This window comes from Lolium perenne, chromosome 4 (assembly GCF_019359855.2).
Source record: "Lolium perenne isolate Kyuss_39 chromosome 4, Kyuss_2.0, whole genome shotgun sequence".
Lineage (NCBI taxonomy): Eukaryota > Viridiplantae > Streptophyta > Magnoliopsida > Poales > Poaceae > Lolium > Lolium perenne.
The window spans coordinates 91088833-91160921 of NC_067247.2; the positions used below are offsets into that span (position 1 = coordinate 91088833).

General features: G+C 46.0%; 2 protein-coding genes across 3 annotated transcripts; one reads left to right on the top strand and one right to left on the bottom strand.

Annotated features, from left to right (window-relative positions):
• Positions 1-26172: 26172 nt before the first annotated feature.
• LOC127293284 (uncharacterized) lies at positions 26173-26856 on the bottom strand. The gene is made up of 2 exons (XM_051322862.2): positions 26716-26856; positions 26173-26623 (listed from the first exon to the last, which is right to left on the bottom strand). Exon 2 carries the CDS (start codon positions 26576-26578, stop codon positions 26408-26410), a length of 171 nt encoding a protein of 56 aa, XP_051178822.1. The 5' UTR covers positions 26579-26623; positions 26716-26856; the 3' UTR covers positions 26173-26407.
• A 9106-nt stretch (positions 26857-35962) lies between these two features.
• On the top strand, positions 35963-50867 carry LOC127293285 (nudix hydrolase 13, mitochondrial). 2 transcript variants are annotated; one of them, XM_051322867.2, is made up of 12 exons: positions 35963-36261; positions 36578-36698; positions 38983-39052; positions 39836-39917; positions 42162-42346; positions 42899-43597; positions 45381-47342; positions 47484-47589; positions 47971-48100; positions 48258-48341; positions 50059-50208; positions 50296-50867. In XM_051322867.2, exons 8-12 carry the CDS (start codon positions 47528-47530, stop codon positions 50482-50484), a joined length of 615 nt encoding a protein of 204 aa, XP_051178827.1. In that variant the 5' UTR covers positions 35963-36261; positions 36578-36698; positions 38983-39052; positions 39836-39917; positions 42162-42346; positions 42899-43597; positions 45381-47342; positions 47484-47527; the 3' UTR covers positions 50485-50867. The 2 variants fall into 2 exon arrangements, with proteins under 2 accessions (XP_051178827.1, XP_051178826.1); XM_051322866.2 differs by lacking the exons at positions 35963-36261; positions 36578-36698; positions 38983-39052; ... (1 more) ...; positions 42162-42346; positions 42899-43597 and having other exon boundaries at positions 46567-47342; positions 47484-47619.
• The last annotated feature ends 21222 nt before the right edge of the window (positions 50868-72089 follow it).

A 72089-nucleotide genomic window follows, 5' to 3' on the forward strand; every position in this document is an offset into this window, starting at 1 on the left:
CCTCCCCGAAGCAAAATAATCTACTTTTATGGAAGTTTATTTTGAGACCCGATAATTGCTCAAAAGCCACCAAGATTAGCTTTAAATTTCGAGCTTTATCAATGTGATGTTCCATAATTAAAATTGTATCGTCAACGTATTGTAGGACTGATAAACCCCCATCGACCAGATGTGGGATCACCCCTTCAATTTGTCCATCAGATTTAGCACGTTCGATCAAAATGGAAAGCATATCAACCACAATGTTGAATAAAAGTGGTGATAGAGGATCACCTTGGTGCAAACCTTTTCTTGTCTTGAAAAAATGTGTTGTGTCATCATTAACACGGATCGCAACGCTTCCTCCAGACACGAAATTATTGATCAAAGCTCGCCACTCTAGTGAAAAACCTTTTATCATGAGTGTCTGATGAAGGAAAGACCACTTTATTTTATCGTAAGCCTTCTCGCAATCAAGATTTAAAATAACTCCATTCATCATTTTGGTGTGCAGTTCATGTACTGCCTCATGTAGGACCACTATCCCATCTAGGATATTACGTCCTTGCACGAATGCGGCCTGCGATGGCCTCACCACATGGTCAACCACTGTATTCAGTCTAATGGTGGCCACTTTCGTAAATATCTTGAAACTTACGTTTAAGAGGAAGATAGGCCTATATTGCTGAATCATTTCTGCCTCTTAACCTAAGGTAACAAGATAACCTCACCAACTGTCATGTGTGTAAAACGCTGAACATGTGTGTAAAACGATGAACATTTGCAGAACATTTGTAGAAGTTTAGACGGAATAACTCCAACTTTCATGTGTGTAAAACGCTGAACATTTGCAGAAGGTCCGATTTAGTGGTGTCCCCAAAAATCTGATAAAAGTCAGCAGGGAAACCATCTGGACTCAGGGCTTTGTTATGTTCCATTTGGAAATTAGCTTTATTAACTTCCTCCTCTGAATAAGGAGCCGTTAAAATAGCATTCTCCTCCGGAGACACTAGGGGTATGTCGGCTATTTGAGATTCATCCAAGAGAAGGAACTCTCATCCGGTGGACCAAATAGACCCTTGTAGGATTTGAGTTGATCATGGCCTTAAAATAACCCCTGATCCTGTACTAGAGATTAAATACGCTTTTTTCCTGTAACAGTCATTGACAATCCCATGCAAATATCTAGTATTTGAATCTCCTTCTAGAATGAATTGGGCTTTTGAATGCTGGTACCATTTCAACTCTTCTTCCCGAAGAAGACCCGCTAATTGAGCATTAGATTGGTTTTTTAATTCCAATTCTAGGATCGTTAATTAGTGGTCTAACTTCAGTGAACGCCTCTAGCTCATCAATTATAGTTGGTAAGCGAAGCTTCTCTTTTTTAAGAATACCAGTTGTGTGGCTAGCCCATCAAGAAAGGTGTTTGCGTAGAGCACACATCTTTTTCTTCCAACTTACTATCGAGTTATTACCAGATACTTATCTTTTCCATACATTTTTAACCATCTCGTGAAAACCATCCAGCAGTAGTCATCCAAGTTCAAACTTGAACGGACGTTTAGACAACGGTCTTGGATTTCCAGTAGTTAAAAGTATGGGACATGGTCCGACAATTTTTCAATACGTTCTAGAGTGCGTACAGACACTACAGGGTATTTTTCCTCTCAAGTAGTGTCCATCAACACGCGATCTAGTTTCTCGTATGTTGGGTCAGGTAAACTGTCGGCCTTTCATCTCAACCTCTCTCAAGTTCAAGCTATCAATGGCATCATTAAACAAGAAAGGCCAGTTGCCACTAAATTGATCTTTACTTTTTTTATGACGGAATCTAAGCAAATTGAAATCCCCCTGATGAGAATGGGATAAGGATCATCCTTTGCAAGATTAACAAGCTCAGGTAAAAAGTCTGGATTAAACTTGTCCTGGGCAATGCCTAAACAGAGACCAGACTCCAAACAAAATTATTAGCTATATTCTGAATAGTGAGTTTGATATGATACTTGCCATCAAAATTAGCCAAAACTTCCATGTAATCTGTCCGGACAACAAGAGGGCCACCGGACCTACCATGAGGTGGGCGAGTAAACCACTCAAAGTATATTCTTCCAAATAACCGGTTTAAGTGACTTTGAGAGTAATCTCGCTTAGCTATCTCATAAATTGGTATAAAATCTAAATTTTAGTCCTTACAACAATCGGTAATATAAGAATGTTTAGCCAAGTCTTGAAGACCTATGCTATTCCTAAACATACTATTCATTTAGCAATTATCTTAGATTTTGTATTTATCCCTGATCTATGCTTTTTTCTTTTTTTCCAGCCGAAGACTTAGAAGTACGTCGAGAAGCTTTTAGATCATAAAATGATTCTAGCCCCGGTTGTTCTAACACTAGTAGGAAAAGCCTCATCAGTGGCTGATGTCTACGGGTGCTTCTATTCTTGTAGACAGTGTTGGGCCTCCAAGAGCAGAGGTTTGTAGAACAGCAGCAAGTTTCCCTTAAGTGGATCACCCAAGGTTTATCGATCTCAGGGAGGAAGAGGTCAAAGATATCCCTCTCATGCAACCCTGCAACCACAAAGCAAGAAGTCTCTTGTGTCCCCAACACACCTAATAGGTGCACTAGTTCGGCGAAGAGATAGTGAAATACAGGTAGTATGAAATAAATATGAGCAGTAGCAACGGCACCAGAAAAGTGCTTTGCTGTCCATGACTGGTGTGTGATGGATGGTGGTAATATTGCAGTAAGTAGAGATGCAGTAGAACAGTAAACAAGCAGCGATAGCAGTATTTAGAAACAAGGCCTAGGGATCATACTTTCACTAGTGGACACTCTCAACATTGATCACATAACAGAATAAATAGATAGATGCTAGACTCTACACCCTCTTGTTGGATGATGAACACCACTAACTGTGTAGGATTACACGAACCCTCAATGCCGGAGTTAACAAGCTCCACAATATTCGATGTTCATATTTAAATAACCTTAGAGTGCATGACAGATCAACATAACCAAACCAAGTACTAACATAGCATGCACACTGTCACCTTCACGCTACGAAAGGAGGCATAGATCACATCAATACTATCATAGCAATAGTTAACTTCATAATCTACAAGAGATCACAATCATAGCCTACGCCAAGTACTACACGATGCACACACTGTCACCATTACACCGTGCAGGAGGAATAAACTACTTTAATAACATCACTAGAGTAGCACACAGATAAATTGTGATACAAAACACATTGCAATCATAAAGGGATATAAATAAGTACTTCACTATGCCATTCATAACAGTGAATAAGTATTCTGTGAAATATAGACTAAGAGACCCACACGGTGCACACACTGTCACCTTTACACACGTGGGACAAGGAGTCTCCGGAGATCACATAAGTAAAATTCACTTGACTAGCATAATGACATCTAGATTACAAGCATCATCATATGAATCTCAATCATGTAAGGCAGCTCATGAGATTATTGTATTGAAGTACATAGGAAGAGAGGTTAACCACATAGCTACCGGTACAGCCCCGAGCCTCGATGGAGAACTACTCCCTCCTCATGGGAGACAGCAGCGTTGATGAAGATGGCGGTGGTGTCGATGGAGAAGCCTTCCGGGGGCACTTCCCCGTCCCGGCGGCGTGCCGGAACAGAGACTCCTGTCCCCCAGATCTTGGTTTCGCGATGGCGGCGGCTCTGGAAGGTTTCTCGTACCGTGGCTTTTCCGTATCGAGGTTTTAGGTCGAGGACCTTTATATAGGCGAAGAGGCGGTGTCAGAGGGTCGAAGAGGCGGTGACACCATAAGGCGGCGCGGCCAGGGCCTGGGCCGCACCGGCCTACCTCCTGGGGCCCATGTGGGTCCACTCTGGCGACTCTCGGGTGTTCTGGATGCTTCCGGGGATTCTAAGATGCTGGGCGTTGATTTCGTCCGATTCCGAGAATATTTCCTTACTAGGATTTCTGAAACCAAAAACAGCAGAAAATAGGAACTGGCCCTTCGGCATCTCGTCAATAGGTTAGTTCCGGAAAACGCATAAAAACATCATAAAGTATGTATAAAACATGTAGATATCATCAATAATGTGGCATGGAACATAAGAAATTATCGATACGTCGGAGACGTATCAGCATCCCCAAGCTTAGTTTCTGCTCGTCCCGAGCAGGTAAACGATAACAAAGATAATTTCTGGAGTGACATGCCATCATAACCTTGATCATACTATTGTAAGCATATGTAATGAATGCAGCGATCCAAACAATGGTAAATGACATGAGTAAACAAATGAATCATATAGCAAAGACTTTTCATGAATAGTACTTTCAAGACAAGCATCAATAAGTCTTGCATAAGAGTTAACTCATAAATCAATAATCCAAAGTAAAGGTATTGAAGCAACACAAGGGAAGATTAAGTTTCAGCGGTTGCTTTCAACTTGTAACATGTATATCTCATGGATAGCTGTCAACATAGAGTAATATAACAAGTGCAATATGCAAGTATGTAGGAATCAATGCACAGTTCACACAAGTGTTTGCTTCTTGAGGTGGAGAGAAATAGGTGAACTGACTCAACATAAAAGTAAAAGAATGGTCCTTCAAAGAGGAAAGCATCGATTGCTATATTTGTGCTAGAGCTTTGATTTTGAAAACAAGAAACAATTTTGTCAACGGTAGTAATAAAGCATATGTGTTATGTAGATTATATCTTACAAGTTGCAAGCCTCATGCATAGTATACTAATAGTGCCCGCACCTTGTCCTAATTAGCTTGGATTACTGGGATTATCGCAATGCACATGTTTTAACCAAGTGTCACAAAGGGGTACCTCTATGCCGCCTGTACAAAGGTCTAAGGAGAAAGCTCGCATTGGATTTCTCGCTATTGATTATTCTCAACTTAGACATCCATACCGGGACAACATAGACAACAGATAATGGACTCCTCTTTAATGAATAAGCATGTAGCAACAATTAATTTTCTCATATGAGATTGAGGATATATGTCCAAAACTGAAACTTCCACCATGGATCATGGCTTTAGTTAGCGGCCCAATGTTCTTCTCTAACAGTATGCATGCTCTAACCATAAAGGTGGTAAATCGCCCTTACTTCAGACAAGACGGACATGCATAGCAACTCACATGATATTCAACAAAGAGTAGTTGATGGCGTCCCCAGGAACATGGTTATCGCACAACAAGCAACTTAATAAGAGATAAAGTGCATAAGTACATATTCAATACCACAATAGTTTTTAAGCTATTTGTCCCATGAGCTATATATTGTAAAGGTAGAGGATAGAAATTTTAAAGGTAGCACTCAAGCAATTTACTTTGGAATGGCAGAGAAATACCATGTAGTAGGTAGGTATGGTGGACACAAATGGCATAGTGGTTGGCTCAAGTATTTTGGATGCATGAGAAGTATTCCCTCTCAATACAAGGTTTAGGCTAGCAAGGCTATTTGAAACAAACACAAGGATGAAGCGGTGCAGCAAAACTCACATAAAAGACATATTATAAACATTATAAGACTCTACACCGTCTTCCTTGTTGTTCAAACTCAATACTAGAAATTATCTAGACCTTAGAGAGACCAATTGTGCAAACCAAATTTTAGCATGCTCTATGTATTTCTTCATTAATAGGTGAAAAGTATATGATGCAAGAGCTTAAACATGAGCACAACAATTGCCAAGTATCACATTATCCAAGACATTTTACCAATTACTACATGTAGCATTTTCTGTTTCCAACCATAAGAACAATTAACGAAGCAATTTCAACCTTCGCCATGAAAATTAAGAGCTAAGAACACATGTGTTCATATGAACCAGCGGAGCGTGTCTCTCTCCCACACAATCATGCATTTATTCAGAGAATGAAAATAACAAAACAAAAACAAAAGCACACAGACGCTCCAAGTAAAGTACATAAGATGTGACCGAATAAAAATATAGTTTCAAGAGAAGGAACCTGATAATTTGTCGATGAGGAAGAGGATGCCTTGGGCATCCCCAAGCTTAGACGCTTGATTCTTCTTGAAATATGCAAGGATGAACCACCGGGGCATCCCCAAGCTTAGAGCTTTCACTCTTCTTGATCATAGTATATCATCCTCCTCTCTTGACCCTTGAAAACTTCATCCACACCAAACTCGAAACAAACTCATTAGAGGGTTAGTGCATAATTAAAATTCACATGTTCAGAGGTGACACAATAATTCTTAACACTTCTGTACATTGCCCAAAGCTACTGGAAGTTAATGGAACAAAGAAATCCATCCCACATAGCAAAGGAAGCAATGCGAAATAAAAGGCAGAATCTGTCAAAACAGAACAGTCCGTAAAGACGAATTTTATTGAGGCACCAGACTTGCTCAAATGAAAATGCTCAAATTGAATGAAAGTTGCGCACATATCTGAGTATCACTCACGTAAATTGGCATAATTTTCTGAGTTACCTACAGAGAATTTTGCCCAGATTTGTGACAGCAAAGAAATCTATTTCTGCGCAGTAATCCAAATCTAGTATGAACCTTACTATCAACGACTTTACTTGGCACAACAATGCACAAAACTAAGATAAGGAGAGGTTGCTACAGTAATAACAACTTGCAATACTCAAATATAAAACAAAAATACTGTAGCAAAATAAACACATGGGTTATCTCCCAAGAAGTGCTTTCTTTATAGCCATTAAGATGGGCTCAGCAAATTAAATGATGCACTCACAAGAAATAGTATTTGAAGCAAAAGAGAGCATCAAGAAGCAAATTCAAAACACATTTTAGTCTAACATGCTTCCTATGAAAAGGAATCTTGTAAATAAACAAGTTCATGAAGAGCAAAGTGACAAGCATAGGAAGATAAAACAAGTGTAGCTTCAAAAATTTCAGCACATAGAGAGGCATTTTAGTAACATGAAAATTTCTACAACCATATTTTCCTCTCTCATAATAACTTTCAGGAGCAACATGAGCAAACTCAACAATATAACTATCACATAAAGCATTCTTATCATGAGTCTCATGCATAAAATTATTACTACTCCCAACATAAGCATAATCAATTTTAGTTGTAGTGGGAGCAAATTCAACGAAGTAGCTATCATTATTATTCTCATCATCAAATATAGGAGGCATATTGTAACCATAATCAAATTTATCCTCCATAACAGGCGGTACCAAAAGACTACTATCATTATAATCATCATAAATAGGAGGTAAAGTATCATCAAAGAAAATTTTCTCCTCAATGCCCGGGGGACTAAAAAGATCATGCTCATCAAAACCAGCTTCCCCAAGCTTAGAATTTTCCATAGCATTAGCAACAATAGTGTTCAAAGCATTCATAATAATAACATTCCCATTAGCATGCATATAAAGTTCCATGGGTTTTTTAATTCTCTCTTCAAACACATCATGTCCTAATTCAAGATAAAGTTCATAAAGATCTCTCATATTTCTGTTGTTTTCCATTATGCCTAACTAGTGTAAACAAGAAACAAAAAGATGCAATTGCAGGATCTAAAGGAAATAGCTTCGAGCACAAACACAATGGCGCCAGAAAAGTACTGTTACCTGGAACCGGAGTATGAGTGCCTTTTACCTTTCCTCCCCGGCAACGACGCCAGAAAAGTACTTGGCGCGTATAGTTGACGAGGGAGGAAATGGTGTAGCTTTCCTTCGTTCCCCGGCAAAGGCGCCAGAAAAGTGCTTGATGTCTACGGGTGCTTCTATTCTTGTAGACAGTGTTGGGCCTCCAAGAGCAGAGGTTTGTAGAACAGCAGCAAGTTTCCCTTAAGTGGATCACCCAAGGTTTATCGATCTCAGGGAGGAAGAGGTCATAGATATCCCTCTCATGCAACCCTGCAACCACAAAGCAAGAAGTCTCTTGTGTCCCCAACACACCTAATAGGTGCACTAGTTCGGCGAAGAGATAGTGAAATACAGGTGGTATGAAATAAATATGAGCAGTAGCAACGGCACCAGAAAAGTGCTTTGCTGTCCAGGACTGGTGTGTGATGGATGGTGGTAATATTGCAGTAAGTAGAGATGCAGTAGAACAGTAAACAAGCAGCGATAGCAGTATTTAGAAACAAGGCCTAGGGATCATACTTTCACTAGTGGACACTCTCAACATTGATCACATAACAGAATAAATAGATAGATGCTAGACTCTACACCCTCTTGTTGGATGATGAACACCACTAACTGTGTAGGATTACACGAACCCTCAATGCTGGAGTTAACAAGCTCCACAATATTCGATGTTCATATTTAAATAACCTTAGAGTGCATGACAGATCAACATAACCAAACCAAGTACTAACATAGCATGCACACTGTCACCTTCACGCTACGAAAGGAGGCATAGATCACATCAATACTATCATAGCAATAGTTAACTTCATAATCTACAAGAGATCACAATCATAGCCTACGCCAAGTACTACACGATGCACACACTGTCACCATTACACCGTGCAGGAGGAATAAACTACTTTAATAACATCACTAGAGTAGCACACAGATAAATTGTGATACAAAACACATTGCAATCATAAAGGGATATAAATAAGCACTTCACTATGCCATTCATAACAGTGAATAAGTATTCTGTGAAATATAGCCTAAGAGACCCAAACGGTGCACACACTGTCACCTTTACACACGTGGGACAAGGAGTCTCCGGAGATCACATAAGTAAAATTCACTTGACTAGCATAATGACATCTAGATTACAAGCATCATCATATGAATCTCAATCATGTAAGGCAGCTCATGAGATTATTGTATTGAAGTACATAGGGAGAGAGATTAACCACATAGCTACCGGTACAGCCCCGAGCCTCGATGGAGAACTACTCCCTCCTCATGGGAGACAGCAGCGTTGATGAAGATGGCGGTGGTGTCGATGGAGAAGCCTTCCGGGGGCACTTCCCCGTCCCGGCGGCATGCCGGAACAGAGACTCCTGTCCCCCAGATCTTGGCTTCACGATGGCGGCGGCTCTTGAAGGTTTCTCGTACCGTGGCTTTTCCGTATCGAGGTTTTACGTCGAGGACCTTTATATAGGCGAAGAGGCGGCGTCAGAGGGTCGAAGAGGCGGTGAGACCATAAGGCGGCGCGGCCAGGGCCTGGGCCGCGCCGGCCTACCTCCTGGGGCCCATGTTGGTCCACTCTGGCGACTCTCGGGTGTTCTGGATGCTTCCGGGGATTCTAAGATGCTGGGCGTTGATTTCGTCCGATTCCGAGAATATTTCCTTACTAGGATTTCTGAAACCAAAAACAGCAGAAAACAGGAACTGGCCCTTCGGCATCTCGTCAATAGGTTAGTTCCGGAAAACGCATAAAAACATCATAAAGTATGTATAAAACATGTAGATATCATCAATAATGTGGCATGGAACATAAGAAATTATCGATACGTCGGAGACGTATCAGTGGTGCACCAAAAAATGATTCTGTGGCGCATGGGTGGTGCGCAACAGAATTCTCGCCACAAAAATAAGCTTTCTGTGGCACACCTGCCCATGCGCCACAGAAAGTCTTATTTCTGTGGCGCACCGGCGGTGGTGCGCCACAGAATTTTTTTTTAAATTAAAAAAATGGCGGACAGATCTAGATCTAGATCTGGGGCCGCCGAAATTTTTAATTTTTTTTGTAATTTCGCTGGAAGGTAGCCGGAGGTGGGGTTGGGTGGGTGGGTGGGTGAAGGAGGAGGACGGCCGGAGGAGGAGGTGGTGGTGGTGGTGCTGGTGGTGGTGATGGAGGAGGTGGTGGAGGAAGAGGAGGTGGTGGAGGAAGAGGAGGTGGTGGAGGAGGTGGTGGAGGAAGAGGAGGTGGTGGTGGAGGAGGAGGTGGTCGCCGGAGGAGGAGGAGAAGGTGGTCATCACCGGAGTAGGTCGCCAGAGTAGGAGGAGGAGGAGGCCGGCCGGAGGAGGAGGTCGCCGGAGTAGGAGGCCGGCCCCGGAGGTGGTGGTGGTGGTGGAGGAGGAGGAGGCCGGCCGGAGCAGGAGGAGGAGGAGGAGGTGGTGGTGGTGGTGGTGGTGGTGGTGGAGGAGAAGTGGAGGAGAAATTTGCACCCAAAGAGGAGAAGTGAGGAGAAGTGGAGGAGTAGTGAGGAGAAGTGGAGGAGGGCGGCAGAAAATTCAAATTTTGGACGTTAATTCTGTGGCGCATGGGCACTAGGTGGGCACTAGGTGCGCCACAGAATTTTTTTTCTTTTTTTTGTATTTTGCGGAAAAAAAACTTTAACTGGCCGTAACTTTTTACTCTTTTTGAATTTAGCGATTCTAAAAATTGTCCAGGCATGCCCGGGTGAATTCGGATGTAGAATTTTCGTGGGATCATTTTGATATGTTATGCGTCTTTTTTCGAGTTCGTATGCAACCAGAAATCCAGTTTGATGATTTTCCCACACAATTTTGCAAAAAAAGTCGAAATTTATGTTTGTTAATTTTCAGTGGTAAAAGATGACATAATACATGGGCATCTTGATGGAATTTATTTTTTGTAATTTCTATCTATTTCTTTCATTTTTTATAGAGGTAGTTTCTGTAGCGCATCATCCCACGTGCGCCACAGAAAGTCTTAATTCAGTGGCGCACCAGGACCAGTGCGCCACATAATGTCTTATTTCTGTGGCGCACGTGGTCCTGTGCGCCACAGAAGTAGTGAAACCAATGATTGGGGCTGGCCCCACCAAGTTTATGTGGCGCATGGATTGTTGGTGCGCCACAAAATTAAGCTATTTCTGTGGCGCACCGTGTCTGGTGCGCCACAAAACAAATTTCTGTGGTGCATTTTTGGGTGGTGCGCCACAGAAATAAGATCCACCTATAAGGCTTTTCCTACTAGTGTAAGTCCACCTCTGAAATATCACCTATTAGAATCGAAAGAAGACGACCATCTGAGATGACATCATCTTCCTCCTCCTCTAAAGCAGATGGTTCAACCCCCGCCAAAGCCTTTGGGATGACCGTGATGCGGTCATATTCCAAATGCCTCAAAACGTTGTCCGAAACCGATATCTCCTCCGAACTACGACCCAAAGAAACACCTACACTACTCAATATTGAAGAAAAAGTGGGGATAAGCGAAGATTAAACTCGCTCAATACTCTAGAACCAAATGATGTCTACACACGCTTCTTTTCCTATAGATAGTGTTGGGCCTCCAAGAGCAAAGGTTTGTAGAACAGCAGCAAGTTTTCCCTTAAGTGGATCACCCAAGGTTTATCGAACTCAGGGAGGAAGAGGTCAAAGATATCCCTCTCATGCAACCCTGCAACCACAAAGCAAGAAGTCTCTTGTGTCCCCAACACACCTAATACACTTGTCAGATATATAGGTGCACTAGTTCGGCGAAGAGATAGTGAAATACAGGTGGTATGAATATATATGAGCAGTAGTAACGGTACCAGAAAATAGCTTGATGCTACAACTGGCGTGTGGTTGATGGTGGTAATATTGCAGGCAGTACAGATGCAGTAAAACAGTAAACAAGCGATGATTGCAGTATTTAGGAACAAGGCCTAGGGATTATACTTTTACTAGTGGACACTCTCAACATTGATCACATAACAGAATAGATAAATGCTATACTCTACACTCTCTTGTTGGATGATGAACACCACTAATTGTGTAGGATTACACGAACCCTCAATACCGGAGTTAACAAGCTCCACAATATTCGATATTCATATTTAAATAACCTTAGAGTGCATGATAGATCATTGCAATTACAACAAGTACTAACATAGCATGCACACTGTCACCATCACACTATGAAGGAGGCATAGATCACATCAATACTATCATAGCAATAATTAACTTCATAATCTACAAGAGATCATAATCATAACCTACGCCAAGTACTACACGATGCACACACTGTCATCATTACACCGTGTAGGAGGAATAGAGTACTTTAATAACATCACTAGAGTAGCACATAGATGAATAGTGATACAAAACTCATATGAATCTCAATCATGTAAGGCAGCTCATGAGATCATTGTATTGAAGTACATAGGGAGAGAGATTAACCACATAGCTACCGGTACAGCCCCTTAGCCTCGATGGAGAACTACTCCCTCCTCATGGGAGACAGCAGCGTTGATGAAGATGGCGGTGGAGATGGCAGCGGTGTCGATGGAGAAGCCTTCCGGGGGCACTTCCCCGTCCCGGCGGCGTGTCGGAACGGAGACTCCTGTCCCCAAGATCTTGGCTTCGCGATGCCGGCGGCTCTGGAAGGTTTCTCGTACCGTGGCTTTTCCGTCTCGAAGATTTAGGTCAGGGACCTTTAAATAGGCGAAGAGGCGGAGTCGGAAGGCTGACGAGGCGGTGACACCATAGGGGGGCGCCCCCCCTCTGGCCGCGCCAGGGTGGCGTGTGGGGCCCCCAGGGCTCCCCTCTGGTGGCTCTCGGGTGTTCTGGAAGCTTCGTGGGATTTTAAGACTCTGGGCGTTGATTTCGTCCAATTCCGAGAATATTTCCTTACTAGGATTTCTGAAACCAAAAACAGCAGAAAACAGGAACTGGCACTTCGGCATCTCGTCAATAGGTTAGTTCCGGAAAACGCATAAAAACGATATAAAGTGTGAACAAAACATGTAGGTATTGTCATAAAACAAGCATGGAACATCAGAAATTATAGATACGTTGGAGACGTATCAGCATCCCCAAGCTTAGTTCCTACTCGTCCCGAGTAGGTAAACGATAACAAAGATAATTTCTGAAGTGACATGCTACCAACATGATCTCGATCATACTATTGTAAAGCATATGAGATGAATGAAGTGATTCAAAGCAATGGTAAAGACAATGATTAAACAACTGAATCATATAGCAAAGACTTTTCATGAATAGTACTTTCAAGACAAGCATCAATAAGTCTTGCATAAGAGTTAACTCGTAAAGCAATAAATTCAAAGTAAAGGCATTGAAGCAACACAAAGGAAGATATAAGTTTCAGCGGTTGCTTTCAACTTCAACATGCATATCTCATGGATATTGTCAACATAAAGTAATATAATAAGTGCAATATGCAAGTATGTAGGAATCAATGCACAGTTAACACAAGTGTTTGCTTCTAAGACAGAAGGAAATGGGTAAACTGACTCAACATAAAAGTAGAAGAATGGCCCTTCACAGAGGGAAGCATTGATTGCTATATTTGTGCTAGAGCTTTGATTTTGAAAACAAGAAACAATTTTGTCAATGGTAGTAATAAAGCATATGCATCATGTAAATTATATCCTACAAGTTGCAAGCCTCATGCATAGTATACTAATAGTGCCCGCACCTTGTCCTAATTAGCTCGGATTACCTGGATTATCACCGCAATACATATGTTTTAACCAAGTGTCACAAAGGGGTACCTCTATGCCGCATGTACAAAGGTCTAAGGAGAAAGCTCGCATTGGATTTCTCGCTTTTGATTATTCTCAACTTAGACATCCATACCGGGACAACATAGACAACAGATAATGGACTCCTCTTTAATGCTTAAGCATTCAACAACAAATAATTTTCTCATAAGAGATTGAGGTTTGTTGTCCAAAACTGAAACTTCCACCATGGATCATGGCTTTAGTTAGCGGCCCAATGTTCTTCTCTAACAATATGCATGCTCAAACCATTCAACTCATGGTAAATCGCCCTTACTTCAGACAAGACGAACATGCATAGCAACTCACATGATATTCAACAAAGAGTAGTTGATGGCGTCCCCAGGAACATGGTTATCGCTCAACAAGCAACTTAATAAGAGATAAGATGCATAAGTACATATTCAATACCACAATAGTTTTTAGGCTATTTGTCCCATGAGCTATATATTGCAAAGATGAAGAATAGAAATTTTAAAGGTAGCACTCAAGCAATTTACTTTGGAATGGTGGAGAAATACCATGTAGTAGGTAGGTATGGTGGACACAAATGGCATAGTGTTTGGCTCAAGGATTTGGATGCACGAGAAGTATTCCCTCTCAATATAAGGTTTAGGCTAGCAAGGCAATTTGAAACAAACACAAGTATGAACCGGTACAGCAAAACTCACATAAAAGACATATTGCAAGCATTATAAGACTCTACACCGTCTTCCTTGTTGTTCGACCCTTACTAGAAAATATCTAGACCTTAGAGAGACCAATCATGCAAACCAAATTTAAGCAAGCTCTATGTATTTCTTCACTAATAGGTGCAAAGTATATGATGCAAGAGCTTAATCATGAGCACAACAATTTGCCAAGTATCACATTGTTCAGGACATTATACCAATTACCACATGTAGCATTTTCTGTTTCCAACCATATAACAATTAACGAAGCAGTTTCAACCTTCGCCATGAAAATTAAAAGCTAAGAACACATGTGTTCATATGAACCAGCGGAGCGTGTCTCTCTCCCACACAAGCATTTATTCAAACAAAAACAAAAACAAAAACAAACAGACGCTCCAAGTAAAGTACATAAGATGTGGCCGAATAAAAATATAGTTTCAAGGGAGGAACCTGATAATTTGTCGATGAAGAAGGGGATGCCTTGGGCATCCCCAAGCTTAGATGCTTGAGTATTCTTGAAATATGCAGGGATGAACCACCGGGGCATCCCCAAGCTTAGAGCTTTCACTCTTCTTGATCATATTGTATCATCCTCCTCTCTTGACCCTTGAAAACTTCCTCCACACCAAACTCAAAACAAACTCATTAGAGGGTTAGTGCATAATCAAAAATTCACATGTTCAGAGGTGACACAATCATTCTTAACACTTCTGGACATTGCCCAAAGCTTCTGAAAGTTAATGGAACAAAGAAATCCATTCAACATAGCAAAAGAGGCAATGCGAAATAAAAGGCAGAATCTGTCAAAACAGAACAGTCCGTAAAGATGAATTTCTAAGAGGCACCATACTTGCTCAAATGAAAATGCTCAAATTGAATGAAAGTTGCGTACATATCTGAGGATCACTCACGTAAATTGGCAGATCTTTCTGAGTTACCTACAGAGAATTAGGCCCAGATTAGTGACAGCAAGAAATCTGTTTCTGCGCAGTAATCCAAATCTAGTATGAACCTTACTATCAAAGACTTTACTTGGCACAACAATGCAATAAAATAAGATAAGGAGAGGTTGCTACAGTAGTATCAACTTCCAAGACACAAATATAAAACAAAGTACTGTAGTAAAATAAACACATGGGTTATCTCCCAAGAAGTGCTTTCTTTATAGCCATTAAGATGGGCTCAGCAATTTTAATGATGCACTCGCAAGAAATAGTATTTGAAGCAAAAGAGAGCATCAAGAGGCAAATTTAAGCCTAACATGCTTCCTATGAAAATGAATCTTGTAAATAAACAAGTTCATGAAGAGCAAAGTAACAAGCATAGGAAGATAGAACAAGTGTAGCTTCAAAAATTTCAGCACATAGAGAGGCATTTTAGTAACATGAAAATTTCTACAACCATATTTTCCTCTCTCATAATAATGTTCAGTAGCATCATGAGCAAACTCAACAATATAACTATCAAATGAAACATTCTTATCATGAGTCTCATGCATAAAATTATTACTCTCCACATAAGCATAGTAAATTTTATTAGTTGTAGTGGGAGCAAATTCAACAAAGTAGCTATCATTATTCTTCTCATCATCAAATATAGGAGGCATATCGTAATCATAATCAAATTTATCCTCCATAACAGGCGGCAACAAAAGACCACTATTATTATAATCATCATAAATAGGGGGCAAAGTATCATCAAAGTAAATTTTCTCCTCAATGCTTGGGGGACTAAAAAGATCATGCTCATCAAAACCAGCTTCCCCAAGCTTAGAATTTTCCATATCATTAGCAACAGTGGTGTTCAAAGTATTCATACTAATATCATTACTAGCACGCAAATAAGGTTCCATAGGTTTTTCAATTTTTGCAACACACCATTTATGTCTTAACTCAGGAAATAGATTAAAAAGCTCCATGTTGCTTTCCATTATGCCAAACTAGTGTAAAACAAGAAACAAAAAGATGCAATTGCAGGATCTAAAGGAAATAGCTTCGAGTACTTACAATGGCGTCGGAAAATAGCTTAGTAGCCGAGATCCGGAGTGTGAGTACCTTTTACCTTTCCTTCCCGGCAACGGCGCCAGAAAATAGCTTGATGTCTATGCCCGCTTCTTTTCCTGTAGACAGTGTTGGGCCTCCAAGAGCAGAGGTTTGTAGAACAGCAGCAAGTTTTCCCTTAAGTGGATCACCCAAGGTTTATCGAACTCAGGGAGGAAGAGGTCAAAGATATCCCTCTCATGCAACCCTGCAACCACAAAGCAAGAAGTCTCTTGTGTCCCCAACACACCTAATACACTTGTCAGATGTATAGGTGCACTAGTTCGGCGAAGAGATAGTGAAATACAGGTGGTATGAATATATATGAGCAGTAGTAACGGTACCAGAAAATAGCTTGATGCTACAACTGACGTGTGGTTGATGGTGGTAATATATATGATGCAGTAAAACAGTAAACAAGCGATGATTGCAGTATTTAGGAACAAGGCCTAGGGATTATACTTTCACTAGTGGACACTCTCAACATTGATCACATAACAGAATAGATAAATGCTATACTCTACACTCTCTTGTTGGATGATGAACACCACTAATTGTGTAGGATTACAACAACCCTCAATGCCGGAGTTAACAAGCTCCACAATATTCGATATTCATATTTAAATAACCTTAGAGTGCATGATAGATCATTGCAATTACACCAAGTACTAACATAGCATGCACACTGTCACCATCACACTATGAAGGAGGCATAGATCACATCAATACTATCATAGCAATAATTAACTTCATAATCTACAAGAGATCATAATCATAACCTACGCCAAGTACTACACGATGCACACACTGTCACCATTACACCGTGCAGGAGGAATAGAGTACTTTAATAACATCACTAGAGTAGCACATAGATGAATAGTGATACAAAACTCATATGAATCTCAATCATGTAAGGCAGCTCATGAGATCATTGTATTGAAGTACATAGGGAGAGAGATTAACCACATAGCTACCGGTACAGCCCCTTAGCCTCGATGGAGAACTACTCCCTCCTCATGGGAGATAGCAGCGTTGATGAAGATGGCGGTGGAGATGGCAGCGGTGTCGATGGAGAAGCCTTCCGGGGGCACTTCCCCGTCCCGGCGGCGTGCCGGAACAGAGACTCCTGCCCCCAGATCTTGGCTTCGCGATGGCGGCGGCTCTGGAAGGTTTCTCGTACCGTGGCTTTTCCGTCTCGAAGATTTAGGTCAGGGACCTTTAAATAGGCGAAGAGGTGGAGTCGGAAGGCTGACGAGGCGGTGACACCATAGGGGGGCGCCCCCCCTCTGGCCGCGCCAGGGTGGCGTGTGGGGCCCCCAGGGCTCCCCTCTGGTGGCTCTCGGGTGTTCTGGAAGCTTCGTGGGATTTTAAGACTCTGGGCGTTGATTTCGTCCAATTCCGAGAATATTTCCTTACTAGGATTTCTGAAACCAAAAACAGCAGAAAACAGGAACTGGCACTTCGGCATCTCGTCAATAGGTTAGTTCCGGAAAACGCATAAAAACGATATAAAGTGTGAACAAAACATGTAGGTATTGTCATAAAACAAGCATGGAACATCAGAAATTATAGATACGTTGGAGACGTATCACCAAACATGCTTTTAGAAGTAAGTGGGGATTTACAATTTGGTGGGGAATATCCCCACTAATTCCCACAAAACTCTAGTGCCAAATTCAACGCGTCGCTGCTCGTTCTCTTCCAATATACTCGCCTGCGGATTCTCTAGAGAAAAATGACCCTCCACCTTGCGTCGACATTCTCCCCTGCCCGCACCGCATCGTCGCCTCCGGAAACCACCGTCAGCCTACAGCTGACACCCAGTAGCCTCTATCACCCTCCTGCCCCAATTTGACTCTCTCGCCGGTTGTCATCATGTCGATTCCGTCACCGAAAAACTCCTACTGCCGACCTCCTCTGAGCTTTTCCTTCTACTTTCGGACGTCTCACGACCCCCACGGACGATATCTGATTCGTAGCTGATGGCGCATGGCCTAGGGTTGCCACCACCCCGATCTCCGTTGTTTGATCAGCTGTCGCCAAGTCTAGCACGTCCATGGAGATGGGGGAGGCTGAGCCAGTTTTCGCACAATCTCTCGCCGTCGTAGGAGCGCCGGGACCGGCAGCGGTGTCCTCGGTCCCCTTGTCATCCCAAGGGTGCACCCTTGACGGTCGGCACAATGCCAACAAGGTATTTGTTTACACTTTTTCTTCTTGTGAATGAGGTAGGAGATATATGTGAGTGTGTTTACTTATGGTGTGTTTGGTAGACCGGCCAACCTCAGATATTCTCATCTCAACCTAGCCCAGCTAGCTATTTGTTGTTTGTTAGGTCAGCTCGGTCCATCTCAGCAGTGCCCACCTGATAGGAAAAATGCCTCTCAGCCGGGCTGAGTTGCGAAGCTCAAATCGAGCTTCACAACTCGCCCAGGCTCAACTCGCCCCGCAAAATACTGTACAGACCCGCGCGGACACCCCCAGACCCCCACCCCCACCTCCTTCTCTCCTCATTTTCCCCCATATCTTTCTCTCTATCAACCCTGCGGCAACCTGCCCGTCCCCGAGCTACGCCGCCGCCTCGTCCATGCTGGCCCGCGCCGCCCCCTTCTCGACGCGGAGCTGCGCCGCCGCCTTGAAGCCGGCCTGTGCCAGCGCCACGGATGAGCTCTGCCTCTCCCTCGTCGCATCTCCGCCTCTTCGCCTCTCCTTAATCGCGCCTCCGCCATGCCTCAGAAGAGCTCCGCCGCCGCCTTGTCGACGCTCGCCTGCGCCGCCGCCTTCCCGACGCCGAGTTGTGCCGCCGCCGCCTCGACGCCGGCTTGGGCCGCTGCCACAGACGAGCTCCGCCCCGTGTCTCCGCATCTCCCTTGTTGCCTCTCCCTCGACGCGCCCCTCTTCTAGCGGGAGCTCTCTTCTTCCTCCGGAGGGGCGACGCCGACCAGGCCAGGCAAGGCTGCGGCGTGCGGCCGTTGACGCTCCAGGACTTGGAGGCTCAACTGGCAAGTTCCATGGCGTGGAGCTCAGCCAGGACCCGATTGCTTTTTTTCTTTGTTTGCAAGGTTCTTTCTGTAAAAAGTTGGAGGTGGGCAGTGCCCTGGTGAGAAGTCGGTCCAAACACAATCTCTATTCAGCCCGTTCCAATGAATACGAGCTAACAAACATACACCCAAATCCCAGGCCAGCTAGTCTCAGGTGGGCAATGCTCAGATGGGAAAGTGATTCCCAGGAGACCCGGGCTACCAAACACACCCTTAATTTTATTTAAAATTTGTAGTTTCATGAAGAAGTACAAAATGAGAGAGCTGCTCAAATGGATAGAGGATGATGATAATGCATTTTCATTCGCATGGAAGATCATGTTCTTCTTGAGGAGGCATTGTACTCTAAAAGTGGAGTTAAGCAACCGTGCGAAATATTTTGGCAAAAGATTAATGAGCGCTTTAACAAGTTCAATACTCCCAATGCCGGTTCAGTTTTATCAAGTGGAGAAGATAGAGCACTATGATCTATGTTATCGATTTGTTTTAGTTATGATCTTTGCTATGGATTTGTGTGGATTACGAGACTATGCTATTGATTTGTGTGCCTATGCTATGCTTATGTATTTCGAATGTTGTGGATTTAAGTATAATTGCAATAAAATGGCATGATATTTTAGGGAGTTAAGTATAGGAGATCGGCTAAGAACCTCTTTCATTCGGCGGACCAAACTTCAGGACTTAAAGGATAAGGGAAAAAACCGTTTAAGGCGTTAATCTAGAGATGTCCTAAGGTAGAGAATAGGAGCCGTAATAATTTGAAGAAAGAAGAGCAACGAACTCGTGCACAAAGAGGGGAAGAAAATTGAGCTTATTTATTATGACTGATTTTTAGGCTTGTTTAACTTTTTGAATGCAATGGCCAACGATGTTTAACAAAAAATTCAATGGCCTTTAATCTTCACATTTCTGTTTAAGTGTTTATTATGTAACAAGATGTTCATGTTGTGTTCATAACGTGGGAACTGCATCATATTTATTTCTGGAGACTGATTCTCCAGTGTCGGCCGTGGAGGAGGAGGTGGACAATGACGACCTCGACTGCTGGAGCGACAACGAACCTGACCCGGAGGAGCAGTCGGCGGAGCAGAGGGCCATCCTCGCGTTCTAAGATTCGCTGAAGAAGACTAAGGACGACGCACATGCCTGCGTGGCACCGCGTCATTGACGTCTCCATCCAACAGGCGTCGATAGAGGAGGCGGGCCACCGCTTCTTCGCGCAGGAGCGGCAACGGCACCCCGAGGACGTGGGGGAACGCCTAGCTTTTTTCGTGGGGCTAAAAGCGACAACACCTTGCGGCGTCCCCAAAAGCGACAACACCTTGCGGCGTCCCCAAATGATCGATCCTACGCTTTTCTAGGATGGCGTTTGGGAGACACGAATGGAGATGCTATTAGTTCAGATCCAACAGTCTATTTGCTTGTAAAGCGATGATACAGATATGACCTCCAGGGGCACTTCAACCTTAGATCATCTTTCCCTAGGCATCCCAACCCTAGCTAGTAGTAAGCTCTTCATTCGTACCTATAGTACTATATAAGATGGTAGATCATGACTCTCAAACAAAGCCGAGAGATATGCTAAATAATTATAATTAATAGGAGAAAACGAATAACACATGGAAAAATATCAAAATCTATTGAAGGCTGAAGCACACAAAAACTAAGTAGTCACAAAGAAGCATATATAGGGCCTCTAGACATTAATGTTATTAATTTCTCATTTGTTGTCTGTATCTCAGTACTTCAATCATGTGCACCCGTCGTTTAATACGTACATGCTTGGTATGTGCTACTAAAAGTTAGTACATGAGGCGGGGTAAACATACTAGTCCCTGTTGTTCACAGAACAATACATCCACTGTTTTGAAATAGTTGAAGACCTAACATGTGCGCAGTTGAACTTTTCTAACTTTAGTGGCATGTAAAATATTATTGCAATTCGTGAAACCTAAATTATATCAATAAACGAGTAATCAAAGAAGTTTACAATGAAGTGATTTTTACTTAAATATGTATGTCAAAATAATGGTCCAATATTTGCTTAAGAGGCAGTGTACCCATGACAAAAACATCATGTCGCTCCTAGCTTTGCGCATCCACGGCCATGTTGTGGTTCCACTTTGCTGACTGTCTGTGCGAGGGAACGGCTAGGTGGGTGTTCAACGTTGTCTTCAACATGTCACTGCTCGCGCTATTCCTTGATTTCCACGGTGCCGCCTACGCGCTGCCGCCAAGGGCAAGAAGAAGATCAACAACAATTAATGGGAAAAGGCAGAGTTGCAAGGTGCGTGAGGACAGGGCAAACTTAAGCTTATTTCTTTATGACTGATATTGTGCTTGTTTAATTTGTGAAATGCAATAGCCATCCACTTTTTTTTTTGGTTGCATACCACGCTTATCACCTGGTCAATAGCCATCCACTTTGAATGATGGTTCAACTTTTCCCAAACATCAAGATGCTCATGTTGCAGTGTACATGAGAATTGCCACACCCGAATAGCAATAGCCTCTTGATTGATTCATTTGCTCTCTAACATAAATATTTTGTGAGTTCTGCGGCTTTCTTTGGTGCCAATGAGACGTAGTTTCGGCGACAACAGTCAATACTTTCCTGTCCAATTTATCTTCTTCTTTCTTGTTTAGAACAATATATTCACTTTATGTATCCATCAATAGATTAGCTAGAAGCCTCGCACGTTGAAGAAATCTTAGCGTATAAACCAAAATAGTAAATATTTTTGAGAACTCAATACCGAAGTGCTAGTCTTTTGGAGACTATTATTGAGTGCATTTTTTTCCTTGAATAATTGTCGTTTCTTCTCTTGGATTTTGTTTACATATTATCACATTCTCACTTCAAATCGAGCGAAATAGTGTTAGCTTAAGATCGGCACGTTCTCTGATGAAGGTATATAAGACACCCACAATCAGCTGGTTGGGGTATCTCAAGAACCGGTGCTCCTGGTTCGTCCCTGCCGGGGCGGGTGAGTCAAGGGCAAAACCCTAGCCCCCATTCAACCCCACCTCCCTCCCCCCCCCCCCCCTCCTTCGCCGTTGGCGGCAAGAGCCAACGGACAAAGCCAGCGTGGTGCCACCGGCGACGGGTGTCTGCACTACCAGCCAGTTCATTGGGAGACGCGAGAAAACCCAACAACGGCAGCAGGAGCTTCTCTGGTGTTCAACGACAGCGACAGTGCTGGCGATGGCGGCGACGGTGATGGCAGCGGTCGGTGCTGGATGGCCTAAGATGGCGCCATGGCGGCACAGATCGACCGACTGAGATATGGGCCCAATCTGGGTCAGGTGGACCCAGCCGTTCTGCCCCCTGCACCTAGGGGTGAGGTCAACCACCTCATTCTCGTCCGTGGTGGCTCGAGGCGTCCGCGCGGCGCTGGCGGCATGATGGGCGGTGCTGGGTAGCCGGCGGTGCTTCTCTGAGGTGGATGTGCGCAGACCTACCTGTGGCTCCTCCCATAGCGGCACAAATGCCGCTTGCGACTCTGTGGTTCCCCTCTCAGGCGGCTTGTCCCTTTTTGGGCATGGCTGCCTCCGATCTGGCGCGCTCTATGTGCTGCCATCGGGATGCCTTGGCAAGGCTAGTGCTTTGGGTGGAAAGGTCAACGCGGGAGCTATAGGGGAAGAACCAATATCACTTTCGGTAGTGAGGTACCATGTGTGACGGTGACGCCTAAGGGCGTCGTTTCCTCTGTGGTATCATCGAGGAGTTTTGGTACCTCCCTCACTGAGGATCTCAAGATGGTGTCTTTGACGTCGTACCCTCCATGGAGGCGTCATCTTGGGAACTTGAGTTTGAGCCGTAGTTCTTCCCCGTCGATCTCAGTGTTGGCCACATAGGAGGCGTCTTGCGATGCGGGTGGCGTGTCGGTCTCTCGAGTGTTATCGCGGTGGCTTGCACGACGAGAATCTTTATTGCGGGCTGCTGAAGACTACACACATGCATGTCTATTGAGGTTCTTGGGAGCTAGCCACTGCGCCGATGGCATACCCCAGATTTGGGCTGAGTTGGAGCAGCAATGCTCCCAGCTGAACCGTGGTGGGCTCGCATGATTCGGGTGGTACACGTCTTCGTTGCGGCTGGCAGCTTCTTAGTGATTTCAACGAACTGACAAGGACTATGACTTTCAAAGGTAAGGGTTTTGCTTAGCGGAGGAGCTCACTTTGTGGTCTCTTGGAGGAGCATCCCGGCAGATTTTGGCCATTTTGGCCATTTTGCCTTAGTCTTGTTTTGAGTGTTAGGTGTTTTGGTTTTTTCTTAGGCTTGTAATTTAAACTCTTTTTTCTATCAATGAATCAAAATACAATACTTTTGCGTTTTCTTGAAGAAAAAAAGTAATTTCCCACAGTCAGCTGGTTTTATTTTTTTAATCAATCTCGAGTTGAGCTAAAAAAAAAGTCAGTCATGAGCCACTGAGAGATTTTCTAGCAGCCATGCGTGAAACCTAACTCGATATATAAGGAGGCATTTTCCTCATTTTTCTATTGAAATCTTAAGCAACTCAGTGTCCATTCCGTAGACTATATATCGTTTCAGTCATTCCACGGGAACTTCTCCAATTATTTAAATCACATTGCGAGGTAATTTCGTTTTTACTAGAAACAGAGCGTGCTTCGCGGGAGGGCGCGCAGCTTCGTTTCGCGCGCTGACAAGTGGTGCGGACTGGTGCGTTTGAAGCCTCCCGCGGAGCATTCCCAGCTCAACACGTGGCGGGAGCGCAGTAGGTCGCTGGTTGACTTTTCTTCTTTTTTCGTAGATTCGAATATAAAAACAGAAATATCTTTGCAAACCGAGTATCCAAATAAAATTTCGTTTTCATGGTTGTGCTAGTCGCATCGAGATCTACAAAACTAGAACCCATCTTAATAGGTTTGGACGATTTTTTTTACTGCCTTTCATGCCTCGGTTGCACTGCGTTGAGTCACTTTTGCACCCGCACAGTATCGTAGAAGTGCACCATCGTGCACTGCTTTGTTGTACCAAGTTGCACTGCCTTGGATCCCTTTGCACCACACGGTGTACTGACAGTGCATCGCCCGTGCATTTGTCTTTCTGTACCACGTTGCACTACCTTGTGTCACTTTTGCACCCGCGCGGTGTCCTAGCAGTGCACCAACTGTGCACTGCCTTGTTGTACGACGTTGCACTGCTTTAGGTTGCTTTTGCACCGCACAGCGTCGTGAAAGTGCACGCCGTGCATTGCTTTGTTGTACCATATTGCACTGTCTTGGATTCCTTTGCACCGCGCGGTATCCTTGCAGTGCATCGCCCGTGCATTTTCCTTTTTGTACACGTTGCACTGTCTTGAGTCACTTTTTACACCGCGCGGTGTCCTGGCAGTGCACCAACCATACACTGCCTTGTTATACGTCGTTGCACTGCCTTGGGACGCTTTTTCACCGCACAGTGTCATGAAGTGCACCGCCGTGCACTGCTTTGTTGTACCATATTGCACTGCCTTGGATCATTTGCACAACGCGGTATCCTGGCAGTGCATCGCCTGTGCATCTTCCTTTTTGTACACGTTGCATTGCCTTGAGTCGCTTTTGCACCACGCGGTGTCCTGGCAATGCACCAACCGTGCACTGCCTTATTGTACGGCGTTGCACTGCCTTGGGTCGCTTTTGCACCGCACAGTGTTGTGAAGTGCACCACCGTGCACTGCTTTTTGTTGTACTATATTGCACTGCCTTGGACCCCTTTGCACCGCGCGGTGTCCTAGCAGTGTATCGTCCGTGAATTTGCTTTTTTGTACCACGTTGCACTGCCTTGAGTCGCTTTTGCACTGCGCGGTGTTCTGACACTGCATTGCTCGCGGTGCGCTGTTTTTTCTCTTCTTTTAATGACGCAAGTAGGTAGACGTGGAGACCGTTTAAATATGGGATAGTTGGACGCGGAGACAGACTGCTGCAGTGCAGTCGCTCTCAGGTAATTTGGACTTAATCCTGTAGAAATTAGAACTCTTGTAAAAAAGAAACGAAGGGTACTTGAACCTTTTCGGAAAAACTTGATCTCTTATCTCTATGTGCAAAGTTATAGACGTCTTGGTTTTGAATGTTGTGAAGTGTATATGTGGATTGCCTAGCTCTTTCCATCAGTTCGGACTTTTGGTTCAAGTGGCTAGTGCATGAAGCTTAACATGGTATCAGAGCCCCAGGTCTTGAGTTCAAATCCTGGCTTTCACATGGTTTTCGCAATTAAGTCTAAAAATTGTTGTTACCCCTCTCTTTAGCCACCGCTGTTTCGGTGTGCTCTTCTTCTTTCACGTGTGTTGTGAAGTGTATATGTGGATTGCCTAGCCCTTTCCATCAGTTCGGACTTTTGGTTCAAGTGGCTAGTGCATGAAGCTTAACATTGAAGATGTTTTGCTTCAATACTGTTAAATCCCCACTGTTTAATAAAATGACATTTCCAGAAGTTGGTGTTAAACAATAGGGGGTATGTGGTTAATATTCCAAAATATTTTAGAGCGGAGGCAAGAACAACTTTTTGCAGATTAATGACAAAACCTTAACTCGTACTACCTCGGTTCCGCTTTAATTGACGCAAGGGTAGTGCAAAAGAGTAACACTACACCTACGGACAGGTTTTACAGAAATTGCTTACGGACTCACAAAGCCACGGCTGGAAATAGCATTATGGTCCGGTTTTCAAGGAAAGGATCAGGATTCAGCCAACCAACTGAGCACACGTATATCCGTAAAGGTTTCCGTAAGTTCACAGTCCGTATGTCTAGGATTTTCGAGTGCAAAATCCTGAAGCCAGCAGCACAAAATCGCGTCAATTAAATAAGAACGGAGTAGCAACATTTTGTTGAAAACTACTAATAATTTTGTTCATAATCGCCGTCCCGCACGAATGTATTGGGAGTGCAGAGGCCGGGGACATAATTCCTCCTTTTCAGGAGAAAAAAGGGAATGTCCTGGAGAAAGAGCAACCCCGAATTTTCTACAAGGAACACACCCCTTCCGAAGGCTACATCACGAATGAACATGGAAATAGTACCCGAAAATGGAAGAAAATAAGCAAGCTGAAATAATCTGCATCTACACGGCATTGTTTTTCTTAATTGACCAAGTTTACAGGATCTGAACCAGCTTAATTTCCCCTGTTAAACCAAGATATACGATCTATTCCCCCCAAAGATGAAGCACTAAACAGCAGGTCCCACGATCGATCCGGCTCTCGATCAAGAACCGAACCAAAACAAAACAAAAAAGCTCGGCAGGCACCTAACCTTCCTAATCGCTAGAATCCGCTGGGCCCCCGGCCGGAGAAGGCCATGGCGAAGAGGACGACGACGAGGTAGAAGAGGATAACCACGAGCTTCATGTTGAACATGGCGAAGAAGAGCTTCACCATGAACACCAGCAGCAGCGCGTTGAAGATCACCGCTATGGCCGCCTCCAGGGGCTCCATCCAGTCGCCGCCGGCCGGCGAGACCAGGCCGGTCAAGGTCGGTGCCTGAAAGGTAGAAGATTTGGCGGTACGCGACGCGAGTGTCACTGAGTGGACAGGGGAAGGTGCAGGAAGGAGCTAGAGAAGATGCACCTGACCTGCGGCTGAGGGCGACGCGTTTCTTGGTCTGAGATCGCTCTCTCTGGTGGACGACGGTGATCGCGCGTGGGGAAAAGTGCTGAGTGTGAAACTGCTGAGGTGTCCCCGCCGAATCTTGTGCTGATGAGTTGGGGTCGGGCCGACACGAAGGGTTAAAGTAAGTCGCGCCTACGCGTACACGAGTCAGAAAGTTCGCGTGTCAGATGTCAAGTCGTCACCGGCCAATTCCTGCGGCTCAATCAGCTCGAATCGAAGGATCTGCAAGCTTTTGCTTGGGGATCCCACGCTGTGTATATGGTGGTGAACAGACATCCTATCAGTTAATGATGACACTTCTATGGAACCGACAAATTATGGAAATAATGACACTTCAACAAACAACAACCTTAAGAAGGGTGCAGCTTTTTGTAGCTCGTTTCTTTTGAGAAAAAAAAATGAAAACAGCATTTCAAAGTTTCAAGAAAATCTGAAAACAATTCTAGATATAGGCAACGATGTATTCTACCAACAAGCAAAATATCAACTTGAAATATTTTATATTTTAGGCTGTGCAAAAATGACAAAGGTCTGAATCTGAAATAGTGAAGAGTGCATAATCTGAAACCTCCAATATTTTTGAGATTTTGCCATCTTTGTGTAACCCAAACTAGAAGGTGTTTTGAGTTGAAATCTATTGGTAAAAATACATCAATATTAACATCTACGGATTTTTTTCAGATTTTTTTGAAACTTCATAAAATCGTTGTAAATTTTTCCAAAAAGGTTGCTACATATAGCCCAACCTACATTGGAATTTCTGAATCTTAGCATCAATAACAACAACTATAGGTTCTTTTCTCCAAAGAACATATGCTCCTTGGATGAATTGTAAAAGTGTGTACTTACAAATTTTAAAAATTAAGGCTCTATTTGGCATCAAATTTAAATTTTTTGTATTTGTTAGCAAAGCACCAGAACACTTTGGGTGTGTTTGATTTTTTTTCCTAAATTGCCCTACCAAAATTTTAGCTAACCTGGTTGACTTATTCCTTGCTCACAAGTTGGTCACCATTGGTTACAAAACTAAACTAGAGTTGGTAGTGGTATTGGCGAGCCAAAAAGTTGGCAACTATCCAGCACGAACCAATCATTTGGTCATGATAAAAAAATTGACAGGGTAAGCTTTGTATCAATCCGAACACACCCTTATTTTGAAATACTTCAGTTTACAAAATATCGATCTACCAAAAAGAGCCTAATTGTTTATGACTATGATCATGTTTTTGTCTCGTGTATGCCTGCAAAATTCTGGACAAATTTCCTCTTCTTCCCTAAGATATTATTTTGGGGTACAACTAGAAAAGGCCTGATCTTTGCGAAGGTCAGGGCGCCTAGCGAACATATTCTAGAACGAGCGCGTCAGGCGGGAGAAATAATGTTCCTCTCCTAAGCACAAAAATATAAGGGAAGTATACATAAAAACGGAATACAAGAATACTGAAAATGGCGTGCAAGTATGCAGAAAAATGGAGTACAAGTACACTATAAGCGAAGTATCTGTTACACCACACGAGTACGAATAGAGTGCTAGTACACAAAAAACCAAGTATAGGTACATAAAAATCAAATTACAAGTATAGAGAAAACAAAGTACAAGGATACAGAGAACGAATTACAAGTAAACATAAAAAGGTAGACATAAAACATAGTGCATGTAAAAGAAGGGGTACGATTACACAGACACTGAAATACAACTATAAAGAGAAATTGAATACTACAACATTAGAAACGGAGTACTATTACAATGAAAAACACGGTACAAAGTACAATAAAAAAGAATACAACCACACTAAATACTAGAGTACACTTACACTACAACACGAGTAAAACCGTATAGTTTTGGAAGAAAATAATTTCTTATGGGATCTAGCTTTAATTAAAAATCTCGTCGCGGGGAGCACAATAGTGAAAAACGTTCGTAGTTTAGATAAACGGTTGAAAATATATTTATTTTTGAAAATTTGCGACTCGAAAATAAATATACGTACAACTTGTGGCATTCCTTGTAGGAAAGAAAATCACACAAAAACTCTCTCATTGTGACACTTGTCGAATATTTAGACACTTCACGAGGTCCCGTGGAAGGAGAAGCTAACATTTAGCGAGACGACAATGCACGCGCGCGGGAAGAAGACATTTGACGAAACAGAAGCGCACGAGCAGGACCTTTGATAAGGTTGGACTTTCTTCTTAATATTAATTTTGTTTATTGTTTGTTTTTCTCTCTCCTGTCGCAACGACAACCGGTCATAAGCAAGGTGTGACATGCCAACCGATTTAAAACTGGTCCCATTGTGATCCATGTGGGTGTGTGATAGCATGTTTAGATAATCCTCATTGCTGGTTTAGAGGAGTTATGCGCATTCGATTGTTTTTTAAATAATACATTTTTCAGTAATTTAACAACTAATACGTTGTTTTAAAGTTTTACAAATCCGTGACTCGATCGGTTGAACAGCCGCGCGCACTGTCGGCCAACCAGACAGTTTTTCTCATGCACATGCATGTGCACATTACGTGCTAGTACATGCTTTTGTGGTCGGTTACCATTCAGCCGGTCGGCCAGCAGCCGGCCGACCGAATCCTAGATTTCGAATTTTTTGAAATCGCGTATTATTTATAAATTTGATCGAAAAAATGTATTATTTTAAAAAAAATCGCTTATGCTGCATATGTTGTGCTGACACTCCGCAAGCGTGTATATTGTTTGGGACATACACACTAGAGGTATGTGGAAAATGGTCAAATTTATGGTGTACGCGCTTCTTCATAGTTATTATGTTGTTTTTATATGTTTATTATTTTTATTTAAAACTATAGAAAGAGAGGCTACTACTACTCTATTAAATTAAACATAATATACACATATACAGCAAGCCTAGGTCATTTTGACCTCGAAGAAACGAAATAGTACTACAGGCACGTACTATAACTCAAGTTATCTAGGAAGGGCTGATGCTCCGAATGCACTCTAAATAATGTTGGTTTTCATATTGTATCTGAGACTACAAACTTTTCAATGGATTTTTGAATTTGGGGTTCACTGCATACACTTTTTTCATATGGATGGAAATGTTAGTCTTTTTAGACGTGGGTAAAAATTACAACTATGTTCCATACATATGAAAATTATGACGTAGCATACAATGCAGGTTTTTCTATGTTGAGTTGATTGTTGATAGGTGTCCGTCTCTCATAGTTAGGTAAAGTCTGATGATGTGAAGCGTTGATAGGTTGAATTTATCAGAGGCTAGCATGGGTCTTTGAATAAAAAATATCTTAATTATTTGGTTGAAATTTTATTTGAGAAAGTACTAAGATAAGATGAGTAGGGCCGGGTTGATTCGTTTGAGCATCATATGGATTGAGAGTGTGGAAATTTCAAGATTTATAAAAAAATATTGTGAATACGGGCTACACTATAACAAGAGATTTAAAATTCATCAAAAAAGTAAATTCCATAAATAATCATGCAAATGCACCAATAATAATGAACTCCTTGAATATATATCCATCGGCGCTACATAGTACATAACATAATATACTAAAATCATAATTTGTCGATGTTATATGTTCAGTTGGACACCGAAAGTTATCTGTTACAGATTACACACAATAATGATTTCATTGGACGAATGGACAATCATAATATACTTCACCTCAAGTACATGATAATAAAACTGATTAACAGTTTATGAGCTAACAATTTCAAAATTCTAAATTTAGCCATTAATGCAATAATATTAGTATGTTGTGGCAGAGCCTGCATGCATGCATATTAGTATGTTGTAGCACCATAAACTAAACCAGCATAGTGTGCTACTTAGGTTTTCACTTCACATTTTCCCTGGAAAGAACCTTAATTTTAGGTTATGTTCGTGTATGAATGGATGGTAGGTGAACTGAATACACATGCACTTTTCTCCATGTCGAGAAAACTGCTCTACTCTTGGATACCAGATTGTGGGCTATAAAAGAGCATGCACTTCGTCTACGTGTTTTCGTATTGACAAGCAAGTGAGCTGTGCCTAACTCCATATAGCTCACTGTAGAACTTCTCGCTAAGAACAAAAACAGTTCATCGATTGTATCTCAAGAAAGCTTTGGCATCTAAGATGGGGTAATGATAAATGGAACTTGTGTTCCTAGACTACTTGTTCGTTCGGGATGAGAGGTGCCAGGACTAGTGCTGAAACTTGGGTTGGGATTTCTTAGGCTAGCATAAAGCATGGCCTAAGCATGACGTGGACCGACAAGGAATTGAGCATTACGCCGACTTTCGAAGCTATTGCCTGTGAGGAAGGCCTTGCATTCGCTGCCGATCTTTAACGAGATGTGCATCGTCCTCTGGTTGCTCAAGGTGATAAATGAAATCAAGAATAGTAATTGTTTCCTTAAATATGCTACTGTTCTTTGAAAAATTAGTAGTAGAACAAAAACCTTCATGGATGTCATTTTTATTCATTAAGGTCGAGTACCGAATATTCATGCTCATGATATAGCTTGCAGCTCACTTGATTTATTGCACTGTCGCCGTTTGTGGTTTATACCATTCCTTATGCTTCAAAAAGGGTAGAGAGAAAAAAAAAGTCCCCCCCCCCCCCATAAAAAAAGGCACCACTAATCAAGCTGGAACATGGACAAGCACAACAAAACACCTGAGCAGTGTTTGTGAACAGCTTGTCTGCATTGCGAGAACGGCCTCACTAACAATTGTTCATTGTTTTCTATGTATATTTAACTATCTAGGATACACATATATCTCCTATATCTATACCTTGTACACCCCTCATAATGAGGAGGACCCAAATGCAATGTTCATTTTTTTTTTTTTTGAACTGTGGGGCAAAAGCTTTGCCCCAACCATTTATTAAGAAGGAAGTGCCCGGTTTATTAATGGAAGAAACCGGGCGAAAACCATACAACAAACACCAACAACATGAGGCAACACAACCACAAAGGGCAACACCTAAGACCAGCAACTCACGAAGCGACAACCCCACTCAAGCTAAGCAACCGCGGACTGACGACTACCCTAGGACCACGCAGCTGCCGTTAAGCAGTCGCAGGCGCCTTACCAGTGGCGCCACCCTTCTTGCCTATGCTCCTAAGAGCCTTTTTCACCTTTTTGATTTTGCCGGTAGAAGCCTCCTCAGCTATGAGGCAAGCAATCGCCTCGCTAGATCCAGGGCTAGCTGCCTCCAAGCAAGCAAGCAAGCCACCAAGCTTTTTCACGAAGACCGCCTGGTCAATACGTGCCAACATAGCTTCACGGTCGAAGAGGGGCAACCGGGTGGACGGACCTCCACTATCCACAGAGGAGGGCAACTCGCAGGACTCAGACGGAGATGGGGATGGCGCGATGTCCACCGCCAAAGGCTCCAAAAGGCCTAGCTCAACTGGAAGCACCACAGATGATTTCCCACAATGATCCTGCAACTCAGGCAAGTTCTCCACAACTGGAGCCACAACCTCGGTGGCGACAGCCGTCGTAAGGACAGACGACGACGCATGCAGAGCACGGGGAGAAAATTCTCCAAAGCAGCACTCGAACCCCTCATCAACAGAACCAGTCTGTATCTCAGGTGGTAGAGGCACAACCGACGCAACCTGAAGCTTGGCAAGAGCGTCTTGAACCTCAGAGCGAAGCAACTCAAACTTCTGAAGGACCTCCATGCGTAGCAGGGCAAACTGGGACTCCACAGAAGAGACTGAATCCTTGCAACACGGCTGCACCATAGGACGCAACGACGAGTGGCCCAAAACCCCAGCCCAACTCAGAGGCGACGAGGGGCGACGAGGCTGAGCGGACGGAGAGCGGCTCCGCTGGCAAGGAGCACGAGCGACCGGAGAACGAGCCCGAGCCTCCGGAGAGCGAGAACGAGCAGCAGGAGAGCGCGCACGGCAGAAACGCTCCCGATGACCAGGACAACGACATCGGATGCATCTGAATGACCCACGACATGAGCTGACCTGGTGTCCACGCTCAAGGCACCGAAAACACCTCCCTCGAGCCCAGCGCTTGAAGGCGAGGCTACGGTCGAGACCTTCACGAAGCGGAGACAATGGCGCCCGGCTGGGACGGCAGCCCCGACCCACCTGGGTCCATCCTTCCTCATCATCAAAAGCGGCGGCAGCAGCAGAGAGGCCACGGCATGGCTCCGCAATCACCTGCTCCGAGTCGGAAACAGTGCCTTTGGAAGAGGCCAACGGTGAAGCAAACTCCTCACCATCGTGGTCCTCGACAGAGCACACCCCCGCAGAGATCGGGCCTCCCGAGGCAGCAGGCGGTAGCGACAAGGACCCGAGGCCCTCTATCAACACGGCAGGGTCAGACGAAGCGTCGAAGGTCTTGGTGGCAGCCGGCGGCGTGCAGGGGGCCAACTGCTCTTCCTCAACATCGAACTCATCGTCATCAACAGCAGAGGACCACGAAACAGGGCGCGGCGCGGTGAGGTGTTGGGGGCGCTGCTCTTGTATGGAAGACACGGGGACGAGCTTGTCGACGTTCGAACGCGGAGGCAGCACATGAACTTCTGCCAGCAGGGTAGTTGCAGCCGGAGCAGGGGCGGCGGACGACGCTGGAGTGTCCACCCCCGCCGCCAACGCAGCCACGGGACGGGCCTTAGAACTCGAGGCAGCGTTGACGCTGAGCGTTGGGCCTAGAGCGGCTGTCGTCGCAGGCTTGGGGACGACCACTCCTCTGTTCTCCTTGCGAAACCTCCCAGCTGGAGGCAGCCGCGACGAGCGAGGGGGGGCCAAGGGCGAGCCCATCTCGTCTGAAGAGGCAGGGCGATGATGTGGCTCGAGGCGGAGCGCGGAGGAGCCGGAGTGCGCAGGGGAGCTTGCCGGGAGATGGCGCGCGGCAGCCCCGACACGCAGGCGAAGGTGCCGGACTGCCGGCCGGGGGAACACCGCTGGAGCTGGGCGTCAGCAGCGTTGTCGGGCTGACCACGCGAGGAATCCACGGACGGAGGAGGGAGGCGGCACGCGGCGGCCGGCGTGAGCACGGTGGAACCCGAGCCCGTCACATGTCGAGCTCCGCGACGACCCTGGCGACGGCGGCCCCGGACTCCGAGATGGGCGGAAAGAGGGGGCCGAGAGGACTCCGGATCTGGCCGGGGTGGACGCAGAGGAGGCCGGAGCTGGGAGATCAGCGAGGCGGAGCGTCGCCGTCCCTGGACGCGGCCATGGTCGCGCGAGGCTCAGGTGTATAATGCAATGTTCATGATATATATAAAGCACACCAGCGGCCCATGTTAGGGTTATGCTTCCCATAATACTTTGATTTGGTATCAAAGCCACTTTCTTTCGATCTCATCGAGAGCCGCCGCCGCCCGCATCTGGAGCCGCGATCATCGCACATTGAGCCATCGCCGCACATCGAGCCACCGCTTCATGTTGCATAGTCCTTTCACAAAAGCACCTTCATTTTTTATGTTGTTCTCAATGTATGAATGGATGGTAGGTGAACTGAATGAACATGTACTTTTTTCGCATGTCGAGCAAACTGCTCTACTCTAAAATACAAAATCATGGGCTATAAAAGAGCATCCACTACACCTATGTGTTTCGTGTTAACAAGCAAGTGATTTGTGCCTAACTCGATAGCTCACTGTTGATCTTCTGGCCAAGAATCAAAACGGTTGGTCAATTGTTGCTCTAGCGCGCTGTAAGTGATGATCTGGTCGATGTCTAATATGGGGTGATGAACTGATAATAACATTTGGCCGGACCCTGGGTACCATCTAGTCCAAACCGCATGATTGGGAAACCAAGAGGTCAAAGCCTCCTTAGAACGGTATGAACTCATTAATTCTGATACTATGCAATGGGATGAGATTTTACTGAATGATATCTTCCATCCTCTTGATGTTGCTAGGATTCTGCAGATACCCCTAAGTATGAATATGGATGAAGATTTTGTTGCATGGCACTTAAGTTAATCACATACCTTTTCTGTCAGATCAGCCTATTACAATGAATGGAATCATAGCAATGTGAGACGTTTAACTAGAGCAAATGACGATGGACCATCTTCGCAAAATCCAGTATGGGACGTTGAAAATTGATACTCCCGAGCAAGATAAAGATATTTGCATGAAAATATTTACCCGACACCCTCCCGGTACTACCTACCTTAGTTGACAAACACATTCCGGTTTCTTCTTCAATGCCCGATGTGCAAGATTTGTCCTTCATCACATGATATTTATGTGTCAAAGAGCAAAATTAGTTTGGAAATCGTTGGGGCTCTTCTCCATAATCAATTCAGTCGTTTTAGTTGATCCATCTGGTTTGGTGATCATTGAAGAAGTGCTCAGGAACCTAAAAGATCATAGTACTACGGATATACATGGCCTGAAGGAGTTGATTTTGATTGGAGCTTGGTATATCTGGTGGCAACGGAGGGAATTTGTGAAAGGAGAATCGGTGGCTCCTCCAAGGGAAACAACTTTCTCAAATCAAAATTTTGTAGCGCATAAAACAGAGCTGAACCAAAGGAGGTGTTCTGGGGTAAGCCAAAATCTAACACGTATAAGCTTAACATTGATGCTTGTTATTTTCCTAATGGCTCAGGTGCTGCGGGTGCAATCATCTGAAATGACAAAGGAGTGGACGTAGCAAGATCGGGTTGTATCCCTAATAATATTGCTGATGTTACATCGGCTGAAGCTCGAGCCCTACAAGATGGCCTACTTCTGATAGAAGCGATCAGTTGCTCCCATGTTATTGTTGAATCTGATTCTCTGGATCTTGTTCAAGCTTTTAATGGTGATATTGAAATCAGAAGTACATACACAGCTATCCTTGCAGAGTGCTTTCAGATTGCCAGCAGGATTGAAGTTTCTTCCATGCGACATTGCCTTCGTGATGCTAATAAGGTGGCTCATAAAATAGCTAGGTTTTGTTTTGATAGCATTCTTCTGTTTTTTGGCACTGCGATCCCCCTAATTTTATCTCTTTGGATGTAACGAACAATGTATCTCTTTTTAAGGTGAAATAAAATCCACAGCAGAGTCCTGCTGTTTCCTTGGAAAAAAATGGGAGTTGTATTCCTAGAGTACTTGCTCCCAGAGAACCAGTGTTGAGACTTGGGATGGGCTTTTGTAGGCTTGCTGCTTGCACGAGGCACGGACCAAGAACAACAAGTACATACAGACAGCTAATGTAGCGAGCGGCCCAAAGTCAAGTCAGTGATTGGCCACGAAAGAAAACCTGCACACGAGGTTGGGTCGGTCGGCCCGGCACCCATTGGCCGCCGCCGCCGCCTACCTCGCCCGTCGTCCCTCCCAAAGACCGGCGCGCCCCCCACGGTCCAGAGAGGTCGCCCTCTTCTCCCTCAGCCCCAGTCGGCAGCGTGGCCATGGAGGTCGCGGAACACGTCCCGTCCATGTTGAAGCTCCGGGCCGTCCTCGACCTCATCTCCTAGAAGACTGCCCCGAGCTGCTGCTGGTCGCCTCCCCGATCTCTTCTGTTCCGGCTCTTGGTTGCCCTGGCCGGAGGTATGGTCTCCTCTATCTTCTCTCCTTCCCAATCTTTGCTACTTTTTGTAATTACTATGGGCAAGCAGGAAAAAGGTGCCAATGTACATCTCAAGTATGATGATAGAAGCCAATGTTTTGGATAATTGTGGGTCTTCAGAAATGAACTTTCCCATATATTTATGAAATGACTAAGAAAGAAAATCATACTAGATTTCTATACACAAGCCTCCATCTCTATGAATCATGGATGCTAAATGTGATGCGTCATTTTTCTTACGCTCGTTTAGCTTGTAATTTTTCTTACGCTCGTTTAGTTTGTTATTTCTATACACAGGACAAAGATGGATCCAAACTCAGGAGACAGACGTCACACAAGTGATAGGATTAGCTCACGACAAACAGCGGGGAACCAAATAACAGAACTGCAACTCCATCATCCAGAAAGGAACTTTCAGGTAAATAATGGACATTACGTTGCAGTACCATTATAGAGATAAGTGTACATGGCATTTTAAACGATATATTTTGATGGACTTGTGTTTTACAATCTGGCTTTTCTGCCGCCTTCAGGAAGCACTTGATTATTGTTTAGCTATTTTCTCTATTTGGAATAACAGTAACCTCACATGTCAGTGCATTGTTTTTTTGGGCATACTATGGGCAGTTTTCATGGGGACAAATTCCAAATGTTCATGTACGGAGTGACTTTTTCCCTTTTTTGGAGGAGTTTTTATATTCACCTGTTTGAATTCAATGATAACTCCAAGGTGGAACTCTGTTCAACTAAGTACGGGAAAGTGGGAAAATTGCACAAACGACATGCAGTGTATGGAGTAACAAGATTAGGTAATTAGTAGAAAAACCAGTTGAGAGAGCAGAGACGATTAAGTATTGGATATGGGGTAACTGCTAACTAGAGTTGTACCAGTACTAGCGAAGTAGCAGTAGTAGCCTTAGCAAACTAGATTTGTAGAAGTATCTATTGTTGCGTGACATGTAGGTTGGCAGTAAGGTTATGTGTTCGGATGAAAAAAAAATAGTAACTTTATAATTTGCATTTGCCTCATTTTGATACACTTACTTGATAATGTAATACTCTTTGGTGTTTACTTGAAAATTAAGTTAGTTCGGTCACTCTGCACTGATACTTGGTTTTTGAAAACAAATCATTGTTTGCTATATCAGCTAGAAACAGCCCCTCCAGTTTGAACAAGGTTCCTTAGTTTGGACTAATGCAGCATGGTGATCTCCTGAAAAAAACCTTTTAGCTTGATCAGTTTTTATCATACAGAGTAATACTCGGTCGAACTGTTCTAATCTAAACATTAAGAGTTTAACCAGTTCATTAAATGCACTTATAACCTGGGAAATAGTGCAGTTATCCCATCAATCTCTGAGCAAGATTTATATCCCTCTGAGTCGAGCTTGAGGTCTTCAGATTTAGATTCCTTGATCTCCACTTTTATTTTTTATTGCCCTATTGTGCAAGACAAGGTCTAGCATAGTAGATTTTCATGTGTTCCTCGGTTTCCCCCTCACCATCAATGTCTTCGCCGGCGCGAGATAATCATCTAATGCTATATATGACATGTTACTTCAGTATTACTGCATTCATTTCAACTTTTCAAAAATATTTAAGAATATAAGCTAAAGTTCCTCGAAGATGTATCATGTCGTTTCCTCTTAAGTATCTGCACGAGTAGGAAATACTACTTGATGCTTTAGATAAAAAAATAATATTATACAACAAAAATAATATTATACAACAAAGTGGCAGAGCTAGATTGGAATATTTAGGACATCAATATACACTTATGGAGTTGTAAGGGGCCGCACATGTCGGAATGCGAAGAACGCTTGTGTCCGCCAGCTACCACCTATTGTGCTTCATTTTCCCCGCTCCCCCGATCTGCGGGCCACTTCCTTCCACACATACCGTTGTGACCTGCACATCGCCTTCAGGGAGGATTCACCCTCAAGCCTTTCCTACTCGCCCCACTCTACTCCCTTGGTCTTTCTGTTTGTCGTGCTCGGCCACATCTCTACTCTGCTCACTTATTGCCGGCTACTGTAAAAAAAACGCCAACACAAGAAATTAACATAGTTTAGAAATCTTATTTTTGAATATTAGCAAAAGTAGTATAATTAGAAATAATCTTTGTAAACCTCTTTAAGAAATAACAGTTATTATTTCTTTGCTGAATTTTGTTTGTATATGTTTTCGCATGTCCCAGACTCATTCTTAGTTCAACATAACAATTGGTTGTCAGCTCATTATAATATGCATAGATTGTGGCCGCACTGGATATTCAGCTTGTTTCATATCCTAATTTCTTCGATTCTGCATAGTATTCAATTTCCTCTAATCATCCACCAGTGTGGCCATCCTTGTTGGGATCCAGTCTTAAAAAAAAAAAAAAGTTATGCATGTTTTCTTCTTCCACGGATTATGTAGGTCTCCATCTCCATTGATTGATGTTCTGATTTTAAGATTAGTGCCCTTTTTTGCTTCATTACTGAGCCTCACGAGGTTCTCTAAATTTTGGTCATGCATATCCCAAGCCAGTTATATCGTAGTTCATTTTTTCTTAAGTTTTGTGATGTACATCTGCAACATTTTCTTAAGAAACTGGTATCTTTTTGTCCATAGTGAAGGCGCTCTTTTTGTGTATTAGATGATATTTGCTTGCTCTTTGGGTTGATTGCTTCATAGATCCGTGTTTAAATTCGAGTTTGCAGGTTGAGGCGGTTGTACTGGAGGGGGATAGTGTATCGTGGCAGCGGAGGTATCTGGAGCTGCGGAAGCGTTGTAAGTGAATATGCATTCAGTTTCTTCTGAAAAAGATCTTTTGCTGTTAACCATATTACGCCACGTGTTTGACGTTGAATCTCGATAGGCCTTTTGGTTAGTGCACAGCTTACAGAGCAGGAAGCTATAAGGTCTGCATTTATGATAAGATGGGGTTGTTTAATTATTTGAGTGGGTCCTGGACAAATAAAAGGTTCTGAAATAAAGTTATGAAATAGCTCTAAGTGCAGTTTTAGAACAATTAAAAGTCTTTAATCTTAATAACTATATATAGAACACATAATAGGTACACCAATGCACAGACTGTAGCGTTATTACTATATCATTAATTGATTATTGGAAGCTCAGTAGCAAAGGAAGTCGGTGCTCACATATCAGTTAGTGAAGATGTTTGGAAACTTCTGTAAGAAGTTATGTTGCATTCTTCCATGTGGATACCAGCGGGATTTTTAGGAAGGTTTGAACTAAGAAAGGGTTTATATGATACATCACTGCAGTCTCCAAGAGTTAAGACAGGTTAAAGATCTGGCTGCAGTGCAGAAAAAATAATTATAATTGGAACCACAGAATATTACAAGAAAGTAAGTAAGAACTGTAATGGTCTGGTCCAGATTTTGAATGTGTTGTGGTTCAATAAATTCTTATGTATTCCACGCAGTTTTATGGACTGCTATCATGTCATGCTAAGTTGCTAACTTGCTACCCACTAATCCTATTCCAGCCAATCTGAATAAATATCATGCCAATCTCTTTGCTAATATAGTCATTTATTCTTCCTTGCAGAACCCAAGGGTGCAAGGGGAGGCTTAGAACTTGAAAGATTCAAGCCTGTAACAAGTCGTTAATGGGCCTTTCGCCCTCCCTGGTATTTTTTCTTTCTCCTTGGAGCTTGCCATTGAATGGACTTTGCATTGAAGAAATATTGGGCAAAGCAAATGACTTGCTTGGAAAGTACCCCCTCCATCCCATGAAGATTGTCTGGGATTTGTGAAAAATTGAATGTATCTAGATGCTATTTAGTGTCTAGATACATCTAAAATTTGACAAATCTCAGACAATCTTCGTGGGATGGAGGGAGTATTACCATTCTACTGAAAATGTAAAGTTACCCTGCAAAAAGCGTAGATTTTCTTTTACATTTTGTAGGGATACAATAGTTGCTAGGATCTGGATATTCAGGCAGAAAATGGAATATCGGTATGCTAAGTAATGGCTGATGTATTGTTGTGAAGCATCTTGCGCGAGGTACAGTAGAATTCTACTTTTACATATCTACATATAAATAAATAAATAAATAAATAAATAAAGAGGATAAAAATAGCAGGAAATGGAGTTAGATGCCCGCAAGGCGCAGTTCACATCAGAAAACCACCAAACAACCTATGTGTTGCCTAATGGTACCAAGGAAACCAGTAATGAGCTGTATATTGTTCACATCAGCTGTATATTGTTTACGGAAGAGTAGTAATGAGTAGCAATGATTTCTGACCAAGTGGCATGCTGACCTTTCTGAGAACTGCACGTTAGCTGTGTTTTCTCCTGTGCTCTATGATGTTGGTTAAATCTTTTTACATTTTACATTTTCAGTGTCCAGTTTTAGATGAAGTGATTATTGAGTTCACATTGTTTCTCAAACATAGTTGAGGACATTGCATGTGCAATACACTTGCCATTATAGAAGCAATTATGTTGGTATATATGTGCAAAAGAATTGGTCTGAAAGCCGTAAAGAACATTGATCTGATTTTTTCTGCACCAGATCCTACAGAATTAAACTTTGGATTTCATTTCATATCTTATTTTTTAGGATGACTTCCTAAAAGATAGATAGCCAAATCGTTGGCTTTGTTTGACATCTACCTTTTTTTGCTCTTGAAAAGGTATATGTATCTACTTTCAGAGATGAGCTCTTCAGTTTGGCATGCACTAACATTTTTGTGATTGTAGAACAATTAGCTCTTCAATTTAGTATTCATTCTTCAGGCACATTCTGACTGTCAAAATATACTACCACTTTAAGATGGATCAGTTTATGTTGTTAGCCAGAATGTAATCTTGTCATGGTGTGACCTGCCCACATAGGTTGTGTGCAGGCTGTAGTGTGAAAAGCACACATAGGTTGTGTGCGTGCTGTGTGTGAATTAGTGCACATAGGTTGTGTAGGCACGTCTAGATGTATCCAAGGTATGTAGGAGTAGTATGAAAGAACTCTGGAATTAGGAATGTTCTAGAGTCAAGTATTTAGGAGTAGTATGAAAGATCTAGAGTTTGTAGAGTACTCTAGAAGTATGGTGTTGGGTTTGGATTGTGCCACATGGCAACAATCTAAAGGGTCATGTACAAGTATAAATAGGGGTACCACCCCTCCCATGTAAGAAGGAAACTGAGCATGGGTTGCTATCCTAGCATAGGTTGCTGGGCTAAGCATGGGGTCCTAGCATAGGCTGCTGGGGCAAGCATGGGGTCCTAGCATTGGTTGTTGGGGCAAGTATGGCGAACTAAGCATAGGTTGCCTGTAGGCATTTGTTGCCATGTAGTGTAGCATCCGTTGCTGCACAAGCTAATAGAAGAAGGCATCCGCTGCCTGAAACTATCGTTTGTTCTCCTTTGTAGTTCTAGTCCTTCATCTTGTGCTTTTACTCGAGAGAACAGAGAGAAGTGAGAGAGAGCAGAGAGGGAACACTAACATATGTTAATGCTTCTACTTTGTACTGTCAGCCTTGTTGATCTTTTAGGAAGTGGTGCTGAAAAATAAGACATGAGGTGAAATAGTCCACTGTATTTGAACTTTCGACCCACACTGGACATATCCTACTCAGTCAGTGATATTTTCAAAGTTGCAAAGTTTGTAGTGGCATGGTTCCACTCTTCCCTCTTTTTTTTTCTAAGAAAATGCAAATAACTTCCTTTTCTGTCACTAGCAAAAGATGTTTTACAAATTAGAAGCACTGGTTCAAGGTGAACACATGTCAATGCAATACTTTCTGAACCAGGACACTGTAGTTATCTTTTTTTATACTCTGCTACTATTGCTGTGCTGCTGGTATTTGACAGTAAAAGCCTACTGGGCTGTTGGTATTTAACTGTTTGTTTATATTTCTTTCAACAGCAGTTGTGTCACTTGTGTGTCTCCATTGAAACTGCTAAGTTCCACTGGCGCAGAGCAGAATTTTGAATACACCAGGGTTCTGCATACGCATCTGTTCTAATTGATCCAGTTGAAGAAAGGAGCACAAGGTTCTATCAGTCCACGTTGTATTATCCCTGGAGGGTTATTTTCTCCTTTACAACTTTGTAAGTAATCTGCCTTCTTGAGTTGTCATTCGTTTTGCTGGTTTTCTTCTATGTCTGTTGGTCTGATCTTAGTCAAGTAATCCTGGGTGGCATGCAACAAATACTCTCAGGGAAAAAGAGGAAAATACGCCATGTGATATATATAATGGATTGCACTGTTTGGTACAAATATTAGGAGGTGGCACCTTTTACTTTTCACTATAGGTAGTATTTTAGTAGCTTCAGAAACATTCCACTACAATGGCAAAATTTAGTATCTTTATAGTAGTTTTAGTATGAGTATGAAATAGAAGTAGTGCTTGATCAGGAAAGTTCATGATAAGGTACATAATGTTATAGTCCACTGGGTTGAGTGTTGCATCTGCTATACTTATTCTGTTTTGTACATGGAGCATTTGCTTGCATATATGGCATCTCATTTAGTAACCAGTGTGCCACATTTTTTGCATATTTCTGTTCTGTACATGGAGCATTTGCTTGCATATATGACTGCTTGTGATTCAGCTTCGAAATACTAGAAAGATAACTATTTGCATGCATACGACGTTTCAGTCCACATGGAGGCATACCTCCAAAACAACACACACTTCGAAACAAGTCGCGAACTGCGGATGCTGCACTGCAAAGTTTGAGCACGAGATCAACTGTTTATGGTGTTGAAACGGAAAGATTGAGCTGGCTGAACCAGATCAGAACCTACCCCTGGGCTGATATGCGAAGCGAACTGAGTGGGTCTTTGGTATTGCTAGATTTGAGAGAGAATATTAGCTGCGTATCTGTTTCTGCATAACTTATTTTAATCACTGATGCATCTACTGTTATGGCTGCATGTATGTGGGCATGGCCATGGGCGGACGCAGCGGGGGGGCCGGGGGGGCCGTGGCCCACCCAGAAATTCTGCCGGCCCAACTTTATACCCCATGGAAAAAGGCCCAATTCGTGGAGATAGCCTCGTCTGCTCGAGGTCACGACGACGAGGCTCCAGTCTCACGCATCGCATTCTCCGCTGGGCACTTCCCCACGATTCCCCACGCCCCGACCGCCGCCGCCCCAGCCTCGGCGCCGCCGCTGCCCGTCGGCCCCGCCCGTCCTCGACTCAGTCCGGCTGTCCGCCCGGCGCTCGCCCGCCCTCTGCAGCTTTGCCCTCACGGCGTCACCTAGCCCCGCCGCCCCGGCCGCCGCAGTGCCGCACTGACCGCCGGTCGCCGGCCGCCGCACTAAACGCCGAGCGCCGCCCTGATCTTCCCAGAAGTGAGCCCCTATTCGGCTATTCCTGCCCTATTCTGCTATTGAGCTGTATGTTAAGTCTTATAATGATGAACTGCTAATGTTTGTTCTCTGTACATGTGAACTGCTCTGTGTACATGTCTCTGTATGTCTGTTCTCAGTATGTTAAATCTTATAATGATGAAGAACACATAAAATTGCTAATGTTTGAATGTTTCAATTATAGTCAAATTCCGCTACTTTTTTCAGAAACAAGCATCAAAGCAGATATTGCATGCTAAACTCAAGGATTCTTCACATGAATACCTTCTACTATTTAGGTTTTGCATGATGCCTCCCTCTCCAGATACCACAAAATTGACACACCAAAATGCTTCATGATACTCTCGTCTGAGAAACTAAACCATAAGATATTGCATGCTTTCCATATCTGTTTATGAAATTTATATAACCAGTGATTCATTGATGAAGTGGTGAATAATTTTGAAATGATTGATGGTGTTTGATTTCCATGGATCCAATTGAACTTTCAGAGTCCAACATTGATGTTACCAAGTGTTCATGGCTAGTCAATCTACTTCAGAACTATAGAAAGCCCGTTAGTTTCTATGTTGGTTCAGCGCAGAAATGTTGTTTACTTAAATTAACCTTCCAGAGGTATGCTGCGTGCATTTTAGTTCTGGAAAACTACAATTCGGTACCACAAATTAACTTTTCAAGCATCCTCTTACAGAAAGATCCCGCACCTCAGTTGAAATTGTCAAGTACCTATCAAAAGACTAGAAAGATTAAAGTTGCAAATCGGCAGTCTAATGTCGCAATTCATAGGTGTTGTATAAATTCCGGTAACATAACATAACTTTTTAAGCACCATCTTATAGAAAGATCTAGCACGTCGGTTGAAATTTCACATTTTGGGCGGGCGCAAATTTTTTTTTTTTGAGGTGTGCCCCCCCCTCCAATTCTTTCCTGCGTCCGCCACTGGGCATGGCATCAGTTGATTGAAAAAAAAATCATCGTTTGATAAATTTATCGTTCCATAACTCCTCAAAACACTGCTCCCGGAATGAGAAGCTGTGCTTGCTCAGAGCAGGTCGGCTTTTGCGGCCCACCTGTCGGTGTGGCCGTGGGTTTGCTCTGTTTCCCTCTACATGATCATACCGGTTAGCTGGCAAAATACAGCGAAGTTTTGCCAAAGTTTGTTCATTGTTAATGCTTGGAGCATCTCCAGATTTCGTAGGTATTATAATTATAATAGTTGATGTTTAGTTCAAACCAGAAGACATGGAAATTTAGTGTTGGATGTGACTAGAGGTGTTATATCTTGCATTGCATTTCCAAGGTAGCAGATATGGTCAAAACTATTCTGTACATGGCCTGCCTTGAAACATTTCGGTAGCTGTTGGATACTATTGATATTTATTTTCCTAAAAGCTGATAGAAAGAAAGTTTGTTACCAAGTGACCATTAAAATAGATTTAGCCAAAGATAGATTTAGCCAGAGCACAGCCATCCACCCAACATGTGATGGCAAAAAACAAAGAGGAGGCCACCATGTGGGCTCGGGCAGGAGCACTTGGCCTGAGATTAGTGCTACCGTCAGAAAGGGATGTGCACTAGGAGTCTTTCTCTTGTTGTAAAATGCCTCTTAGGAGACCTGTAATCAAAACTCTTCATGTTTAATGAAATGAAACGCAATGGCGAAAAAAAATAGATTTAGCCCTGCCCATGGATGATTGTTTTTTTTTCCCTTTTAGATGGGCGGATGGAATGACTTCGTTGTTGATCTATGATTTCATGATCTTAGGGCATCTCCAACGGGGTGACGCATAACAGACGCTCAAAAGTGGTCGCGAGCGTCTCGAAGGACTCGACTAACGCCCTCTGCTTCGCCGCCTTCTCCGGGGTAGGCGCATCAGGATCATCGGAAGACCATGAGATGTCGGAGTCGTCGTCCTCTGCGGCTGCGGCAGCCGCCACCCTGCGGTGTTCCATCTCGACATCGAACGCCGCGTGGGCCGTCCGCTCCTCCTCTGCTTCCTTCTCCGCTTCAGCCATGGCCTTGGCGTCCCTGACCGGGTCGAGGAGGTCGTCAGTGCTGTCATCGTCATCGAACTCCTCGTCGGAGCTCGAGGCCGGGTGAGGTGGAGGTGCGGCAGCCTGACCGCGGCCGGCGCTGCTCATGGTGGCTCCAGTGGAGACTGAGCGGCAGCGACGCTACGGTGGAGGTTGTGCGGCAACTAGGGTTTAGTGTGGGAGGAGATGAGATGCTCGCGCCCCTGTTTATATAGGCCGGAGGCAGGGCGACGGTCACGACACGCGTGACATCGCCATTACTTCGTGCGCAGAGGAAGGCGATGACCGCGCGCCACGCGAGGCATCGCTATTTACGTGGCCGCAGACTGCCGAAGCGACCGCTCGGCGCCAGTACTGGCGCAGCTGAGAAGACGCATCGATGTTGGGTCACTGCCAAGCGGGCCGAGGCGCATATTTGGGCCAGGTTTGCGTCGCTGCGGACGGCACGGTGACTTTGCATCGTCCCGCTGGAGGTGGCTGGAGGTGGTACCAGACGCATTTTTTGGCCCAGCGGACGCAAACGGTCGCTCGGCGTCCTCGTTTGCGGTCACCCCGTTGGAGATGCCCTTACCGCTCACATAGACTTTTGAGTATTGTCCTCTGCCATGGGGGCGGAGCTCTTCTTGCTGGCTGTACCATTTCGTCTGCTGATGTTGATATACTATGTAGTATACTTTATTTTGTTTCTACCGTGTAACAAATGCTTGCAAATATGCAATACCGCTAGATCTAAATACTTTTTTTTTTGAAAGTGCTAGATCTAAATACATGACTGTGGGCTGTGGCGACTATGAAATACGGGCGCAGCAACGTGCGCGGGTCCTTCTAGTTTGGTGTAAAGTGCTACTCTGTAGGCCTCATCAACCCATAAAAAGCAAATGATTCTACCACACCTGAGAATTCACTTATTTAATATCTGCAATGTGTCACAGTTGACCTGATAGAGGCTCGAAGTTCTACAGTGCTATTACCTCTGTTCTGAAATATTTCTTTTTTAGAAGTCTGATTTATCTTTCTAAAAATGATTATATTTCCGAACGGAGGTACTGTATTATAATTATCCCAAAAATTAGAGATTCAGCAAGCCACTTTCTAGGGAAAAAAAAAATATCCAATTTTATACGACTCATTGCAAACATAAACGATCAAGCAGATTCTTCGTCTATGTTGGCGGTCTCCTAGTAAACATGGGTTAGTTGACACAATAAGAAAGTGCACGCACCCATTGACCAGGTGACAGAAAAATCAATATAAGAAAGGAGTCACTTTAAACTGGTAGAAAATTTGAAGGGGTTTGGTGCAAATTGCTGAGAAATCTCTTGTTCAGTCCTATAAATAGCTCCAAGAACCACAAGATGCTAGAATCCCCCATCTCCAGGTACTTTGTGTGTAGTAATTCGGATTGGATCAAATCCAAAGCTAGCTATAGCTATTTGGCTACGACCTAGCTAAAGAGATAAGGATTTGATTCTTGGAGCATTGGGTTCTGAATAACATCCAATCAGATTAGGCACCTAGTGGGCACCCAAATCTAGAGCTGGAAGCAGTGGACGAATGCAAAGCAAGAGATTCTTGGTGCCAGTGGCATGCAGCTCGGAGAAGCTTGTGACATCAGGAAGGATACGAATTGATGCTTGCTGGTGTTACGAGGCGGAGTTGGATTTGGTGTTGCTATTGGATTTCTCCACTTGAGGTGAGCTAGCTAGCTAACTCTTACAGTGTCTCTCTATTTATAGATCATTAGTTAGCTGATGGTGTAATTAAGCAGCTCACATACATGTGTACAAGCTCAGGAAGTCAGTTTATGACCTAGAAGTGTAAATTGTGTGTATAGGTTCTTGTTGAGATAAGGAAACGGAATTATCGAGCCAAGAAAACATGGCTTCTTCATCCTCGGTGGTGGACATGGTTTGCGCGAGGCAGGGACGCGACCGGCAGCGGTATGAAGGATGTTATCGACTTGTCTCAGGGTAACTTATTACATGTTTCCTTCATCATCATTCATTAATCTCTTGATTGGACTCCAAAGCTCGCCTTAATTACAAACCAAATCAGATCGATCTCTCCAACACCTGGGTAGCCACATGAAATTACACAGACGTTCAGAAGAGCAAGCAAAAAAAAAAAAACACTACTGTTAGGATTTAGTGTGTATTTGGTGCCGAAATGACCCGATGCAAACTAAACCAGATTAACTAAGTTGTAGATGAATGAAGAGGAAAATAACATCGCAAATCTGTAAAAAAAACTTGTCGGTATATATAGGCTCTACATATATCATAGGTGCCATCTTAAGCATGTCTTTTTTTTTTCTTGAACAGATGTATCCCTTACATGCTCAAGGACGACGATATAGACAATAGCTGCTGTCTGAAGGATGATCATGTGCTGGACAAGCTCCAAGTGCTCATGATATCGACGCCGAAGCGAATGGATCTCATCTTTCCAAAGGTGAGCCAATCAATAGACGAAATTATATGACGATATGCAATAAAATCTGTTCAATCATGTGAGGAATCTAAATAATTGCCTATATAGAAGTTTAAGAAACTGCCATGGGAAAGCTCGCGGTGACAAGGTTGTGATGTGGCTGGTCTGGTCTGTGCAGGGTGGATGGGAAGACGATGAGAGTGTCGAGGAAGCTGCCTGCAGGGAGGCCTTTGAGGAAGCCGGCGTCAAAGGCATTATAAACGTACGTGCCTGCCTGCCCCCTTCTCTCTCTCTATCCCTCCCTCTCTTCCCTGGTGACGTGGCATATAAAACAGTAATAATACTAGTTAATAATCAAGAACATGTGTGTAATGCCATGATGGGTCACTCTCATGGCAATGTCTTTTCTTTGCATTGGGATGGAATGGATAGAATTTGGTCAATGTTAAGTGGCTGGCAGCTTGGAAAAGTCAGTTACCGCGTACCAGTGGTTGTTGACTGTAGAAAGCAATGTTATTTTTGGAGCGTTATGTTTTTCTTTTGCTTTTTGACCTTCGTTGTAGGGTGATTTTGGACCGTTATGGTATATTGCAAGAAAAATATATGTTTTGAAATGAAACTAATAATTTTAGAGTACCAAGGACATCTCTAGTGGCCCAGCCCATTTCGAACACCAAATGTATCTGTTTTGGTTTGTTTAGGTTAGGCCGTGGACAAGGAATCGGCCATCTCATCCCGCTTGTCCATTTGGGTTGGGGGTAGTCCCAACGACCCGATGTAAAAGATGGAAAGCACCACATTATGTTTTACTTTAAGATGGGAAAATGATGAAGCAAGAGAAGAAACAAAGATACATAAAAAATAATTAAAATAACTCTTCGTCGTCGGATGCTTGTCGCTCGGGCCTGGTGCCCGAGCTGCCAGAGTCCACCCGAAGCCCCCTATTCATCCTCATGGAGTCGCGGTGACATTGTCGGTCTCCGTAGCTGACCGTAGCTGACTGAATGAAGGCTACTTTGCGGGCATTCTTGATAGCGTCCTTGACGGTCCGACCGGGCCTTCCGCTCGGTCTTGTTCTCCGGTGGTGGGTACTTGCCATTGAAGCCTCCTCGTGAAATAGCGCCGGCCAGTACTCGCTATCTGTGTGGTACTTTGGGTCGAGCCACAACGCATGCTTCTGCCAGCGGCGGAAGACCTTGTCACCGAAGTCCTTCGGCAGTGGCGACATGGGAACCTGACCCAAGCTGATAGCGAAGCCTTTCTGCACCGTCGCTTCAGGCTGCGTGAGGATGCCATACTTGGTGAGCTCGGTGGCCTCGTGTCAGGACACCCAACATCTATCGATGATGCCGGTGGGAGAGAATGCTTCATCCACCGGTGGTCTGGGAAGCAAGTGCAATGACGATTGATGCAGTACTAGCGCGTGTCGCCATTTGCCTTTAAAAAGGACGACGGGTGGCCATCATCAATTCCAGCGTAGGAGCTGAGCTATCAGCTTTGATGGCGGGGCAGAAGGTGAAGCAGCCGCTCGGTCGCTGCTAGGCAGGCAGAGGAGTACGCGGGAGGAGATGCGAACGGTCCACGGCACGTCCGCGGCTACGCATTCCTAGTCTATTTGCATCCGGCCTCTCAGCAAGCTTTTCGTTGTCCTCATGTCCGCGCGGACCAAAATGGACCAGGTTGGCCCGTTTATGTCGGGTCGCTGGAGATGCCCTAATCTACGCAATGATAGGAATGCATAATGTATCAACCTACTAAATTACAAGAGGTGCCACACATGATGGGTATTTCAAGTTTTCTCAATTTCTTTTGCAAGTAGCAACAAATATACCAATCCTTGGTTATTTAGGTGGCCGGCCAATTAAGTCATATGCTGCACAAGTACTGCTACCATGCTACTCTGAATAAAACAATATGAAATACATTTCTTGCACATGCGTTACATGAAAAGTTAGTAAAACTGAACGGCTTCAATTCAGGGGGCTCCACTAGGAGAGTGGATCTTCAAGAGCAAGAGCAAGCAGAGCAGTTGTGGACAGGAAGGGTGTTGCAAGGGCTTTATGTTTGCACTCCAGGTCACTGAGCTGCTGGAATCATGGCCTGAGCAGATCACCCATGGCAGGAGATGGGTGAGCATGTCTCATAGATGCAGAATTTTGAGTTTATATGTTCAGCAACTCTTGGGTAACTGAATTTTATGTATGTCTGTTATTCAGGTGCCAGTTCGGGAGGTGGACGGTCTCTGTCGATACGACTGGATGCGAGAAGCGCTCGACAAGCTCAAGGAGCAGCTGGTGTTTGGGAGTAACTTCAGTGCGCCACCATCACTGGAGTTACCAGACTCATCTAGCCTGTGCATGGTGGTGTCACCGGCTGTACCTCAAGGAGCTGTGGCCTTGTGCTAATTCCTTGCTGGTTTTACTCTGTATCTGAACCTCCAGGAGCTAATGCTTCAGGTCTGATGAACGGCGATGGTCCAGGATTCTCATATGCAGAAAAAGATGCATCAACATTACAAATTGTCGCGCAATCAGTACCACAAGGGTGTTACTTATTATGAAACGATTAATAATTTAGTGATAGAGAAGAGACGAATGGTAACTACCCTTCGTGTGAAATGTTTCAACCTTGTGTTAACAGCCACGCAATCACCACAAGGGGGAACGTAGCTAACAGACACGCTTCGAGTGTGAAATGTTTCAACCTCATTTTACTGCAACTTTGTTCTTTAAATCTGTGTAATTTTTTCCTTCAGTTTATGAGAAAGTATCCTGACTCATTAATGTTGTATTATGATCCAAATTCATATATTAAAGGGAGGCTAACTTCTGACGAGTGGAGCGAGGTCCGTCGCCGGTAGGCTTTGGCCAAAGCGTAGCGGACTTAGAAGTTAGCCCATACGTCGTGCCTGCAGGGACGCCTGCGAAGGGGGTGTGGGGGGCGTCAGCCCCCCGCGGTATGATACGGATCGTTGGCACCGTCTATATATACATCTTGTAAGCCGCCGGCTAGGTAGATCATATTATAAGATAACCCACGGCGTTTGTAAACACTCCCCGATATAGTGAAGTTTTGCTGGCGCCCGTGGTTTTTACCTCTCTTTGTTGGAGAGGGTTTTCCACGTTAAAATCTTGTGTCCCCTGCGTGTGTTCTTGTTTCGTTCTTCGTTATTTGCTTGTCGCTTTTATAACAATTAAGATCAAAATTGTCGAAATATAGTTTAGAAATGATCATTGTAAGTTCACATGAATTCAGAAGGGCAATGGACAGTACCCTTCGTGTTCATCACAGGGAAACGTCCATTCAGGATTTGGCATATTCGACGTAGAGCCACATCCTCATTTTGAAGCTAGAAAGACATCAACATTCTCCTGGCTTCATCGACAAGATCATTTGTGATCACAATGAATAGGAACCATAAATCTGACGGAGCAAGCGACGAATGGCAAGTACAAACATGCATGGAGCAATTAAACTGACAATAGAGCCAGTCTTCAAGCAGTGAGACCCAGTTTCCATTCCATATATGCAAAGGCAGAAATCAAATGCCTATACTATCAAGCGGGTAATACATCACTGCTGGGAGTTGGGGAAATAAAAAACATTCCATCTCCCACATGCAGGATTTTCTACAGAAGATCAACAGATTATGCACTGACAAATGAGGCCGGTTAGCATTTTTACACAGCTTACATCATAATTGTTTTAATCAGCAGAAAATACCAGGAAATGCTACTTCTAAGTAAGCAACTTTTATACTGCTACTAGTTCCTAACACATACATGTACAGTTGAAGCAGTCCACTTCACCCACTTATTCAGAAGAATAGAAATCCTTCTGTGGGAATGCCAGCTATGTACAGAGGGAGATGCCCATTTATTTGCTCAAGACTCTGGTCCTGGTTTGCCCTTCTTTCATAAGGGGCTAAATGCAGCTGCAGGATCAGGACAAGCTCGGCCACCGTTTGGTTGGCCCAGAGTACCAGCCTAAGAATCACCGATACGGCGAGATGGATAAAGGGATACGCGATACAACAATTTCTAGAAATAACAATACAGCGATACGGCAAATATACATATAAAATTAATGAAATGCTATGCAATAACTTGTGAAGTCAAAGAATAATTTTTTTTCTCGAAATGGGGGAAATATCGCCCCAGTTTCTGCATCCAAAGGATGCACACGGCTTTTTTTATTAGATTATTCACAACACCTTATAAGAGCAATACAAAAGATCAAACTCGAAGCCACCTCGCTAAACCTACAGAGGGATGAAGGGAGTGACAATTCACCAACTCACATCAACCAAAAACCAAATGCCTTCCCAGGCCGCCCAATAGCAGATGAGAAGCACATCCAACAAGGACTCTCAAAGATACGCCAACGCACACGCCGTAGAAGTTGCTACCGCCATCTTCCTCGACTCCATCTTCAAGAGAGAACATCGCATTGACCATGCCAGGCCTGCCATCGATGCCGCCACGGCGCCAGACGACTCCATCATCCTGCGCGTGTCCATCACACTGCATCCGTCCCGAGACACCACTGCACCATGCCATGGCGACTCGATGACGCCGACACAGCAAAAGCACACCGCTCCACCTCAGCACCACCGCCATCCGTTGTCTGCTCCAAAAAGATACCCCCAACAGGGAGAACGGCGTTGCGCGCCGCCATCGTTCGATCCGGGAGACCCGAGTCTGGGGTTTCCCCCGGAGCAGCCCAGACGAAAGTAGCTGCAGGAACAATGCCTTCAACAAGGATGCGACGAACAGGCGCCGCCATCGTCCGCCATGACTGCAGTCAAGACCGGTTTTCACCGGCAGCCACGTCGCCGTCTGGGACAAACGCAGCTGCATGAACAATGCCTTCAACAAGGATGCGACGAACAGGCGCCGCCATCGTCTGTCATGACTGCAGTCAAGGCCGGTTTTCACCGGCAGCCACGTCTCGCCATTGGGGACTAGATGGCGGATCGCGAAACCCGCCAAAATAGCCACGAAACTGGCCGATCCCCTCCGACGAAAGAGGAAACCGCCACCGCCCAAGCTTCCTCATGCTGCAGATCAGACCCATGAGCGCCGCCGACAACCAACAGGGACGCCGGAGATGCAGGTGTACACAGACCGACCAAGCCCAGATGGGCTCAGATCTGGCCCGCCTACCCGCAGCCATGGCCGTCCGCCGCTGGAGACCGAGGAGCCCTGGCCGCCACCGCCGCCTGCAGCAGAGCCGTAGATGGCCGGAGCGGGTGCCGCCGCCACCACTCCATGTCGGCGACCGAGGAGATCCGCCACCGCCACCACGCCAAACGGGCTTTGCCCGGCGGCGCCTCCGGCAGCGGCGGCGGGCGGGGATGAGCACAGGGGAGGGAGGGAAGGCGGCCTCCGGGCTGGGCACCCCGGTGCGGCGCGGTGCGCCGCCGCACGAGGGTGGGAGGGGTTAGGTCGGGGTGGGAGGCCGTAATTGAGGCTGCGGAGGAGAGAATGATTCCAGGTTGCGGGGAGGCGATTCTAGACGGTGGCGAGCGACCCCAGACGGCGACGGTGGCGGTGCGCTTACTCCTGAGGCCTCAATCCAAACCACTTCCATGGTTAATCAAGCAAATAGATAGATAGCGCACTGGCTATTAGGTTCACTAGTGGGCTTTGATTGGACTTCCCAACGTTCATGTGTCCTAGCCGTGCTGATGATGTCTATGGCGGTGTATCGGTGGTGTATCGGTATTTTTTTCTTTCTTCCTAAAATCGGAAAAGCCGATACTCCTAGGATACTAGTATCGCCTGTCTATTAGGGTATCGAAGTATCGGCAGAGTATTATACGCGAACATGGCAGACTTTGAAGTATCGGTACTTCGGAGGTACCAGCTACTACTGAGTCACTAACCACATCAAAGTTTATTCGGGTGTTGATTCTCCTGCTGGTGCTGCAGGTTCAGAACGAAATGAATGATGTGAGTGTGTTGTGAGCACAAATTCGTGTTGCAAGAAAAATGTTGACATACCTAGTATTCCTCCTTTCCTAAAAGCTTCTCAACTTTATCTAGATGCAGAGATATATAGATATAGTTTAGCCATATATTCATCTGTATTTAGAAAAAATTGCGAAACTTCTTCAGAAAATGTGGAGGGTACTAATTTAGATGGTATAGCGGCCAGATCTGCATGGGTTCTTTCGCCGATGCATGCATAGAAACTCCTCGAACTTGGTGAAAGCAACACATCTTTCTGTAAAGTGAAATAGAGGAGCATGGTTGCAAAGGGTTAATTCATGAAGATACGTCTACAGTATCCTGGACCATGTAAGGTGCAAACTAAAAGGTTAAATGCAACATACTAGAACTTATATTTCACTGCACTCGCGCAGTCAATGTTCTAAAATAAGCAACTTGAAAGAGCAACTGGACGGTAGCCATTCCCCCCCCATCAGCTCTCACCTCTCTACAGTAACTGGTCGAGCCCTTCTCTTCTCCGGGCCGATCCGAAGCCTCTCCGTCGGATTAGCCGGCCGGAGACGGTGGAGGTGGTGCGCCGGCGTAGTCTAGGTTTAGTCTAGGTCCTCTCCTCTTCTAGTTTTTAGGTTTACCCTAGTGGATCTTGGCGTGATGCCAGTTGTTTGGAGCGGGGTGCTCGATCTGTTCGGCCAGATCTGGCACCAGGTAGGCTTCCTCTTCGCCGTGTGGTTGCTCCAGTGGCCGGAGCTGCTCGTGGGGAAGAGGAGCATCGTCTCCTTTAATAAGGCCGATGGTTTTCTTGCTGGGGATGGTCTGGGAAGGGGGAGCTGCAGATCTTCTCAGCCTCTGTCCTGCCGTGGTGGCGAGGGGAGGCGGAAGAGGGAGGCTTCGTTCTTCTCCGGGCGATTCCTGATTCGGTGGCGGCGGTTCGTCATCGACGTGCGCATCCAAGCTAGGGGCATCTATGCCTCTGCTATCCATGGCCGGTGCGGCGGCCAATCTTCAACAACCTCCAGGATGGAGGCTCTTCTTCGTCCTCGCTGCTGGAGCTCGGCACCTTGTCACCATCAAGTGGTTCGTCCCCGGTGGTCTCCAGGTGTCTGGCGGCGACGGATTGGCGCCGGAATCGGGTGTTCGGGCACTTGCGCCCCGTTCCTCGACGGAGATATCTTGAGGACGCCGGCGTCCGGTGGCGGAGGCTACCCTGGACTCGATTGCTTTTATTTCTTTAGTTCTAGGGTGGTATTTGCATATTTTGAGGTCCTTCCTTCAAATTCTTGGTTTCTCAGTACGAGTGATGTAAAGGGGCCTCAATGTAATTTGTACCTGCCACGTTTGGAATGAAAATCCTCTGGGGTCTTCTAGACCCCTCCCTTTTGCAAAAAAAAAAAAATAATAATAAAATAAAATAAGCAACTTGCTTGTGAAGAACTTACTGTTATCGCAAATATGTGGGTTCTGAATTTCTGATGTTAAAGCAGACCATGTATGTTGAAGGATAGAGAGGGAGAGAGATATGCGGAATATGATGGATGTTGTATTGCGCCTCATGGGCGAGTATATATAGGAGTACAAGGGACCGACTTGGAGTAGAAGACAAGAAACAAATCTATCCCTACCTAATCTATCCCTAACCGTACGTAACCAAATATATCTCTAACACTCCCCCGCAGTCGTAGCGGTAGTGACGTGAACAACAGTAGCGTCGCGGACGGTCAGACTGGAGATAAACTGAAGTGGACCCCAGAAGGCTGATACTCCCCCGCAGTCACAGCGGGAGCGTCGTGGACGGAGTTGCGTCGCGGATGCTTGGACTGTAGAGGAAGCTGGTGAGGCGCAGGCGAGGTGGTAGCCCTTTATGCCGATGTCGAGGTAGCCGAGAGCGTGGGTGCTGCAGCCTTGGTCGAGGGAGCCGCGCGAGGAATTGCCGTGGTCGATATCGTGGGCGGGTGCCGGTGTCGATGTAGCCGCAAGCGCGCGCGAGGAGAGTGACGGAGACGCGTCGAGGCAGTCGTGGAGGTTGTCGATGCCGAAGTCGATGCAGTCCGAGCCGTCGAGGACGAGGTGCGGCCCTAGTTTTGTCAGAACCAGGCGCACGTCGGGGACGAAGGCATACTTCGGTTTTGCCAGAACCGAGTACACATAGAAGAAGTCGGTGACGCGGTCGAGGCAGGCGTAGAGGCGATGCCGAAGAAGACGTTGTCGAAGCCGGTGAAGACGAGACGTCCGACACGAGTTTGCCAGACTCGGGAACGTGTCGGGGACGAAGGCACTTCCGGTGTTGCCAGTACCGGGCATGCGAGGGGCAGGGACCATCATGAACTTATCGCCGTGCCAGAGGGACTAGCAGAGGAGGCCTCCGGAAGCGTCGCGGTCGCAGATCGACGGAGATGCCGACGCTGCCCGCGGTTCTCAGAGTAGAGTAGCAGGTGGTGTAGATGGGGACGAGGCGATGGCACGGGCGACGAAGTCGAGACGGTTGGAGACGTAGAAGGCGGCTAATCCAGCGGTGACCAGGGGTGGTCATGCTGGACGCCTAGACGGGCGTTGCGGTGGTCGGCGAGCCCAACGCGACCTGAAGTGGTTGGCGAGCCCAGCGGCGACCTGGGGTGGGGGCGCGGCGGCGGTACACGAAGTAGGCGAGGAAGACCCAACGGCGTGACGAAGACCATGCGCGGATGGAGGCGACCCGCGCCGAAGGGGCGGCGCTGTGGTGGCCTCGGACATCGACGCGCGGGGGACGGCGAAGGCGACCGCGTGCGGCGACGCCACGGCCTGAGGGGCCGGCGTAGCTACAGGGCGCGAGTCGGTGCAGCGGCGGGACGCCACCAGCGACGTACGTGCCTTTGAAGGCGCGTCGTTGGCTAGCAGCATGGACCAAAGGCGGCGGCGCTGCGACCCGAAGGGGCGACGCAGCGGCAACCCGATGCTCAATCGGTGGTATGCGCGTGCTCGGGGACGTGCTTGGCGCAGACGTGTGCGGGGTCGGCTGATCGCACCGACGGCGGCGCTACACGTGCCATGGCGTAGACTACGCACCGCAGGCCGGAGTCATTGGCGACGTTGTCGTTGATGTCCTGGGCGATGACGGCGAAGACGAACCAGCGATGGAGACCGTGCAGGCGAAGGCGGCCGGCTGCGACGCAAAAGGCGTCCCATGTGCATCGCGTGCAGCCGTGCCGCACGGTCGATGGAGGCGGTGCCAGGCCCGGTCAGCCGGCTCTACGACCGCCCGGCCGGCCCCTGGTCCCGGTCGGACCGGTTGTTGGACCGGACCAGCCGGCCACGATCCCGGCCAAACCGGCCGCTGGGCCGGACCGGGCCGAGGCGGAGACGACGCGGCGAGCCAGCCGCGGCAGCCTACCAAGGCAGCGCTGGCCCGGCCAATGAGTCGACCGCGGTGGCCGGCGTAGGGCGGATGATGGAGGAGAGCCGGTGCAAAGTCGACGCCGAGGTTGGAGTAGAGGCGCGTGATGATGGCGGCGGTGGGCGACTCAATCCGATCTATGATCGGTAAAACCAAAAAGAAAACGCCGGTCGAGCGACCGGCGGAGCAAAAAGAAAACCAATCTACAGATTGGAAAAAAAAAGACTCGAGGGCAGCGGATCAACAGATCGGCGAACGAACCCTCATACGGGTTGCGCGGCCCCCGGAGTAGATCATGGAGATCGACCTCCCCGGGGGCGGCGCGGCGCGGAAGCTTGGGCGGCGGCTAGGTTAGGATCGGCGCCGCTCTGATACCATGTTGAAGGATAGAGAGGGAGAGAGATATGCGAAATATGATGGATGTTGTATTGCGCCTAATGGGCGAGTATATATAGGAGTACAAGGGACCGACTTGGAGTAGAAGACAAGAAACAAATCTATCCCTACCTAATCTATCCCTAACCGTACGTAACCAAATATATCTCTAACAATGTATCAACCATAACAAACATAATCTACGATGGTGCAGATTTTTTTTTGTCACTGGCATATTCAACCTCATGATTTTTTTGCTGACACCTCCTCACTACCCATAAGTAAATATTACTCCCTCCGTTCCTTTTTAATTGACTCGGATTTAGTATAAATTTGTACTAAATTCGAGTCAATTAAAAAAGAACGAAGGGAGTAGTAAGTATCTGCTTTGCATGGATGTAATTAATATCAAAGTAATGGAGGGAGGAGCTCTGGTGAAGTTCTTTCAGCTTTGGCGCAAGCTAGGGGCTGATACCCTAACTTCCGAACAAGACATGTGCTCGCCTGGCGTTGGTCGGGGGATGGAAGCTACTCTTCCAAGTCTGTGTACGAAGCTTTCTTCGCTGGCTTGACAAAAGCTAACATCACCCAGGAGACCTAGAGATCGCCGGCACCGTACACCTGTAAGTTGTTTGCTTGTCTGGCTTCGCAGAATCACTATTGGATGGCCAGCAGGTTGCAGCGCCGGGGAGTGCCCTGCCCGGCGACTTGCTCGCTCTGTGACCACTGCAGCACCTACTCCTGGGTTGTGTGGTGACACGGTAGGTTTGGTCTTGGGCGCTCGCCCGATGGGGTAGGGCGGACTAGCTTCTGAACGTGGGTTCAGACCTACTGGACTGGCGGTCCTCCCGTTCCTGCCCGGAGACGCACTGGCGGGATATTTGGACAGTGATCTTGCTGGTCTTCTGGTGCACTTGGAGGCACAGAAACAATATTTTCTTGAACGAACCATCAAAGAGAAGATCAAGGAGGAATACGACACGTGGCGCCTGGCGAAGCTTTTCCGTGGAACCGTTTTCTTTTCCAGAACCTAGACTTCTCTTGTGGCAGTTAGAAGAGTAGACTTTGCCGCTTTGGTGGTACCTGGCAGCATCCTTGTTGAAGGAATTATTTGAAAAAGTTCAGATTTCCCCCAGGTGAAAACCAACAATCTTTTATTGGGAGCTGATGGTGCAGGTGCACATTTCTCTTCTTTCAGACACCGCTTTTGGAGAATCTCTTTTTTACTCACGGTGTTGTACTTGGTTGTGGTTTGGGTCTAGCTGTTGCGAGTGGAAGATCATTGTGACGAGGTCTTTTTATTTTTCTTCTTTGTTTTTTTCCTTTTTGGTTGTGTGCCCCGTAATGTATCGGCTAGTTTTTGATGTTATGTTGGTGCAGATGTTAGGTGTAATTGGTATTTTCTTGATATTAATATATTTTCTTTTGTAAATAAAGACTACAAGAGGAGGACGTTACCACTGACGGGTTCCACGCCCGCTTGAAGTCATTTCTGACAAAGTTATTGTGACGGGTGACTATCCTGTTGGAGAAGGGGTTTAAGATCCCGTCAATGATAATGGATTTTATATAAGTGAAAGATAAGAATATTGATACATGTTCGTAAACTAAACAACGAGTATGGTTGTTTCGGGTGAGTATCATATCTATTTAGATTTTACACCTTGGAATCTTTGATAATTATGAGAAAATCGTGAATACGGCCAAGCTATATGAAGAGATGTAATATTCTTAAGAACTTGTGACATGAACCTGCACAGAGCAAAGTCATGCCATGAATAATCCATCAAATGCAGATATAATAATAAACTCCTTGAAATATATCCATAGGCACTACGTAGTACCAAATTTTGTTTTTTTGGAAATGGAGACATAGCCCCTGCTTCTGCAACAATTGATTCATGCAGCCTCTTATTGCATTATGAACACAAGATTGATACACGAATCAACCATCTGAAAGCGAAAGAAAACATGAAGTAACATTTTAAACAGAAGGCCTCACGGCCCGGCTTTATAAATAAAGCCCTCCTGGCAACGGTACATGCAAGTTATAGTTATACAGACCATACACGCACACACGCCCAAGGCGTCACTAGTACGACCCTCCCAGGTCCAGAAGGCATACAACCCACACGATACAAAGCCGAACGGCACAGCTCAGCGGGCTCAACCACAGTAGATAGAAGCTGAAGCAAGATCTTGGTCAAGTCGCCGCCTGGGTCCTCCGCTACTCAACCCGTAGTCGCGCGTAGAGCCTCCTGACGTCGTCCACCGCCGCGTCCAGCATCGCCCGGTCCCTCTGTCTGACCAGAACCCTCCAGGACTGCATATGAATGAGCATATGATAGAAAACATCAGCTGGGTTCCCGATCATCTTTCCTTCAAAGACTAGTTTGTTGCGCGTGTTCCAAAGAGTCCAACACATGGCAGCAAACGTGAACCAAACTAGCCTACGAAGGGGGCCGTAAAGCCCCTGGGCGATTGCAATGAACTCCCCCGGTCCCGTGGGGTTCCAGTCGCAGTGGAGGAGTTCCCTAACCCCAGCCCACATGAGTTTGGCGATGGGACAGGAGAAGAAGATGTGATTGCAATCTTCAATCTCCTGGCACAGAGCGCACCTCCCGTCCGAGGGTCCGTGGCGCTTGGCAACTTGCTCAGCAGAAGGTAACCTACCACGGATGAGTTGCCAAAGAAACACCCGAATCTTAGGGGGAACCCTGGTGCGCCAAGCTTCTTTGAAACAGGTGACCGTCGCTCCCTGCGTCAGTGCAAGATAGACCGAACTGGTGGTGTATGTCCCTGATGCATCAAGGGACCAGGACACCTTGTCATCCTCAAGACCCGGCTGCCAACCCATGGCCTCCCGACGAAGGTTGTCCCATTCAACCATTTCAACCATCCCAAATTGCCGCCGAAATGCAACACCCCACTCCCCGGGGTGCCCATCCGGTGGCTTGGCATCAAACACCGAGATGGACGGATCCGTGCAGCAACTGAATAGGTGGGGGAACCTGGCCATAAAAGGGCCCCTCCCAGTCCACCAATCCAGCGTAACTCCGGTGCGCCTCCCATTGCGCGCCACGTGCTTGGCTCCAAGTTTGAAATACCATTTAATCTTCTGAATGGAATTCCAAAATTGGGAGCCTCTGGTAGGGACCGTTTCGTCGAAGAGATCCCTTCCCCTTAGATACTTAGCACGGATGATGTCCGCCCAGAGACCATCCGCGTCTAGGTACAGCTTCCAAATCCATTTGAGCATCAAAGCGATGTTCATGAGTTTGGTGTTGAGGATTCCCAATCCTCCAAACGCTTTGGGTTTACAAACCGTAGCCCAATCCACCATGTGGTACTTGCGTTTGTTGCCCACTCCTTCCCAAAAGAAGCGAGCCCTGGGTCTGTCCATGGCTTTATGGGTGCTGTCAAAAAGCATGTACAAGCTCATGGCAAACTGCGGGAGGCTGGACAAGCACGAGTTTGTCAACTCTAGCCTCGCTCGCCGAGGCCAAGAATAACCCCGCCATGGGTCCACCCAGTCCCCAATCTTCTCTGGGCAGAAGTTCCACCCGCTACCCTTAGCGCCTTATCACTGATAGGTAGGCCCAAATATTTGATGGGGAATTCCCCCCGCTTGCAGTTAAGCATGTGGGCCACCTGATGTTGAAGTTCCAGTGGTACCCCGGTCACCACCACTTCACTCTTATCAAAATTGATCTTCAGCCCTGACATATTCTCGAAACACAACAGGATAACTTTGAGGTTCGCAATCCCTGCGCCTGTTGGTTTGATCAGAACCAAAGTATCATCAGCGTATTGTAGATGTGTCACCCCCCCAGGGATGAGATGCGGGACCACTCCCTCAATGTGTCCCGCCCGGTTAGCCTTAGCCAGGATGGCCGCTAACCCATCTACAATGAAGTCGAATAAGATCGGGGAGAGTGGGTCCCCTTGTCGGACGCCCCTCGCATTCCGGAAGTACGGACCAACTTCCCCGTTCACATTTATCGCCGTTTGGCCCCCTTTGACCAACTGCATAAGGCGATGCACTACCCGTGCCGAGAAACCCTTCCGCAAGAGAATCTCCTGCAGGAAGTCCCAGTTGACCCTGTCATAGGCCCATGAAGTAACATTGAATCACTATTTTTTTAATCATCAAATCGCTAACTAAATTGTTGTATAAACTCCAAGCAACCGTCTCCCGTCGGCTGCACCTAGTAACCTGCATAAAAGAACTCATTTTTGTATTTTTAAATATAATCATTCCGGATGTTCCATATAGCTCAAAGTAAGCACATTCACCCACTCGGATTTCATATAACATAGTATACTAAAATCATAATTGTCATTTTTAAATGTTCATTTGGACAGTGAAGGCTGAGGTCACGCTGACATCACCGTGTATGATTTGAATAAGGAGTGTGTAATCTCAGGTTTCGTGGCCCAACCACACAGCTAAGAAAAATAACTATTCATGTATTTAGCTTGGTAAACAACAATCTAATTGCTCATTCCTACCAAAAGTAGTAAAAAGGGGCTGTCTGCTACAAAATACTCCCTTCGTCCTAAAACGTAAGGCGTTTAAGGACTGGTTAAAAGTCAAATTTTACTAACTTTAATTAAATATTTAGAAAAAATATATTGACATCTACAATATCGAATGGACATATAAAAAAATTTATGGTGAATCTATTCAAATTGATTCAGTACTGTAAATGTTTATATTTTTGTGTATAAACTTGGTCTACAGTACCCCCGAATTGATATAAGCCATCTATTTTGATCGATCGAACAACTCCTAAGCGCTGGTACTCCATAGGCAGCCCACGGAGTAGCAACTCAAAATCGGTGGAAAACTCGCGGAGTACCTCGACCGAAGGGGCAGAAAGTAATTACTTCTCGTAGTCTGCCCACGGGTAGGGGTAGTTCAGTGTTTTCTGCTTGTCTGAGGGTTTTTTCGCATTAGTTCTCGCTGTGAAGGGCAAACCATTTCCCGTCTCGAATCGTGCCATTTTGTGGAGGAAAACGCTTCCGATCCGGTGACCGATCGCTGGCCAGCGATCGGTCGTCGTCGCTCGCTCCCCGCGCGGCCCATATAGGCCTGGTTTTTCGGCCCAAAACTGGAGTGTTGCATTTTTTTAAAAGAAATGTGCAGTGTTGTTCCCAGATTTGTAACAATTAGATAAAAAATTGTTGTAAACTCACACGAACATAATTTGTAAGATTTTTCTAAGTGATATGTTACGAAAGTGTGTGTTTCTTGATATGTTGTAAACGGATGACTTTTTTGTTATAATTATTTGTGATTTTTGGTGTAATTGTTTTAGTCATGGACACTTTTTTTCGTAGAGATGTTGTATACGTTTGTTAGTTTTGTAACTATTGCTTATAAAATTTATAAAGAAAGCATGTAAAAGATGTTGTAATGTTTACCTGGGCGTTTGCCATAATTTTTTTTGTTGCAATCGCCTATAATTTTTGGTAAAATACTTGGTGATTTTTATTGTAATTAAATATATAGAAAATGTGTTATTGTTTAACCAATTTTTCATAGTCACGAACACATGTTTTTTGTTGTTATAGCTTTTGATTTTTTATTGTAATTGTTGTCAATTTTTGTTGTAAACCAACATGTAGAAAAATAGTTGTTAATTATCCATTTTTTATAACATTTACATTTTGAATTTTTGTTGTGAATATTTTGTTGTACTAGTATTTTTTTTTTGTAAGCGGGGTGAGGATTTTGTTGTAATACTCGTTATGACAACAGCGGACTGATTTTACGAGAACTGAGAGTGTCAAACTGCAAAAATCTGTTGCATCTGGTTCTGAGGAACCTAGGACTGCGGGTTGATTTTGCAAGAACCGAGGATCAAACTGCAAAACTGCGTTGCATCTGGTTCCGGACGTTAGATGTCCATCCAATGGCCAGGAGGACAACCGATTTTAGGCAAACTATCTGCCCACCGACGCCTAGCATCCGCCTTTTGTGGATGAACCCTAGCAGAGGTCAACCTGGCGGTGTCGGGGTAAATGGAGGAGGAGCCGACCGGGGAGTGGGGCGAGGCCATCGTGTCCAGGCCCCCTACTGAAGCGCGCCGACGGATGGGCGCCAGTGGTGGCTGGTTCGCAGCGGTGAGGTGGGGGAAAGGGAGGAGCGGCCGTGGCGGCAAGGTGGTCAGCTCCCTCGACGGTTGCACGCCGCGGGTGCGGGAGTGGTGGTGATTGGCTCGCTGCGCCGGCGAGGTGGAGGAAAGGGACGAGCAGCTGTGGCGGCGAGGTGGTTCACTCCGTTACGGATTCGCACTCCTGCAGGACTCGTGATGAACATCGAGGAGTTCAGCATATGAGGAACATCCCTATCCCAATCCCTTTCCTCCACTCGCACTCCCTATTTTCACCACTCTATGCTTCTTTTGTTAAATTGTTGTTGATAATTTCTAACTATAGTAGAATCCGATTGTTTGTGCGTTCATCCATGGTAGTAAAGAAAGTAATTATTGTTAAGTGTAAATGACATTGGATAACACTTGATCTTTCAATCGACAGATGAAGAGGAGGCTGGAACAAAGCTCAGGGCTTTGTGGTGGCTATGGTTGGTAGACGATGGGGAGGTCATGTCATACCCTGTGCATGTAACTGACGAAGTGTCGATAAGTTCAGTTAAGCACTCATATGCCAGAAGCTACGACGACTGTTGATCAAGCGACCAATGTCACAAATCATTTATTTAGTATTAGAGTTTTTGTCCGGCTGCCACTGTCGTAGTCTGGCTCTGTTGCGTCTTTGTAATCCGCTGAATTCCCCTCAAATTAAGCTACTGTATAAAGATTGTCTGATCTCGCTATGTATCCAGTAATTTCATTTGAGGTCTGTCAGGTCATCTCTATATAGTGTCGGCTGTTGCCTTAGAATTGTTGCCATGTAATCTTTTTTTGTTACTATATGAGATGATACAACTTCTTCCCTTCCGTTGAGTTCTTTTTACGTAAGACAAGGCATCAAACATATAATGCCATGACCGAAAGGAATGCATGGACAGAGTTTGCCGTGACATATAAAAATCCCCCTTATGTATGTTTGAAGAAACATGCAATGTATATCATCTTTGTCCATAAGCTTGACTGAATTAAATAATATACATGCTACATGCTAAAGAAAGATTGTTTAGAGACAATTTTCTTCGATGATTCTTTTTGTTGGCTGCCTTTTCCAAAGGAGAAATAACTCAAATGTGCCATCTGAATTTCAACACTCAAACTGAATTTACAGATACATAGTTCAGCTCTGTAGATGATAGAACAACTTCTGTTATAATCTTGCAGATCAATACATAGTAGTCTGACCCACACATTGGCTCATGAAATAAACGAAAGTGTACCCATGGCGGGATCAAATCAAATTGGAGTCTCTCCTTTATCCATGCCTAATTAAGCACATTAGCAATCAAATTAATCTAACTAATTAAACAGTAAAATCTTAAAACGAGGAGACCATCACACTGATATGTCAAGCTGGAAACAAACAAAGGAACAAGCAAAAGAGGAGAGAAGCATAGCTAGCTAGAAGGCCAGCGGTGGTGGACTGGTGGCCGAACCGAGCCAATTACTACTGAACTTTTACTTTAGATTAATATTGATGTTTTGTACTACTCTATCAGTAACCAGCCCAAGTATGAGCTAGTTCACGGCGCGAGAACAACCAAAATGGAGCTTGCCCGCAGTGGAGATCCTCGATCAGGACGAAGCAAGAGACGATATATCCAGACGGCTGCACGCGTTGGCGAAGGACGGACCTTCAACCAGGATGCCGGGAACGGCGGCACGAGGCGGGAAACAAGGGCAGAAGCGGTGGTGGCACCAATCACAGCGGAGACGAGGGCAGAAGCGCGCGGCGGCGCCGATCACAGCGCACGCAACGGCAGAACAGAGGAGCCCCGCCTCTATCGGGATGGCCTGGTGTCGTTGAGTCGTTCCACAACAGCGGAGACCATCGATCCTCTATCCGGATGTAGCGTTGTCGTTCAAATGCCCTTTGGCACTTTCAGAAAATTAAATTACACACCGGACCTCCAGCATGGACGGTCAGATTGGCTTGGTACTCCAGCACACAGTTATGGAGTACCGGGTACCGTAAAAATTCTCGTAAAAAAACGTTGACTTTTGAATAATCCTTAGACGTCTTACATTTGGGAACGGAGGGAATATCATGCAATAAAGATTTTATTTGGATGAATGGATAAATCATAAATACTTCACGTCTTCACCTATGTGTTCTCGTATTAAAAAGCAAGCGACTTGTGCCTAACTCCATAGCTCACTGTAAAGTTTCTCGCCAGGAACCAAAATAGTTCGTCGATTGCTGCTCAAGAAAGCTTTGGTATCTAAGGCGGGGTAATGATAAATGGGACTTATGTTCCTACAGTACTTGCTCGTTTGGGATGAGAGGCGCCAGGAATAGTGCTGAGATTTGGGTTGGGCTTTCGTAGGCCACCACGAAGAATGGCCCAATCACATCGTGGACCGACAAGGAATTAAGCACGATGGATGGCACGACCATGTACCATCAGTCGGCTTGGCACGGGGACAAGCACAGCAAGGAAAGGAGTCCGAGCAGTGTCGAGAACAGATACAGTGTGTTGCAAGAGCGGTCTCACTGTTATGGGTGGACACAAAGCTTGAGGCTCGGCTCGAGCTCGACAAGGATTGGCTCGGACTCGACTCGGCTCGAAGATCGGACAAGCTAAGCCTAAATCTTTCGATCAAGGCTCGAGACTCGACAAGCCCGCGCGATAAAGCTCGCAAGCCGGCTCGAAGGCTCGATGTAGTAAAAAGTTTGGCCATAACCTTTCTAAAATTGTAACATTCACTATTATAAACAACAATTGAGCATGAATACATTATCACATTGCAAAACGAGTTTCAAAAAGCATGAATAATAGTAAACGGTAGCATATATGACAAGTTAATCACACAAGTTTTAACTAAGCTAGCTAGCTATGTGATAACAACGAACTAACACAACTGTGTAACTAGAGTTTTGATACTCCTTTTCCATCTTCCAGGTTAAACATGGAGAGAGATAAGGTTTCATGAAAAAACCAGATACTATCAAAAATATCCTTAGAAACTTGGTAAAAACAAAACACACGGATCTTGTTATACCGTGGAACCCAACGACAATGTTGGTGTTGGGGCAATGTAGAAGCTAGCTAGATCATCCATGGTAATTATTTGTAGCCTGAGTGGGTATGTGTTCCACTCTCTTTCAGCGACTAAAGAGACAAAAAAAAAACACTAATTATTCAGTTTTGTTGCTATGATAAACGTCCCTTGTGCCTTCCCTGGACGTTGCTGCAATCGAGCACTATTCCATCCAGGTTGCATCTTCACCCAGTGGTCGCCGAGGAGACACGAGAGGAGCAACCAATGGTGGACCAGCAGAGTAGCAGCCGATGGTGCAAAAAAGGATCAGTCGACCTGGGAATCGGGGTGGTCTGGTTGGAGGATAAAAGCATCCTACCAGTGCCGGACAGAGGTAGAGGAGATGGAGAAGGCCGGTGTTGGCCGTGCGGCCGGCGGCGGACGGAGGGCCGCTGCTTACCTTAAATGGCATGCGCCTCGCGTGACCTAGGGGAACAGATCAGGAGGAGCAAGGGGTAGAGGATCCATTGAGGAGGAGATTAGCGCGGTCGTGGCCGGCGCTGCTGGTGGTGGTTGCAGCAGCGGGCATCGATGACGGCGCCGGCCCTAGAGAGATTGATAGGAGAGCTAGGTCATTCCATGGGGAACGGGATGAGAGATAGAAGCGAACTGAATCGCATCGCGGGGGCAGACCAAGGCTGGAGGGTACGTCTGGCTCGATGAGCCGTCGAGCCAAGCCTCGAGCCTGTTTTCTGAGAATGTTTGTGCTACAAGCTGAGCCCAGGCTCGGCTCGATTTTATCGAGCCTGGTCGAGCCGAGCCACGAGCCGGCTCGGCTCGATTCCACCCCTACTCACTGTACATGTCGACAATTGTTCCTGCTTTCTGGCCAGGTAAAACTACAAACTTCTGATGTAGTGTGTTGTAGCCAGTGGGGTCCAATCCTTCCAGTCGCCGTCAACCCTGTCGAGGACTTGGTAGAGCAATAAAGTTGCCTTGAGAGACCATCTGAGAATGTTAATATTGTTAGAAATAGAGTTTGAGTCGGTTGTTAAGACTCGTATGTATTCAGGACTTCTCCCTCTCCCTCTCAATGTACTCCTATATAAACCAAGACAGAAATACAAACTTGGCTATCCGAGTAGATTAAACCCTACATGATCTTTTACATGGTACTTTGTTGCAGATTTGGCAGGTGGTGTTAACCCATGGCGTAGTGCGACGCCTTCCACGTCCACGGCCCCCGCCAGGAGGTGCACGCCCACCACCGCGTCCTTGACGCGACGGTCGATCATCACGGCGATCATCTCGCCGATCTTCCCTGCGCACGTCGCGGCGATCGTAGTCACCGCGATCACCACGGTCACCACGGTCACCATAGTCACCGCGAGACCGATTGTTGTAGCGTCCGCGTCCGCCACGTTGCGAGTAGTTGACAGAAGTCTCAAACTCGGAGGCAGCAGGACCACCGAGCATCTCCTGGCGTTGGTCATAGGCCCGAAGCTGAGCATAAAGCGAGGGGAGCGTGAGCGGCATGGTGACCGCACCGAGGGCGGCGACCAGCGCATTGTAGGGCGCCCCGAGACCTGCCAAGATGAAGGAGATGTGCTCGCTGGTGCGGATGGGCTCGCCAGCAGCAGCAAGAGCATCAACAATGCGTTGTATCTTGGTGAGGAACGCATCGGTAGACATCTGTAATTTCTTGGTGTTTGCCAGTTCGATCCGCAAGTTCGTGACTTTGGTCTGACACTGCGAGGCAAACATCTCCTCAACCGCCTGCCAGACACCGGCGGCGGTCTCGATTCTCTGAACGTGAGGCAGAACCTCAGATCCAATCGACTGAAGGAGATACCCGAGCACAATCTGATCCCGTGAGATCCATGAGTCATAGGCCGGGTTATTGATCTTCTTGGGAGTTTGATCCGTAGTTTCCTTATCCGTGGGCGCAACCTCAAGCATCTCAGGCGGAGCAGCATCGCTGCCATCAAGGAGACCGAAGAGGCGAGCACCTCGGATCGGCGGAAGGACTTGGGCTCGCCACCCTGTGTAGTTGGAGCGCGTCAGCTTATCAGACGGCGGCTGTCCCAGATTGATGGACTCGAACGACGAGGGCGACGCCATGGAGACGACGGCCAGAGACGATCGGGGCGGCGGCGATGTAGAGGATGGATCGTAGGGATTCGGCGATCAGTTTCGTCGGCGAAGAGGCCGGCCTGATACCATGTAAAAGATCAGGTAGGGTTTAATCTACTCGGATAGCCGAGTTTGTATTTCTGTCTTGGTTTATATAGGAGTATATTGAGAGGGAGAGGGAGAAGTCCTGAATACATACGAGTCTATTTCTAACAAATACTAGTATATTTCCCTGTCTATACATGCTTCCGGTAATATCAAAGTTGGAGTTGTTCTAGGATAGTTAAGTGGTAATTGCCTCGTCCATGGTGCCTAGCATCAGCACCGGTTCTTGGCTACTTGTGGCATCAGAGGATGACCACCTTCAATGGCTCGAAGCTGCGCCATAAATAGAACACGGTCATCATCCTGGTTTGGTGGCATCTTTAGATCGAGCGTAACACGCCAGGATCTTCCAGGTAAAGACTGCTCGCATGTCTCCAGCTTACACCCCTGCAGAGCTTAGAGCATCTCCAGTCGCGTCCCCCAAACCGTCCCCCAAACCGCGCCAGATCGAGCGTTTGGGGGACGTGTTTTGTTCGTGCCGCCTTTGGGGGACGTCGCTCCCCAGCCGCGTCCCCCAAACGCCGCCCCCAATCAAAAATTCAAATAGATGCATTCAAAAGAGATCGTTCCCGCCGATTCGTCGCGATCAGAGTAGCGGCGATCGATCAAAGTACTGGGCGCGCGATCATATTACAGACCGGTGGTGCATGCAAATTAGAAGAAGGGGAAGGGGTTGGGCGACGGCGTCGTATCCTGAGTCGACGCAGGCCCGTCGAGCACGACGACCTCGTCGCGATCTGCCTGTTGCTGTGCATGGTGCGTCTGCTCCGTCGCCGATGCAGAGGCCGACGCAGGTGTAGTAGTAGAAGACGCGTCAGCCTGCTCTTGCTACGCTGCCGCTGCCGCCGATGCCGCTGCCTGGGCCGCCGCGTCTGCCGCCGTCATTTTGGCTTCGATGTCGTCGAGAATCTGGCCTTTGAAGAAGTTGTGCGCCGCTCGCATCCGCGGAGACATTCCCTCTGTCGACGTTCTCAGCAGGGACATGTCGTCCCTGCATTTCTTGAGCTCCAGCTTCTCCTCTTGCCTCTTGAGCATCTCCGCCCACCTTTCGTCGTTCTTTTCGGCGCGGGAGAGAAAGGTCGAGGAGACGTCGGCGAGGCATTTCGTGATCGACGCCTGCGTCTTCTCAGACGACGCAGCGTCGGCCAAGGCGGCCTTGGCAGCCTTGTTGCCAGTAGGACGCCCTGTCGAAGTTGCCAGCGGCGCGTCCAGATCAATGGCGTCCTTCCCCTTGGACAACGACAGGCGCGTCAACCGCCATTTCTCATTGACTTTGAGCTTGATATAGCAATGCATCAGCGCGAACGGCTTGTGACCTTCCGAGTGCCTCGAGTACAATTCCATGGCCCTATCAAACTAACCAAAGGAAGCAGAGTCATTTCATCGAACACAATGTAGGCGCTACGGATTATGGAAGAAAGAGTCGTACCAGTTGGGCGACGTCGGCGCCGCTGTCGCCTCTGGTCTCTAAGTCCTGATGGTACCCATGGAAGGAGTTCACCGACGCCTGGATGATGGCCCATCGCGTCGACATTGCCTTCTGGCTCCTCTTCATTGTCACTTTGTTGTAGTCGTTGTTGATGAGCTTGCGCTCATCGAACTCGGCTTGATCCTCGCCCAATACTTCCCGCCTTTTTGGTTGGTGCCGATGATGGAGTCATGGCTCACCGTTGCCCACGACTCGCACAGACAAAGATCTTCCAGAGGCGTCCACTTCGGGCCCCGTGTGCCCGACGGCCTTCTTCTTCTTCTTCTTCTTCTTCGTCCTCACGCCGTCCGCGTCTACCTCCACGAGATCATCGTCACCGGCACCCTCGTCGTCCTCTTCCTCGCCGCCCTCTTCGTCCTCATCGTCGTCCTCCTCGTCGTCCTCTTCCTCGTCGTCCTCCTCCTCAACCCCGCCGTCCTCCTCAGCACCGCCGACGTCGTATTCGAGCGGACCCCTGCGGCCGGTGAAAGGGACGCCGTCCGGACCGGGTCCTGGCTCACGCCGCTCGTACGCCGGGGAGTAGAGGTTGTTGGGGTTGAAGCCGCCGTGCGGCAGCGCGTCCTGGTAGTGCGGCGACAAGTTAGGCGTCACGCACCCGGGAGTGCCGGAGGGGCCGTCGTTGTAGAAGGCGGATGACGACGGAGAGAAGACTCCCGGAACGTACACCGGCACGTTCGTACTATATGGGCTCGCGTTGGTGGCGGCGATACACCCGGCCAGTATGTGCCGGCGGCGCGCCGCCAGAGCCTTCTTCTCCAGCTCCACCGCCCTCCGTCCTTTCCGCTCCGCCGTCGATAGCTTCCGGCGCAGGCAATCTTGCTGCCATTCATCGTCGGTCCATCCTTCAGGCTTCTTCTTCAAAGCCGGCGCCTTCCGCGGCCTCGCGAACGGCGCTGTCGCCCCTTTCGTCCCATTGCCCGGCGGCTTCTTGGCCGCTTTCTTCACCATCTTTTTGGGGGCTGTCGGCGGCGCCATGTGGAGAGGGTAGCGCCGGCGGGTGGACGGCGGGATAGGAGAAATGAATCGGCGGCGGGATATGTTTTGGGAGGCCTGAAATGCGCGGCGGTATAGGCGCGATTTGGCGGGAGCGACGGGATTTGGCGGGAGTGTGAGACGAATTTTCCCTGTGCCGCTGACGGGTCGGCCCCGCCACTCCCCGTCTCGCTTTTCATTGTGTCCGGCGTCCCCGGTGCGTCCCCTGTGGGACGGGGAAGGGCTCGGGGCGCCGGACACCGAATGGGGGCGCGTCGGACAAAAAAGGGCTTTGGGGGACGAGGCTGGAACGCATTTTCTGTCCGGCGCGCCCCAAATCCCTTTGGGGGACGCTTTGGGGGACGCGACTGGAGATGCTCTTAGAACCATCACTAGGTCGCCATGCACTCCGATCCTGCAGTTCCTTCCGAGGATTTGCTGGCTTGATTTTGTAATGGATACCGTGGAACATTTTTTT

Coding starts and splice junctions, on each gene's coding strand:
- LOC127293284 (XM_051322862.2), bottom strand. CDS start 26,578: ATGGAGCCCCTGGAGGCGGCCATAGCGGTGATCTTCAACGCGCTGCTG.
- LOC127293285 (XM_051322866.2), top strand. CDS start 47,528: ATGGCTTCTTCATCCTCGGTGGTGGACATGGTTTGCGCGAGGCAGGGA. Junction 48,101..48,257: donor TGGATCTCATCTTTCCAAAG/GTGAGCCAATCA, acceptor TGGTCTGTGCAG/GGTGGATGGGAAGACGATGA. Junction 48,342..50,058: donor GCGTCAAAGGCATTATAAAC/GTACGTGCCTGC, acceptor GCTTCAATTCAG/GGGGCTCCACTAGGAGAGTG.